This window comes from Brachypodium distachyon, chromosome 1 (genome assembly GCF_000005505.3).
Source record: "Brachypodium distachyon strain Bd21 chromosome 1, Brachypodium_distachyon_v3.0, whole genome shotgun sequence".
NCBI lineage: Eukaryota > Viridiplantae > Streptophyta > Magnoliopsida > Poales > Poaceae > Brachypodium > Brachypodium distachyon.
The window spans coordinates 22631359-22702287 of record NC_016131.3 but is presented as its reverse complement, the minus strand read 5'-3'; the positions used below and the strand labels follow the sequence as shown (position 1 = coordinate 22702287).

Genomic DNA, 70929 nt, shown 5'->3' with positions numbered 1-70929 from the left:
CCTCCAGTCGCTGGACGACGAGGCGGGCCAGGCGGCTGCGTCCCCGGAGGTTGTCTCCATGGACGACGACGACGAAAGCAGCGACAGCGCGCCCTGGTCGTGAGGAGATCGAGGGCGTTTGCAGCAGCCGCAGCTATCTCCTCGATGGCGATGTCCGCCCCGGCAGCGTCCCCCACCCTTGCGGCGGCGGCCGCTTCAGCGGCACCCGTCGGTACCTCAGCGGCATCCGCAGCCACAGGGGTCGCCCGTGCCTCAGCACCGTGGGGGCAGCCGCTCCCGGGGCGCCCGCCGGCACTCCGGTAGCGCCCGCGTCCGCAGGGGTCGCCGGAGTCTCGGCAACGGCCTTCGCCCCCGTAGCGGGGACCTCCCCAAGGTTGGCTCCCGGCACTGCGGCGGCAACAACGTCGACACCTGGGACACTCCGGGTCGCGACAACCCCGCGGGCGCCTACGGCGCCGCTTGCTCGGGGGGTCTTCCGGGGCTTCGCACTCCGGCGCAAACCCCCGAAGTCCAACTCGCCAGCGGGTGCCAGCAAGAGGGCGAGGAGCGATTCCCCACCCGACACGCCAAGCAAGAGGGCGCGCGCAGACGCCAGCGGCGCCGCCGACCCCCCCGCCGCAGGGGTCCGCCGCGACGCGATCGCGCCCTCTGACGGCCTAGCCCCCACGGAGGCGGGTCTGGCAACTGGTACGTCTTCTTCACTTCCCCGCAGCTGCATTTTTTCAACTGTTAGTTAATCTCATGAACGTACCTCTTTTGCAGTGAGTAGCAGCTCGCCCGCGGCAAGCCTCTCAGAGGCTCCCACCGGCGGAGGCGAGGCGGGAGAGACCCCCCCCCCCTGCAAGCCAGCCAGCCGCGCAAGGTAACCACCCTCGTCGCTCTTCTCTGTTTCCGGCAGCTCTATTACTCGCCGATCCTCATGTTTCTCATTGCTGCAGGAACGAGTGCGCCCACACCTGAAACAGGCGCGACCGGGGTTGATCTTGACCCGGTCGTCGAAACCGCGGGGGCGGAGGTGGAGCCGGAACCGGCTCCCACATCAAGCCCGGCGCGCCAGAGACAGTGGCAGCGATGGACACCGCCGCCACTGAGACGGTGCTTGGCGACGCGCCCGCAGCTGCAGACGCGACCGGCGCGGGCTCACCTGCCGCCCAGCAGGAGGCAGCCCCCGCCGGGGGCAGGGAGACCTCCCCAGCCCCAGGGTCCCCGGGCGCTGGCGCAGGGGAAGTTGCCGGGGAAGGGCAGCAAGACCCCCGGGAACAGGCGGGAGACCCCTGGCACAGCCCTACGTCGGCAGCGGGGGCCGCATCGTCCTAGGCTACTCTCCCCCGTACCGACCTTGGCAACCTCGCCGGGATCGCTTGGAACCCCATCACTTGGGATCCGAGCATCTTCGAGCGGGGGCACCGGTTCCTGGACGCCGTCAGGGACCAGCAACAAGCCTTCGTCACCTCTTTCAACGAGGTGAGGGAGCACCACGCCGCCGCCAAGAACCAACTTGGCGAGGTGCGGGAGGCCGTGGAGAGGGAGCGGCAAGAGCTCTTCCGGCTGCGCGAGGAGGCGCACCTCGCACGGCAAGCCTTGGAGGACGCCAGGGAGCCAGTGGTCCCAGAAGCCGAGCTCCACCGGCAGGTAGAGGCCCAGCGCACGGAGCTTCAGGGGAAGGTGGACTGGATGGCGGCAACCCTCGAGGCAACCCGGAAGGAGCATGCCGAGGTGCTCGCGACGGCCCAGACCCGGCTGGATGAGAAGAGCGACCTGATCGCCAACTACCGTAGAGATTCAGGGCCTTCGCGTCCTGCAAGAGGTGCAAGTCAAGGCCACCGAGGAAGCGATGGGAGCGGCGGCCTGGCACGAGCTCCAACTTGGCTCCGCCAAGGACAAAGCGGACAGGCTTGAGACCAAACTGGCGGCCGTCCGGGAGGAGCTCGCTAAGGCCGGCAACAAGATCGCGGTGAAGACCGCGGAGCTCACGACGATGGAAGACAACGTCTGCAAAGCCAAAAAGGCCGCGCACGACGCTGGACTCCATCATGGCACACTGATCGGGCAACGGCAGATTGAAATGGAGAAGCTGCTGAAGATCGCCCAAGTGCTACGCGATCTGCTGCCCAAGTTCGAGCGGCAGGCTGCGGCGGTGGACGGCACGGACGTCTCCACCTTGATCCCGTTCTTCTTCGACTTGGTGGGGAAGCTTGGGGCACTCGACGTCTGGATCGCCCAGTACGGCGCCAACGAAGTCGCCAACTGCGCTTGGTCCGACAGTGAGGACGATCCTCCCGCGGATTCATCTCTGGGACCCGGAATTCCCCTTCGAGTCCCTGGATGCTTGGTCCGACAGTGAGGACGAGCCCACGCACACCCAAGCAGTGCGCGCGTTCGTCGACGAGGTGGTCGAGCGGATGCAGATGAAACCGGAGCCCGATCTCCCCGCCGACCCCTCGGCCGAAGAAGGCGGCAACTAGTTGCCGCAGCCCCCAGCCGTGCTTGCTGCTTCCCGATGTATCTTCTTTTGTTTGCTTTCCCTGCAAGTGTGGCGCATAGCGCCGTTTGAACAAGTATACTTCGGATTAGCCCATGTAATCGTTCAACTCTTAGTCAATCAAGCTCTTTTAACTTGTTCATTTTCTAGTTCATTGTTCCCGGTGCTGTCCCGCGGGGCGGCCCTATTAGCCTTTGCGTTTTTTTGCCTTGTGTTGCAGGGGACTCGCGCGCCTCACCCTTGACCAGACCAGGGACCCGGGACGGACCCGCGATGCCAACCTGAGGCCAAGCAGTAGCGGGGAGCCACTCCACTTGCAGGGTAGCTACTCCAAGCCGTGCCCTTCCGGGACGGAACCGCAAAGCCACACGGGGAACGCACTCCCCCCGCAAGCGTCCTTCTAACACTTCGGCTACGCGCAGGACCTGGGGCCACACCCAGCGAGACAGTTCTTAGCGAATTCAACGTTCATGTTCAAGCACTTAGCTTTTTCGTTCAGTCCGATGCTTCGAGACGCTTGTCGGAAAAGTGCACCCGGAGCACTGCCTCGGCAGGGACTGTCGCACCAGTGGCACCCGCGGTACCACCGCTGCGCGACGCATGGGCCCCATTCTCGAGTTCCCGGGAAGGCTTCATCCTGGGCAGCGTCTATGAGCAGCCCGGCAAGCTACCAGCCCGGAAGGGGCTAGCAGGGCTTCGGGGAACATTCCCGCCTGGGCACCTCCCGGGAAGCCGCTTCTCGGGGGAGGTTCCCGGGTGCGTTGGGCCCGGGCGCTTCCCGGGGTCGACTTGCCGGGACGAGGGGTACCCGGGCGCATGCCCCCGCCTCAGGCGCGGGGCCCAGTGGCCAAATTTACAACGCCACGAGGACGCGTGGTCCCACCAGGGTAAGGAGTAAGGCGCACGGCTCAGTAAACGAGCCGACCGACGGGTTGTTACCCATCCGATCAAAGGAACGGTGGTTGTCCGATCCTACTCTAGTGTTCTAGACCCGTAGCAGCGGAGGTGGCGTCCATGCGCGCCACCAGCTCACCGAGGGAGAGCTGGATGCCTCTCCGCTCGACATTTGTAGCCCATGCACCACGGCACCTGTGGCATCCCCTTAAGCAAAAAAAGAGGACCCCCGCCAACGGTCAAGGGGTGGTTGGGTTCTCGCTAGGTTGGTTAGCTCGGTTCAGTTCGTTCGCATTCTTACTAGCATTAGCCGAGAATAGCAAGGAGCACTTAGCAAAATGGGGGTGAGACCATCCAGGGACCCCCTGAAAGAGGAATTGTAAACACTTGGTTTCGGTAAAAAATACAAGCTCAGACAAGCATGACGTAGGGTTTTACACCTCCGGGTGGCCCGAACCTGGATAAAAACTCTCGTGCATGAGTTCTTTGCTTGCGTGCACCTCGGGTGTACTTTTCTTCGGCCTACGTACGCCATCGGCCACGCCGGCGATCGCCGGAGTGATCCCCAACGCCCCTGCCGAACCTAAAAGGGGGTGTGCCAGCACGCCCCCGGTGTCGGAGCCCCGTGCGATGACATCTGGCGTGCCAAGTAGGGGGTGCGACAGGAGAGCTCGCCGGCGACCGCCGGCGGCAGTGTCTGCGTTGACGTCGGCTTCGTCTTCTTCGCCGACTGAGCTGCCACCATGCCCCCCAAGCGGGCTGGTGACCCACGGATAGAAGCGCGTGCGGCCCCAGCGGCGCACCCGCAGTCGCACGACGTGCGCCCCGAGTCGGGGGCTCAGCAGAATCCCGAGCCCTCTAGAGTGCAGCAGTCACAGCTGCCCCCCCCCCCCGGCCTCCTCGGCCGTCTGCAGACAATCGACCGAGAGGACCGGCTGCCCCCAGTGCCGGGGCCAGTCGCGCGAGCGGGCATGGGGCCGCTCGCACCGGCCAGCGAGTTGAGTCGCGGGTCGAGGATGCCCCTCGGCAGCGGCACTAGCAGCACACCGCCTCGCAGGTAACCCCGGGGGTTCGCACCCCGCGCACCCGGAGGCGTCCGGGGCCAGAGCGGGAAGCAGCCGTTCGGGAAACCGGCTGCCCCCCGTATGAACCCCGGCGGAAGCCATCATCGCCGCACGCGTCATGGTGCGGTACAAGCCGCAGCAGGGGCACGCCGGCGCATGAGACGTGGGGCGAGGAGTTGGAAGCACTTCTCGCCCTAGCCGCCCAACAACCGCAAGGCGAGGGCGTCCTGGTAGGCTCCCGCCACGGGCAGAACCCGGAGCGCGGAGACGCGCCACCCGCCTCACGACAGGGGAAGAACCCTCCCCCTCCGCAGGGAGGCCAAGGAGACGGGGGCCTGGAGGGGTCCTCAAACTCATCACCTACCATTCCGGGGGGCGATGCGCGTGGCATCTTGAATGCCCGCCAGCAGGAAGATGTGCGTCAGCGCTTGGAGCGCCGGCGCAGGCGCGAGGTAGAGCGCCCGTGCCCACACGAGCAGGAAGATGCTCCCATGGGCCCCGAGGACGGCTGCACCACGTTCACATGCGAGCTGCGGCGGGTGATGTGGCCCTGCAAGTTCCGAGCGCCCGCGCTCCATACGTATGACGGGACCACCAACCCCAAGGATTTCCTCCTGACCTACACGTTGGGCGTGCATGCCATTGGCGCCGACGACAAGGTCAGGGCAAACTGGTTCCTGATGGTCCTGAAAGGATCAGCGCGACCCTGGTTGCTCAACCTGCCCGCCGAGTCCATCGCCACTTGGGCGGACCTGCGCGAACAGTTTGTGAGCGCGTTCCAGGGCGGCTATAAGCGCCCGGGAACCATGGCGGAGCTCTACACTATCGTGCAGAACCGGGAGAGTCGTTGCGGGCCTTCGTCAACCGCTTCTCTAATATGTCCTATTCCATCCCAGAGGCGGAGGCGGCCGCCATCATCAACACCTTCGCCATCAACGTCCGCGACCGATGCGCGAGAAGCTGAGCACGCATCGGATCCGGACGACGCAGGACTTGTACGCCCTGGCGCACAAGTGCGCCATGGCCGAGGAAGGGCGCCTAGCGCCCGAGCTTGCAGCCAAGGCTGTCGCGACCCCTGGCGAGGGCTCGCCGAAGAAGGGCTCCCGCAAGCGCAATCGGAAGCAAGTCCTCGCTGCGGACTCAGGGGCTCCTGCCGCGAGGCCCACGAAGAAGGCCTCGCCGGGTGGCGGGTCTGGCGGGAAGCAGGGCGACGCGCCCCGCTGCCCCATCCACAGCAACTCCACCCACGACGCGCAGAACCGTCGTGTTCTGCAGGGGATCAAGTAGCGGCGGGAGCAACGCCATGAGGAGCGCCGCGCCGCCGGTGCCTGCTTCAACTGCGGCGACATCGAGCATCTCTCCCGAGACTGCCCGAACGATCCCAGGGTGGGGCCAAGGCCTGTCGTTGGCGGTGCCGGCAGGGATGAACCCCAAGGGGAGCGCGGTCAGCCCCGCGCTGGCCAGGAACGACCTCCCCGGGGACGCGACAGGGCACGCGCTGAGGAGCAGCGTGGGTCCGATTGTACTGGCGGCGACGAGCCGGGCTTCCAGGAGCCTCGCGGCATCGCCTGCATCCATGGGGGAGCTTACGCTCTCTCATCCCACGCCGCGGTGAAGCGCCTCACCCGCGACGTGTGCACGATGTTACCGGATGCGGAGCCGCAACAGCCGCTGAGGTGGTTGCACGTGCCGATCACCTTCAGCGCCGACGATCACCCAGCACGGCAGCTAGGTTCAGGGGTAATACTCTTCGTCGTCTCACCGATCATTAGCCATATGACGGTGACCAAGGTGCTGGTGGACAACGGAGCGGGGCTTAACCTCCTGTCCGCCAGGCTGGTGGAAAAGCTCCAGCTGCCGATGGAGCAGCTGAAGCCCACCGACCCGTTCCGGGGGGTGAACCCCGGGATCGTGCGTCCGCTGGGACATATCACACTGCCGGTCACCTTCGGGTCCCGGGAAGCGTTCCGGACCGAGCACATAGTGTTCGACGTAGCGCATACCCCGTTACGCTACAACGGGATTTTTGGTCGGCCAGCGCTGATCAAGTTCATGGCGGCCACGCGTTGCGCCTATGGCGTGATGAAGATGCCGTCCGTCTATGGAGTCCTTTCCATCAGGTGCGACCTCAAGGACGCGGCCTGGTGCGTTGGCGAAGTCGTTCGGGCCGCGGCCGCAGCTGACGCCGGCAACGAGGATGCTGCCGGGGATGACGGCTTGCCGGGAGATATCCCAGCAACGAAGAAGGCCCGTGCTGCCCCGCAGGAGCTTGCCAGAGGAGGCGCAGGCTCGAGCTCGTGCCCCGGCAAGGGGCAGGGGCTCTGGGAGGAGGCCGCCAAGGTGAAGAAGCTGCCCCTCCAAGCCGGCGACAAGGAGCGCACCGTTATTGTCGGTGCGAACCTTACCGCCGAATAGGAAAGCGCTCTCATCACCTTCCTCCGGGATAAAGCCGATGTGTTCGCTTGGGAACCGTCGGACCTTCCCGGAGTCCCCAGGGAGGTGATTGAGCATCGGCTCGCGGTGCGCCCACAGGCACGCCCCGTCAAGCAGAAGATCCGGCGGCAAGCAGAAGAGCGTAAAGATTTCATCAAGCAAGAGGTAGACAAGCTCAAGGCTGCCGGGGCAATTAGGGAAGTTCTGTACCCTGCTTGGCTGGCTAACCCTGTAGTAGTGCCTAAAGCAGGGAATAAGCTTCGCATGTGTGTAGATTTCACTGATCTTAATCGTGCATGCCCCAAGGATCCCTTCCCTGTACCCCGTATCGACAAATAGTTGATTCTACCGTAGTTGTGATTTGCTCAGTTTTCTGGATGCTTTTTCCGGCTACCATCAAATCAAGATGGCGGTCGAAGATGAGGAAAAGACAGCGTTCATCACCCCGGTTGGCTGTTATTGTTATACATGCATGCCTTTCGGGTTGAAGAACGCGGGCTCCACATTTCAGCGTGCCTTGCGCGAACGTCTGGGACCCCAGCTAGGCCGCAACGGGGAGGCCTACATGGACGACATGGTCATCAAATCAAAGCGAGGGGACTCGCTGATTGATGACCTGCGGGAGACATTCGATAACCTCCACAGGATCAAGCTCAAGCTGAACCCTGGCAAGTGCACCTTCGGTGTTAGCTCTGGGTAGCTCCTGGGCTTCTTGGTTTCGCACAGGGGTATACAGGCCAACCCGACCAAGATAGAGGCCATCGAGAGGATGGCGGCCCCCCGCAAGGTGAAGGACGTCCAACGCCTCAACGGCTGTGTTGCCGCGCTGGGACGTTTCATCTCCAGGCTAGGCGAGCGTGCCTTGCCTTTCTTCAAGGTGATGAAGAAGAAGGGTCCGGTCGACTGGACTCCCGAGGCCGAGGCCGCGTTCCAGGGACTCAAGCAGTACTTGAGATCGCCGCCCGTCCTCGTCGCCCCCAAGCCGGGCTAGCCGCTGCTACTTTACCTAGCAGCGACTGACCAAGTGGTCAGCTCGGTGCTAGTCGCTGAAAGGGAGGAGGACGTCCCGGGGTCTGGGGCTGCGGGGCAGTTGGCGGTGCGGCCCCCGGCAACCTCCTCACACCCGGGAGCCGCCCCCAAGCCGGCGACTTTGGCGCCGCGGAAGCGGTTGGCGCAGCACCTGGTGTACTTCGTTAGTACGGTGCTGCGCAACGCGCGGACAAGGTACCCGCAAGTGCAGAAGCTCCTTCTGAGGATTCTCCTTGCGTCCCACAAGCTGCGCCACTACTTTCAGGCGCACCGCGTCACGGTGGTGTCAGGGTTTTTCCTTGAGCGAGCCCTCACCAACCGTGAAGCCATCGGGAGAGTGGCCGAATGGAGGATGGAGTTGTCGGAGTTCAACCTCCATTTCACCAACTCCAAGAGCATTAAGAGCACGGCCTTGGCGGACTTCGTTGCGGAATGGACGTCCACGGGCGTAGAAGAAAGTGAACCGGAGACCAGCCTGCCCGGCAAGCTGGACAAGGACCACTGGGTCCTCTAATTCGACGGTGCGTTCAGTCTTCAAGGAGCGGGCGCTGGGGTCGTCACCGAGTCACCGATAGGGGACCAGTTGAGGTTTGTTGTCCAACTCGACTTCGCTAACTCCACCAACAACACGGCGGAGTATGAGGGCTTGCTCGCCGGGTTTCGGGCGGCGGTTGCCCTCGACATTAAGCGCCTAGTTGTTCGCGGCGATTCCCAGCTCGTGATCAACCAAGTCAACAAAGACTACGACTGCCCTCAAATGGCGCCGTACGTGGAGGAGGTTCGCAAGCCAGAACGAAGTTCAGAGGCTTGCGCTTCGAGCACGTCAAGCAGAAGGATAACTTCGCTGCTGACGAGTTCGCCAAGATGGCGGCAGAGCGCCGGAAGCCTCCAGCGGGGGTATTCTGTCAGAGGCAAGCGGCGCCTTCCGTTGCCCCCCAGCCGGCTGCCGGGACGCCCCTCCGGCAACCGAGAGAACCCTTGCGGTGGCAGGGGTCCATGCCGCTGACGTAGCGGCATGCCTTGGCAGGGAGATTCCCCCTTGGGCGGGAGAGATCGCCCGCTACATGAAAGAGGGAGCTCTCCCGGAAGATGACATCGCCGCGGAGCGGGTAGCGTGGCAAGCCAAGATGTACACTGTGGTAGATGGTAACCTCTACCGCAGGCGCGCGAACGGCGTCAAGCTGATCTGCGTGCCACAAGATGAAGGGCGCGCACTGTTGGAGGAGATACACCGAGGCACATGTCATACCATCTGGCCTCCCGGGCTTTAGCCCGCAAGGCGTTTCGGCACGGCTTCTACTGGCCCACGGCCCTGGCCGATGCAGAACGGCTGGTGAAGACGTGCGAGGCAGCCCCCGTGTGTAAACCGCTAGTTATTGTGAATAAAGATAAGTGTTTCGCCCCTGAGCTTTGAATTTGCCTTGTTTATTTGCGTGCTTCTCCCTCTTCTGTCTCCTGCTTTAAGTGCACAAAGGTGTCTTTCCATGCTTGGTTGTGAGCAGGGGGCTGTTGGAGCCTCGAAAACGTAAACCCGTTGCCGGACCGTTCCGGCACGGGACTTGCAGTTGCCGGGTTTCCCGCAACGTGCATCACTGGACATGCGGTTGCCGGGCTTCCCGCAACGCGCATCACTGGACGTGCAGCTGCCGGGCACCCCGCCACGTGCGCCGCGCAGTCGCTGCGCCTGGGAATTGACATGCTCACATCCAAGTCTGACATCCGCCCCTTTGTGCTAGGACGCATGGACGCCACCTCCGCCGCTAGGGATCTAAAACCCTAGAGTAGGATTGGACAGCCACTGTTCGCTTGATTTGGACGGGTAACGCCCCTCCTGTCAGCTCATTTAATGAGCCGTGCGCCTTACTCCTTGCCCCGGTGGGGCCGCGCACCCCACGCCCGCCTCGCACCCGCGCGGCGCTGTTGATCTGCTCACTTGGCCCCACCCTTGAGGCAGGGGCCTGCACCCGGGAACCCCCTGTCCCGGCAAGTCGCTCCCTGGGAAGCGCCCGGGCCCAACGCACCCAGGAACCTCTCCCGGGAAGCGGCTTCCCGGGAGGTGCCCAGGCGGGAATATCCACGAAGCCCCGCTAGCCCTTCCGGGCTGGTAGCTTGCCGGGCTACTCGCAGCCGCTGCCCAGGATGGAGCCTTCCCGGGAACTCGTGGACGCGGCCCACGTGTCGCGCGGCGGTGGTACCCCGGGTGCCACTGGTGCGACATTCGTCGTCGTCGCCAGCCACCTTCGACACCGACCTCGGCACCCTTGCCGGGGTGGCTTGGAATCCCATCATTTGGGATCCGAGCGTCTTCGACCGGGGGCACCGGTTCCTTGACGCTGTCAAGGACCAGCAGCTGGCCTTTGTCACCTCGTTCAACGAGGTGAGGGAGCACCACGCGATCGCCAAGAGCCAGCTGGGCGAGCTGCGGCTGGCCATGGAGAAGGGGCGGCAGGAGCTCTCCCGGCTGCGGGAGACGCGCGTCGCCAGGGAGGAGGCGCGCCTTGCCGAGGAAGCCTTGGAGGATGTTGCCACACCGGTCGTCCCAGAAGAGGAGCTCTACCGGCGACTGGAGGCTCAGCGCGCCGAGCTCCAGGGAGCTCTGGATTCGCTGGTGGCGGCTCAGGCGGAAACCAAGAAGGAACACGCTGAGGTGCTCGCTATGGCCTAGGCTCTGATCGACGAGAAGAGCGATCTGATCGCCAGCTATCTCGGCGAGATCCAAGGACTGCGCGTCAAGCTGGAGGTGCAGATCAGGACCACCGAAAGTGCGGTGGACGCGTCAGCCCGGCACGAGATCCAGCTCAACGCCGCCAAGGACAAAATGGCCCGGCTCGAGACCTAGCTGGTCACTGTCCGGGAGGAGCTCACCAAGGCCAGCGAGGACAACGCGACCCAGGCCGCGGAGCTCGCGTCGCTAGCGAGCAGCCTCCGGAAGGCCAAGAAGGCCACGCTCGACGCCCGGCTCCACCACGGCACGTTGATCGGGCAATGGCAGCTGGAGACCGAGAAGCTGCTCAAGATCGCCCAAGCACTGCGTGACCTGCTGCCTCGGTTCGAGCTGCAGGCCACGGAGGTGGATGGCACAGACGTCTCCACGCTGATTCTGTTCTTCTCCGACTTGGTGGGGAAGTTCACGGCGCTCGACGTCTGGATCGCCAAGTTTGTCGCTGACGAGGTTGCCAACTGCGCCCACAAGGTTGCCGGGACGATCCTTCCGAGGGTACACCTTCGGGACCCGGAGTTCCCCTTCGAGACGTTGCTGTACCTGGTCGGACAGCGAGGACGAACCCACCCACACTCAGGCGGTGAGTGGGTTTGTCGACGAGGTGGTTGAGCGGATGCAGTGGAAGCCGGATCCCGAGCCGTCCCCAAAACCCCCGGCGGAGGACGCCGACAACTAGCTGCCGCATCCCCCTGCCGACCCTCGCCGTTTCCTTGTTTACCTTCTTTTATTTTCGTTCCTGCAATCATGGCGCTTGGTGCCATTTGAACAATTACCGTTTCATTAGTTCATGTAATCATTTGCTACTTTGTTAATCCAGCTCTTTAGTTCTGTTTAATCCTTGTTCTTTGTTCCCGGGGCTGCCTCGCGGGGTGGATCCCTTCGCCCTTGTATGTTGTGCTTTGTGTTGCCAGGGACTCGCACGCCTCACCTTTGACCGGACCAGGGACCCGGGACGGACCCGCAGTGCCGACCTAGGGTCAAGCAGCAGCGACGAGCCACTCCGCTTGCGGGGTAATTACTCCAAGCCATGCCCTCCCGGGACGAACCCGGAACCTGCACGGGGAGCGCACTTCCCCCGCAAGCGTCCTTCTAACACCCCAGCCACACGCAGGTTTGGGAACCACACTTAGCGAGGCAGCGTTCAGGTACGTTTAGTTCTCAGAGAGTCTATCGTTCAGGTTCAAGCACTAAGCTTTTCGTTCGGTCTCGTGCTCAGTACGCTCACGGGAGGTGTGCGCCTGGTACGTCGCCCCTGAGAGAGCCTGTTTGAAGGATGCGGCAGGCACGCCGCGGCAGGATCGCCGCCGGCGACACGCGCCGATGACGATGCTACCGCCGCGTCTCCGTAGCAACCCTCGCCTTTGGAAGAGCCCTTGCTTTCGGAGGAACCTGTTCCGAGGGGTGCAATAGGGACGCCGTGACATCCTCACCACCACCGACAGACGCGAGTGGCGACGACATCACGGTGTCCCCGCAGCAGCCGTCGTTGCTTGGGGAAAGTCTTCCTGAGGGACGCAGCAGGGACGCTGTGGCGGGCCGGAGCGAACGGCGAACGCCGGCACCGGCGCCCTCACAGCGTCCTCGCGACGACCCTCGCCTCTGGAGGGGTGCGGCAGGGATACTACGGCAGTGCACCCGTCGGCGCTGAGCGCGGATGGCATGCACTACCATAGTGTCTCCGCGGCAACCCTCGCTCCTTGCGGAGATACCCTCTGGAGGGATGTGGCAAGGGCACTACGGTAGTGCACCTGTCAGCGCTGAGCGCTGATGGAATGCACCACCACAGTGTCTCTGCGGCAACCCTCGCCCCGGAGCCGCTCACTAGAGGAGGTGGGGCAAGGACACGGTGGCCGTGCACCCGGCGGCGCCGAGCGCTGGTGGGACGCCCCCCCACCGTGTCTCTGCGGCACCCCTCGGAGTGGGCTTGGTGGAGGGATGCGGCAAGGGCGCGACGGCAGTGCACCCGCCGGCCCTGGGCACTGCTGGCATGTACCACCATCGCGCCTCTGCGGCACCGCCCGCCTTCGCAGCCTCTCCCTTGGCTTCGCTCTGAGTCGTTCACTGGTCGGGACGCCCCTTTTATAGGCGCGCAAGGGGGGGGGCTTGCCACCACGCGCGCCGGGTCAACACAACATACGTGGCGCCCCGCCTCTTGGAGTGCGGTACGGCCTTCGCCACTCCGCACGCCAAGTTGTTGTGGCACACGTGGCGGCTTCCTCCTAAATCAGGGGCCTCGAAGTGCGGCGAGTCCCTCGGGATGCGGTCACTCCCAACCACAAGGCGCCGCTACACGCCCCGGCCCGTGGGCAGTCCACTAGCATTATAGTGCGCAAGATTCCACCTTTACCCTGCACATTAGATTCTTACCAAGCCCGAGATGCTGCAAAAAAAATTCAAAATTCACAAAAACACAGTGCAGTATGGATAACTCTCCTGCCTCCCAGCCCCCGGGCACAGAAGGGTCGATGCCAAACTTGGATGTGAGCACTTTCATTTCCCAGACGCAGCGACTGCGTGATGCACGTTGCAGGAAGCCCGGCAACTGCATGTCCCGTGATGCACGTTGCGGAGAGCCCGGCAACTGCATGCCCCGTGCCGGAGTGATCCGGCAACGGGTTAACGTTTTCGAGGCTCCAGCAGCCCCCTGCTCACAACCAAGTATGGAAAGAAACTTCTGTGCACCTAGAGCAGGAGACAGAAGGAGGAGGGATATGCAAATAAATGAGGCAATCTTAAAATTCAGGAAACAACACTTATCTTTATTCACATTAACTAGTGGTTTACACACGGCGGTTGCCCAGCTACACTAGTTCGAGAGGTATGCATCGGCGGGATCACCTGAGGGTCTGGCTCCGCCGCTTCAGGGGTAGAACTCGCGCAAGTGCTCAATATTCCAGTTATTTTGCACCGGCAAGCCTTCTTCGGTTTCCAGCCGGATAGCCCCCGGCCTGGTCACCTGCACTACCCGGAAGGGGCCCTCCCATTTCGGAGCCAACTTGTTCCCGGCTTTCGTTCCTTGTATCCGGCGCGGGACAAGGTCTCCGTTCTCGAGCCCCCAGAGACGGACTCGCCTGTCATGATAACGACGGAGTCCCTGCTAATAGCGCGTGGCTCGCACAGCAGCCCAGCATCGAAGCTCTTTGATGAAGTTCAGATCGTCAACCCTTTGCTCATGTTGGTTGGAGTTGCCGTACGCGCGTACTCGGGGAGATCCGTGCTTGAGCTCGAGGGGCAACACCGCTTCTGCCCCGTAGACAAGGGCGAAAGGAGTTTCACCCGTTGCCCGACGAGGTGTGGTCCTGATTGACCACAGCACGGGCTGGAGTTCTTCGACCCAGTGCTTCCGGTGGCCTTTGAGCTTGTCAAAGGTTCTCGTCTTGAGCCCCCGCAGCACTTCCGCGTTGGCTCGCTCCGCCTGCCCGTTACTTCTTGTGTGAGCAACAGACGCGAAGTGTATTTTCGTGCCCATGCCCTCGCAGTAGGCCTGCAACACCGTGCTCGTGAATTGCATGCCGTTGTCGGTTATGATGCGGTTAGGCACACCAAACCGGCACACAATGCCCTTGAAAAACTTGATGGCCGCCTCGGCGGTCACCTTCCGCACTGGTTCCACTTCCACCCACTTGGACAACTTGTCGATGGTCACGAGCAAGTACTTGTAGCCGCCAACTGCTCTCGGTAGCTTGCCGATGATGTTAAGCCCCCAGACCGCGAATGGCCACGAGGACGGGATGGCCTGCAGGGCCTGCGCCGGTTGGTTGCTCTTCTTCGCGTGGAACTGGCACGCCTCACACGTCTTCACCAGCTGCTCCGTGTCGGCCAGGGCTGTGGGCCAAATCATGTTTTATCATGATTCAAATTTTGGGTGTAATTTCCCCTCAAAATAAAATATATAAAAATACATTTGCCCTATAAATGTCTTTAGGCTACATAACTATTTAAATAAAATACCTTTTCAACTCCAAATAATTATCCAAAAATTATGGGATAGCTTATTTATGCAATAAACCCCCTTTTATAAATAACCCTATTGGTTTGAAGATCCAAAGCTCAAATGGGTGAAAACCCTAGGGTTTAAATCGAAATAAAATCTTTTCAAAGCCTTTTGAGATTCAAATTTGAATTCAAATGTGCAATTGTGGCATGATGCTCATGGATGCAATGCATATGAAAGGATTTGAAATTTTGGGATGTTACACCTGTGGTATCCCCTTGGCTATAAAAGGAGGACCTCCGCCAACGGTCAGAGGGCTGGTTCGGTTGTTTTCGGTCAAACAACTCATGGTTCTACACTAGCCTTAGCCAAAAGTAGTAAGGAGCACTTAGCCAAAAAGAGAGCACCCGAGGACCCACCCCCGGGAACTTGTAAACCCTCTTTTACAATAATACAAGCTCAGACAAGCATGACGTAGGGTTTTACACCTCCAGGTGGCCCGAACCTGGGTAAAAAGAGTGTGCATGCGTTCTTAGTGTCTTCGCAGGCTCTGCATTGGCCCCGCCGGCGATCGCCGGAGCGATCCCCACAGCCCACCGCCAAACCTAAAAGGGGGTGCCCGCGCATCCCCGGTGTCGGAGCCCCGCGCGATGACACAGTAGTTTGAGTTACACTCTTCACAACACACACGTTGCTCTCCAGATAATCTAAACGAAGCAAACATACACACATATAAACACACAATCCAATACAAGGTAAATATGCCATGATGCGATGCAAGCATGTGATATGGTTGGGTTTTTTTTATTTATCAAGAGAAGGTTTCAGTTTCATGAGCACCCAAATAATTCTCAGGTCGAAAAGGATTAAGCCAACTAATTTAAAACCAAAAGTGTTATAAGTACTATTTATCGGTAATGGTTTTGAAAGCATAAAGCAAGGTTTTAAAAGAATAGGCCAATTAAATAAATCAAAATTTTATTCTTCTGGTCCTAATGGACACAGGACACAAGAATATAATTTTGAGTGTTGGTTTCATGTAAAAAAAATCTATAAAACTTTTATTACGATTTAAATGGCACTTAAAGCCTTTCTGTAAATTGAATGTGGTTAAGTTATTCAAATTTAAATTTAAACTATGCTAAAATAATCTACAGGTCAAGAGCTTTGCAGAAAGGTAAAATTCATCAAATTTGGCCCAGTGGTTCAAAAGATATGAACGTTTGAAGTTTCGGGGGCTTTTCTGCAAAACTTCCTTTTAATTCGGCCGGGGAAAAGTTTTTATTTAAATGATGTGACACGTGGCGGCTCCCTATTGGACGATACCGGTTTGGGTATAGAATAAAAGAGGGCCGTCGGATTTAAAGATAGATGGATGGCCGAGATGAGCCCGTACCCCTTCACTTAAGTGATTTAGTCTGGGCCCTAGGATGAAGATCGGACGGTCGGGACTCACCTTCTTCAATTCCGGCCGGTTAGGGTTCTGGCGAGTCGGGGAGGCTCGGCGGCGGCGTCCAGACGAAGTGGGGGGGGGGGGGGGGGCTCGGGGAATGGCGTGGTCGGAGCGGCTTCGCGGAGCGGTCACCATGGCGTCGTCGGTTTCCTCCAGGGACGTCCAAGGCGGCGCCTAGGACGAGGAAACGCGGCCGGCGGCGGCGTGGGCTTTGGGCGGAGGTCTTCCGGCGCCTGTAGTGCGAGAGAAGGAGAACCATGCGTGTCACGGTGTGCGCGAGGGAGCAAGGAAGAAAAGACAAGGGTCAATTTTGGGCTAGGGTTCACGGCTAACCGGCGGTGACGAAAAGCGGCGGCTGAGTCTGTGGAATTCCCGCGAGCAATTTGGGCGGCCTGGTGGCGTGTTGTCGAGCGGGCGAGAGGGGGAAACGACTGCAGGTTCACTCGCTTTATAGTGATGCGGGCGGCAAGTCGCGGGGAGCTCGGAGGAGGTTGCGCGCGGTGATGGCGACGGCGACGGTGTGCGGCTGGGATTCCCGGTGCTTGCCCGATTGGAGAAGATGCTCCTGATAGGCGGGTCCCGCCTGTCAGCGGCTTGGGCAGGCGGCCGGGCTGTTGGGCTGCGGCGCGCGCGCGAGGGATGGGCCGGTTCGGCCCAAAACAGCCGGGCCAATCCGTTTACCCCTTTTTTTTCTTTTTCCTTTTCCCTTTTTCTTTTTCTGTTTTTCCTTTATAACTTTTGATTTTGAACCCCAAATCCATCCAAATAAAATTCATAAAATTTGTAAAATCATGTTATAACATGATTCAACTTTTTGGACAAAATTCCCTTCAAAATAAAATAGTTAAAATTAATTTTGCCCTATAAATGCCTTTAGGGCTTTATAACTATTTGGAATAAATAGTTTTTCAACTCCAAATTAAGTCTTAAAAATTATGGGATAGCTCATTTATGCAATAAACCCCATTTCAAATAAACCCTATTGGTTTAAAGATTCAAAGCTCAAATGGGTGAAATCCTGAGATTTAAAATGAAATAAAACCTTTTCAAAAGTCTTTTGGGATTCAAATCTTGATTCAAAAATGCAAATGTGGCATGATGCTCATGAATGCAATGCATATGAAAGGGTTTGAAATTTTGGGGATGTTACACATCATCACAACTATTGGATTTCTCTCAACATGCAAGCATGCCACATTACCAAACGAGCAAAGTTGATTCTTGGAGCATGCGACGACTATTTGATTCATAAGATTTTGTTTGCACCAAAGTTTGTTTGATTGGACCAAATAGGATTTTTCCAAGAGATTGGAGTGGATGTAAATATTCCCCTATAGAATATTGTACAAATGAATCCTTTGTAAAATTTCCGATATGATTTAATCTTACGAATCAAACGAGCAACATAGGAAAAATTTCTAAGGCTTTCGAGCCTCCCAAATTCCTAAGAAAATCATTTGAAGCTAAGGAAGCCTCAACATGCATGCAAGCATGCCACATCATCACAACTATATATATTGGATTTCTCTCAACATCCAAGCATGTCATCATCACAACTATTGGATTTCTCTCAACATGCAAGCATGGCACATTATCAAACGAGCAAAGTTGATTCTTGGAGCATGCGACAACTATTTGATTCATAGGATTTTGTTTGCACCAAAGTTTGTCTGATTAATTGGACCAAATATGATTTATTCCAAGAGGTTGGAGTGGATGTAAATTTTCCTATAGAATATTGTACAAATGAATCCTTTGTAAATTTTCCGATATGATTTAATCTTTCGAATCAAACGAGCAACATAGGAAAAAATTCTAAGGATTTAAAGCCTCCAAAATTACTATGATTATCTCGAAACTGCATAATCACCTTGCAACATCGTCAACATTCAAATTTCTCACAATTTGAGACATGGACGTGGCTGAGTATATTTAATCGAGAGAGCTGGTAAAATATGAAGCAATAAACACAAAATAACAGCTCCATACATCCGTCGATCGGATCTCGATCTAACAAGATGAGATCAGATCTAGGTCGATCATGATGAGACCAGATCAGATCGAACACGACGCGATCAGATCAGATCGAACACGAACAGACGTGTCCATATTTTTTTTAATAACGCGCGTGCTTATGGACCGGCCGTGCCATTGCCCATCGTCGCGGCCCAACAAGACCGGATACCACAAGAACCGACCAGAGGTGGGATGTTTAGTCCCACCTCGGCAGTTTACAAACTGCCTGACCTGTTTAAATACTTTCCTCCGCAGCACATATCGATATCTTCTAAATGCACAAGCAACTGACTCCTCTCTTCGCCCTCTGTGGGCCCGTTCAACATGGGCCGACTTGGTAGTTGGCGGTGATGAAGCCTAGTCGCCCGTTTCGATATAGATCTGTGGCTTGACTCGGTGTAAAACCGTTGACCCCAACTTGGTCCCCGTTGATTGAAATCTAGGTGGGCAACTTTTATTTTTAATGGAAATAAATAATCACCGTAAATTGAGTTAAAGTCAGTAATTTTTTAGCATATTGTTATTATTGATTCATGAAATTGTATCTGGCACCCTTGGACCTACTTGTCGAACACATTAATTGTACCGATCGATCGTACATATATGGCCGGTGACCCTAGCTACCCGACACAGAACTCGATCTCCGACATTATCGACCCACATCTCTACCACTTCTCTCACTTAACCAACTGCGACCAATATGAAGCACCCATTGTCACCAAGGCCCCACATGTAGCGCGCATTGTCACGTTTCACCAACATGTAGCACCCATGGACAAATGTCGTGTGGCCCCATGGACCCACATCTCCTCGTCATACCTAGGCCCCACATGTAGAATGCATTGTCACGTTTCACCCACATGTAGCATCCATGGACAAATGTCATGTGACCCCATGGACCCACATCTCCTCGTCATAGGATTTTGTTTGCACCAAAGTTTGTTTGATTGGACCAAATAGGATTTCTTTCAAGAGGTTGGAGTGGATGTAAATTTTCCCCTATAGAATATTGTACAAATGAATCCTTTGTAAAATTTCCGATATGATTTAATCTTACGAATCAAACGAGCAACATAGGAGAAATTTCTAAGGCTTTCAAGCCTCCCAAATTCCTAAGAAAATCATTTGAATCAAAGGAAGCCTCAACATGCATGCAAGCATGCCACATCATCACAACTATATATATTGGATTTCTCTCAACATCCAAGCATGCCACATCATCATCACAACTATTGGATTTCTCTCAACATGCAACTGTAATGATTTGGGTCTCCTCAATATATTGGATTTCACCTTGTACACACACATGTTGCATCTACGGTCTCTGTGGCTGCATGTACATGGTGCTGTAGCATGCATGCATGATCACCTCTTACACCATCAACTGACCATTATAAACACCTTCAACCCAAATGTAGCACACGGTCGCCTACTCGTCTTGGACCCAAATGTAGCACCTAGCTAGCTAGCCTTGAAACATATGTCACGAGCATTTAGCTTTTGCATTTGTGTTGTCCCCAAAGGTACGTGTATGTTTATTCCATTCAAAGCGAGTCACATAAATCAATTTCATCTTCACCAAGTTGTGAAAAAATGCACTACTACTTACTTAGAATGCATATTTCAAATTTCTTGCCCCAAAAATTCAAATTTCTCTCTCAAATTTCTGCACACCCGCTTTGCCTGGCGGTTTGCTACATTTAAATGTAAATTTTTGAGCACCAGTTTTTGCCACCACGTACGTTTTACCATGTAAATTTTTGCCCACAAGATTTTGCCGCCACATAGGTTTTCCCATGTTAAATTTCGCCCACCAGGTTTTGCCACCAGGTTGTTTCCATTTAAATGACACATAACCACCCTCAATCAACTCGTCTGGCCCAACACCTTCCCCGAATAACATGCGCCGAAGGAGAAGAGATAATCACGAGAGAGGGCGAGGCCTCGATCAGTTCTTGTCCTCTCTCCCCTGGTTGCTTCGTCCGGTGCCAAGGATTCTATCCATGACGACTTCCTCCGATAGCAGACACGCCGATGGCGGCTCCGGACGGCGTTCATATCGTATTGCCTCGATCGAGGAGGACTACGACCCGACGGATCCAAGATGCATCAGGTGTTCATCCCCCGCTTCGACTGTTTTCCATATATATTGGATTTATTCGTCGGAACTGGTTAATTATCTTTTCGATTTTCCCATCCATGCATGACATAAATCACGTAGATCGTCCATGCCAGATTCATGTTCACCACCATCTCCTGTTTCAATAGATCGAATATTTAGGAGACCCAAATAGTTACGGTGAAGAACATGCGGCATTGTGTCTGTTTCATGAGGCATCAATCATATTTTATTTTTTATGAGGTATCCTGAATCTTGATAATGAAAGAATAAACTACTAGTGTAGTACAATTATATACGAATATATGGCTCTATTCATACCTGTTTTTATGATAATATCTGTGCACATGTGTACAGACCCCAAAGGACAGGTGAGATGTGGACTCTAATCTTCCAGTGCAAGATACCAGGAAGAACTGAAGATGACTTCAACACAGCCAGAGTTGACAAGGCTGACGTAACATTGTCAACAATAATAAGTTTTAAAGAGCAGCTTGGTTTTACTGGGCGGGATTACGTGTATTACAAGAAGAGATCAGGTCTGGATGTAGCAAGTCTTCAAGTGATTGATCTTTGCAAACATGCACTACAAATGGTTGAGGACCTGGCTGCAGAGAAGGAAGTCAGGCTCGTCCTGTCAAAAGAAGAACAACAGCAGAAGAATGTCAATATTACATCTGTCAAGCGACCGTTGGAGAAGGAGCCCGAAGAGGACGACGATGATGATGTTGGATCATATGATGCACTTGATGCCTACAAAGATTGGCTAAAAGAGAATATGGAAGAGTCACTATCACGTAATAATTAATGAGATCAGAACTTGGATCATATATGTTACTTGTATTACACTAACGGCCTGAACCCATGACTGTATCTATCTTTACTGACATTTTCATGTACTTCACAGATCTACGTGATATCTACAGGGAAGAAACAATCGCAGCATACACTGAATGGTTAAAGAAACAAGGAGAACTGGATGCAATTAGTAATTATTTTCCCTCTGAACTTCTTATTTCTGATTAAATTTTTGAATGTATTAAATGCAAGACATTTTTACTTTTTGCAGCGGCTTATGAGAATTCTATTAGTAAATATAACGATATACAAGCAGAGGGCGACAGCCAAGAGACCATTGAGAGCAGAGGTAGCAGCACAAGGCCACCGAACCAATGGCCAAGCCATGCTAGATACAACAAGGACAAAAAAGGTTTTAAAAGTTTCCTCATGCATTCTATACTACTTTAAATTATATAGTGCTATTGTTATTGTTCAACAAAATAGTCTGTAATGCAATGTATCATTCTTTGATTCGATGAAGCGTTCAAGAAGCGTGGTCGTGGTACTTTGAAAGGCCTCATTGCAACACGCAAGAGATTGATGCAGTGCACTCACAAGCTTAAGGTTGAATTCTCGAAAAACCTGGGTGGTCCATGTGGAGAAAACGCACGCACATTTGTGGATGAAGTGGTTACCTTTACCAGGTTACACACCCCACTAATTGGAATTCAACGACTGGAAGGATGTGCTAGATTGGTGAGGCTAACAATCGTCAGAGCTATACTGGTATGTTTTTCCATTCAAGTTGCCCAATCTCTGCACACTCTTAATATGTGTTTCTTTCAACAGGATGGATGGGATATTGCCAAGAATAATGAAACAAAGGACATGATATTGAAGATTGCAAAAGAGCGATATAAAGGATGGCGGTCTTCTTTGAGTGCCACGTACAGCGCGTACGAAGACTACGATGCCAGAATGAGACATAAGCCAGGAGATTTGGACATTGTGGAGTGGCACTATTTGATCAAGTACTTTGGATCTAAAAAATTCAAGGTCATGAACTACTTCGTTAATTTAACAACAGAAACATTGTACAATTTCTCATTGCTTGTTCACTTGTTGCAGAAGGTTAGCAGCCAGAACTCCTCTAATCGAAAACAAAGGAAGTGCAAACATGTGTCGGGTTCAAAACCTTTCTCTCAATGCAGCTGGGAACAAGTAAACATCCGTTCCAATTGTCTCAACTTCTAATATATTCCACTCCACAATGATATATTAGTGACATTTAATATTGCCATGTTAGAGAGATGAAAATGGTGTTGAGCCAGGTCCTTTGGAACTTTGGAAGGCTACTCACTACAAGCACGAAAAATGGTCAGATGAAGTGGCTGAAGCAATCTACGTGAGTACTAATTTGATCATGTTATTTCTTTCACAAGTTTTGTCTCCTGTCTCAACATGACCTGCATGATCTCACACACTCTTCTTTCCCCAAGATTGATGCATTGAAGAGGTTGGGAAGGGAAGAATCGCCGGAACTGTTGGAGGGACAAACAGAATTTTCCAAAGTTACAGTTGCTGAGGAAGAACTTGCTTTGCAGGCTGCATACAGGGAAACAACAGGGCTCAAACAAAACAAGTTAGTTGGAGGTGGATACCTATCGAAGAATCCAACGGAAAGCCAACAGCTTCAAGAAAAACTGGAACGACAAGCACGCGAGGTTGATAGATTAAAAGAACAGCTTGCAAAGCAGGCTGCTGATAGGGAAGCAGTGAAGGAAGAACTAAAAAAATCCCTTAGAGAAGAACTGATGAAAGAGTTTCATGATATGTTCAAAGAAGACAGAGTATTGTCATTTCTTCAGAAGGTAATCAACTTTGAATAATTTCTCATCCTTCATGTCATTTGAACAGAAGATAATTTGTGCAAGGCGCGCTATTTCTGTTATGTTCATAAGAAAAAACTAATTGGGAGATTAGGATAGTGAGCATGTACAGTTCGTTCTGATTACATGACTTTTGGTCACTTACCTGCCCTTTTACAAACATGCATGTAGACTCCCCTTACAACCAACAATGAAACAGAATGTGCACCTACGGCCAATGAGGATACACATGATGCCACAGCAGCTGCAGCTAGGGCCACTGAGGATGTGAATAATGAAACAGTACCGTAGCGCCACACAGAAGAAACATTGGGACAGGTAATGAAATTGAACAATGTTTGCAATCATCTTGGATTTAATCATTTAAATATAGCTAACATCGTTCCAACTACTTTAGAATGCCATATCAGCCAAGAAGCAGTAATACCTGCCCCCCCCCCCCTTTTTTTTTAATGCATAGACTGCCATGGCAATCAACATTGCAGCAGCTGCAGCAGAACTTCTAGTAGATCCTGAAGCAAAACTTCCAGAAGAACCTGTAGCAAAACTTCCAGAAGAACCTGTAGCAAAACCTGCAGCAGAACCCGAAGCCCAACCAGCAGCAAAACCTGCAAGCAATGTTGCACCAACAACGCAGATTAAAGATACATTGCCACAGGTACTGAAGTTGATGAATGCTTTGAAGCATCGTTGATTTATGCATTTCAGTATAGCTAACACTGCTGCAAAAACTTTATAATGCCAGGTGCAGAAAACAAGTACTCCCAAGCTACAAAAAGAAAATAGGCCACCATTGCGCAATGGTAAAGTTCCCAAAGGTAAAAAACGTCAGCAGCCCAATAATGATGGTGGTAATGTGCCGCTGTCATACATTACTTCCCATGAGCTGGTAAATGGTGCTAAAACATGAGCAGCAAGCAAGGTGAAAGATCAGGTAAGAAGTGGAACAGTGCTTTCATAATGCCAATCGAACTTTGCATTGCCATTCTAATTTTATTTTGTAGTTGATTAATGGCAAGACAAATTATATCTCGAAAATTTCTCTCTTCGGCAGGACAACCAAGCTGGACTGGGGCTATAAGACTGAAGATTGCTCAAGCCCCTGAAGGATGCCATGTTTTTTTTTCTTGAGGAGCTGCCACATAATTCTTAGTTTCATAGTTTCTGTTAGGTTATCTGAAGTAGAATCGAGGATATATACAATGTTTTTTTAGTATATGACTGTGATCATTATTTGAATGGGAATGTGTAATAGTGAACGAATGATTTATTTGATTAATAATATATATGTTTTTGCATCATTTTCTGATGATCTATAAATCTGCCGCATTAACCAATACAAATACTATACAATCAACCACACGATGAAATATATCTGGTTGGGATAACCCCTACCATTTACCTACGTCTCCGAACTTTGGTTGCGATAACAAGTTGCGATGAAATATATTGGGTTGCGATAACCTCTACCCTTTAGCTACCTCTCAAATGTTTGGTTGCCATATCCTCTCGCGATGAAATATATTGGGTTGCTAAACCCCTCACCTATAGCTACGTCTCCACATTTGGTTGCCATAGCCTCTCGCGATGAAATATATTGGGTTGCTAAACACAATACCTATAGCTACGTCTCCAAACTTTGGTTGCGATAACAAGTCGCGATGAAATATTTTGGGTTGCGATAACCCCTACATTTTAGCTACATCTGAAATGTTTGGTTGCCATATCCTCTCGCGATGAAATATATTGGGTTGCTAAACCCCTCGCCTATAGCTACGTCTCCAACTTTGGTTGCCATATCCTCTCGTGATGAAATATATTGGGTTGCTAAACACCTCGCCTATACCTACGTCTCCAACTTTGGTTGCCATATCCTCTCGCGATGAAGTACATTTGGTTGCGAGATCCCCTCGCTATAGCAACGTCTCCTCGCTAGTTGCCTTATCCTCTCGCGATGAAACATATTTGGTTGCAAGATCACCTTGCTATAGCTATGTCTCCACATTGGTTGCCATATCCTCTCGCGACGAAATACATTTGTTGCGAGCTCCCTTCGCTGTAGCTACGCCTCCAAACTGGTTGCCTTATCCTATCACGAGGACATTTAATTGGTTGCTAAAATCTTACCCTTTTGCAACACCATCGTTATTTTGGCCACCAAGATATATTGAAGCGATATAACACACTTGCTACAATACTTTGAGTTGAAAGAATGTATTCTCCCAACTAGCTGCATGCAATAATGACTATAGCCACGCCAAATACTCATATGCAACGCCCATAATAGTTGCTTGTACGCCCTATTGCCTCGTCACATTGATTGCAAAAGCTTAAGGTTGTGGCAACCTTTAAAACAAATTGTATCTAAAATCTCTAGATACGGCACCTTTACCATCGCCTGCCAACACTTGCGTTTTGCTGCAATATCTAAATATTGCAATGAAAAGTGACATTTTGCAACTAATTTGCCCCGTGGCCTCAGATGGATTCGTTAGTAGTGATGGGTTTGCTGAGACTGTGGTTAATGCTTGGACCAAGCGGCTAAGGGAAACAAATGCAATAAGAGCTCTCCATATCAAGATCTCCAGAGTTACCAAGGCATTGAAGAAATGGAACAGGGAAATTGTGGCTAGAAGAAGATTTCGGACGGTATTGGCAAATGAGGTGATTTTTCAGCTCGATACCGCTCAGGAAAACAGAGTTTTAACTGAGCAGGAAAAATGGCTACGGGGGTAACCAAATCTCTCTCATTACACACAATATTGAGCACATGAACCCAATAAAAGATTGCACATAACTGCTCTTGTATCTACATAACATGCGAAAATGTGTAGGACGTTGGAACTGCTGTTGGAAAAACAAGTTCACCTGCTGGAACTGATGTTGGATCCAGAGAGGGAGGTGGGAATTACTGGAGGTGACCCGAGGAGGAGTTGACCGAGGATAGCAGCACGACGCCGGAGGAGGGCGTAGTCGAGTATAATGGCGTCGGCTTGAGGTCAAGGACGGCGGTGGCTCTTGGATCCCGGAGACGGCGGCGGCTCTTGGATCCTGGAGACGGTCGCGTCTTGGATCCGGGGGAAGCGGCGGAGGCTACGATGGCTTGGATCCGGGGGAAGCGGCTGCCGCTGAGGCCTAGATCACGGGGACGGCGGCGGCCTGGATCCTGGGGACGCGGCGGCGGGGATTCGACGACGGACCCACTAGGGCTCGGGGATAGAGGTCAGCCGTCTATGGCGGCACGGTCGGATTTCGCCCTCTCGCGTCTCCCTCCCCGAAATTTTTTCCGGACCTGCGAGCCTCCGTATAATTTCTCGGGTGTTTTGGGCCGAAGCCGACCGGAAAAGAAAACGAAAACGCCGAACCAAGTGCGCTTTTAGACCCAGGTCGGATTTTTTTTTGGGGCCCGACTAATACCCCGGTTTCGGGCCGCAAAACGGCCATCCAAGCAGGCCCTACATATTTTTTAGATAGATTACATAGTTGTGCTAAACATGTATTTGATGCAGATACAAACTGGCTATCACGTCAGTTGATGAGGATTCAGCTGTGGAGATGGAATAATCTACTGCGGTTTGATATAGGAACTCAATTTCTTACATCGCTGACTCCAATTGTTCTGTTGCAGGCATATGTTTTTCTACGGTGAACACGACGTACTTCTTCCATATAGTCTAATGATGAATCTCCTGAATCCGTTCTCGTTGCACCACAAACTCGATCTGCTGCTTCTAACCATTGCGCCTCAGTGGCAAATTTGATGAGTGCTTGCCGAACTTCATCAAATCCTAATGGCCGAAAATGAAGTAGCATAGTCCAACGTATAAAGTAGAGCACACGGCGACACCTATGCTCATACCCTATTCGCCTTCCTCGTGGAAAAGACGTAGGCCAAGAAAATGATGCCGGCGGTGGCCAGCAAGGCTATGCTGCCCGGCATGAGATCTTGTCGCTTGGGAATGAGGTCAGGATCGTTGAGCGAGACACATGGTGTGGCCGGGATCACCGATGAGGACTGGGCATATCTAGTGAGTGGCAACGCGCTCTGGATGTCGTACCCTGGGGGTTCTGTGTCGTGCGCACTGAGAGAGACATGGAACGGGGGATACGTGAGAGGTTTTCTTCTTGAGTAGAGTGATATGAGAGTTGTGTGGTGGGTTGAGTAATTGGGTTAGGTCTATTTGTGAAGTTGGGTTTGAGCCAAAATTCTTTACCGAGGAGCTCTGTCTTTAATGCACGTCTAAATTCGGGTTTTTAAGACTTGACAACCCAAAAGTCTGTTCAGTTTTCGGGCTTTGGGTTTTTCGAGTTCGGTATCGCGTTTTATGCCCAGTCCGATTCCCTACAGCGCACGCGGCGGCCGCTCAGCGTGCGATTACAGGCCGAGGCCGTGGGCTAAAGATAAATACACGCCCACCCACGGCGCCGAGGCAGCGTTCCCCAATTTCGGGCCCCCCACAATTTAGCCCTAGGTTCACACACCCATCTCTCTTGCGCGATAGAAGAATCTCTCCATGGCGATGGCGGCTCTTCGACACGCGGCTAGGAGGATTGTTCGCCCGCCACCGCCGGCGATACATAGGGCGGCCGTCGCGGAGGAGCGACGGCGGCTGTTGCCGAGGCACATCCACGGCGGTTCGTCTCCAGACGTCCGTATCTTTTCTCTTGCGGAGGAGCAACGGCGCCTGTTGCCGAGGCTCTTCCAAGGTGGTTCGACTGCGGTAGGGCGAATCTATTCTCGCCAATTTTGCTCCTTCCAAGTAAGTGACGCTCCAAAGAAATATCACATCTTTTACTCGTTTTCGCCGACAAAGAAAAATCACATCTTTTGCTCGTTTTCGCCGACTAACCAGATGTAGGATCTGTCCAGTATACATAATCCGCCCGATGTTACCTATATTGAAGAAATCAATTTCCAACATGCTGTGTTGTCTCCATGAATCTGAACCAAGACCGTGGCGGATCTAGGTTTTTGTTCAACCAGTGAAGTTTATCTTTTTCTTGTATGAGAACCAACGAATCTATGAATTTGGGTTTCATCTCGCATCAACCAAACGCATGAAATATATTCCAGACTACAAATTCAGTTTACCAACCAAATAGTCAATAACAACTCTTACAAATAAAGCTCAATTAGTCTACCCTGTGACTGTTAGGATGCACAGATGTGTAACAATTTTCCTGCGCTTTATTTTCATGGAACCGGGGGAAATTTCTGTGTATATTGTCGGGCAGAGACGACGCCATTGCTTCAATAATATTTCCAAGTCGTCCATAGCATAGCAGTAGACATCATGTTGCAGGCTGCATTCTTATTATTACTGATCCAAAGTCGCTATAGATTCATAATTTGGCTGAAGCTGTTTCCAAACTGCTGTACTTATTAGACAATCAAAAAAGAAATGAGCTATGGACTCCTCATTTGAACAATTGACTCCTCGTTTGAACAAAATAAGCAATTCTTGTCAGGAACATTTTGTTGGATGGATAGATTATCTCTGGTGAGCAATTTGTTGTGTGACAGAAGCCACAGAAAAACTTGGACCCTAAGGGGTATACTAAGTTGCCACATAGAAGGAATATATACAACCTCTAGAGTTAACTATTGCGTAAAGAGATTGAACATCATACACCCCAGAGCTATGCAGTTTCCAAACCAGACTGTTGTCTTCATCATTTAAGACTAAAGTGAATGCACTATGTTTAATTTTGTCCCACTCTTGCATTAGTTTGCCATCAATCATTCGTCTGAAGGTAAACTTCAGGGTTTGAGAGTCTGCACCCCAAGCACACTAATGTTTATTTTTTTTTTTCACTAAAAATAATAGTTGTACTCCCAATTTGGATGGCTAGGCTAGTGCCCCCAAACCAATTATCTTAAACCGATCTACCTTTAAATAACCCATTGGTAGCTGTAAACTGTGTCATTCTTAGTTTTTGGCTGCAAATGGAGTACATGTTTTATGAAAATGGGATACAATCATTTATTGTCTCGGATCAGGTAATCCACATGAGTTCCAATGTCAATGGTGTGTGCAAATCAAGGTGACGGAGCACTGCCACTAGTTGAGATCTTTATAATACTAAACTAATGCACACACCATTGACATCTTTATAGTAGTAAACCAATAAATGATTTGTTCATATGCTGCTGTGGAATCAAGTTTGTCCAAAACATGTATGGAGTATATTCCACTAACCAACACCTAAAAGCAGAAAACCGACTGCCTTTCAAAAGCGACCATGGTGCCAAATTGATCCCAAATTGTTCTAGTATGTATTTTTCTCTATACTACCAAAAAAATGTAAGTACATATCACTCCGATCCATATTAATTGTCTCAAATTTGCCCGAATATGGATGTATCTATGCCTAAAAAGCGTCTATATGCATGTAATATTTCGACAATTAATATGATCGGAGGGAGTATATCTTTGCCGAAGGAAATAATATTAGAAAGGCTACAAGTCTAGTTGAGCAGGAAAAAAACATGTTTGCTGCTTCTTTTGTTGTCATTAATAATATCAAATTTGTACCTGTTGCAGCTTGACAAGCGTACTGAAGAAACCAAAGAAGCTCTGTACCCAAGGAAGATGCACTCCAACGACTCGGCTGCCAAGATACGCGTAGTGATGAAATCTTTCAATAACCAAAAGAACAATCTGGTGGGGCTTGCACCTTACACACAGAAGATTGGATTGCCTGAATCCCAATCCTTGTACACCGTGTTACGATCACCTCATATTGACAAGAAGTCCAGGGAGCAATTTTCAATGCATGTGAAGAAAGTATTTGTGGTAAAGAAGGCAGAGACACACGAATTGGCCAAGAAGTTTTTCTGGTTAAAACGGATGCGTATAATGGGGGCTCAGTATGAAATCCATATTAGTTTCAAGACCCGTTTGGATAAAAAGATTGGCTGCAGCAAAGGTGTTGGCCTGCTTTGACAGTAGATCCAAGATAAAACGGGAGGCCGGCACAGAAAAAGATGAGGTAATAACAATATAACCAAATGTTCTTCTTTGGCAATTGAATTATCCCCTGATTGAAAATTAAGCAGTTGGTCGGCAGCTAATGGATTAATTGATTTCTGGTTTCTGGCTGCTTGTGTTGTAGGTACTTTTTTTTGTAGGGAGTGTTGTAGGTACTAGAGCAGCTTCAGGTGGTCTGACCTGAGTTTAAGCCATACACAAGCTATCCAAGCTAACAGTATGTCGATGTGGATCTTAATTTCTGGACCCAATTCGATATTTGTGTGTAATGTCATCTGGATGCATGTGCCCCATCATTATCATAGTCATGTCTATTGAGGATGTAGCAGTATCAATTTGTAGTTCTGTACTAGCCATCTATCTGTTTTGAAGATGATGATAATAATATGTGTGGAACAGGATGGAGCATGTCCAGTTACATTCTACTATAATCTGAATCTGCCTTGACCTGAAAATATGAGTTGGTGTGAATATTTCCTGATATATCGACAACTGCGGGCATACAATTTGATGGAAATTTTAGTACTGTAATTGAAATTGCTTATCTATCTGTGATTTGCTTCCTGTTTGGTTCAAGGGCTGAGCAGTAGATGCACATTGCATAGGCTATCCTAGGCAGATAGATCGATCTGAGGCTCTGAGCAGCTAGCTTGCCTGTATTAGCCGCGCGTCAGCTAGTGAGAAAAAGAAGGTTCTCGCAAAAAAAAAAGCTAGTGAAAAAAGGTGATTATAATTATCTTATGCCTGCCAATCGAGCCAGTCATTGCATATCGACCTCGTTTAGTGAAATTATATCTGACGAGTACTGGAGATGCGATGAGATGTATACTACGGAATAAGCTGGCAAAGAGAAACAAACCAAGTCCTAGATTCAATTTCTTTCTTGATCAGCAAGCATGGTAAAACTACCGGATGGGATTTTGCAAATATTTGCGCCTAACAGACATCCTGTGAAAGACTAAAAAAAAAAGCCTACATATAAAATGGAGGGGCCGGGAGGAGGCGATCGAACGGCTGCTATTTGCTGGAGAAAATTAAGTGCGGGAGAGGTCAGATCGGCGACGGCGGCGATGCTCCGATCTGGCCTGGCGCTGCGGCGATCATCGACAAGCCTGAGGCTTCCAGCTGCTCGCTTCCTCTGGAGCCCTGCATCCGTATCCTGCAGCGGCAACACCGCCGCCGGGGTACGCATACTAAACCTATATGATTAGATCTCGCCCACCACAAGTTCACAACTGATATATTGGAGGTCATCGATAATACTTTAACTTGTTAAATCTCACAGAAGCTCCAGTCGACGAAACACTCTTGTATATATCGAAATCTTCAATCTTGTACGCATTAGTTTCTGTGTTAATGGTTACATACATGCATATAACGTGGATCAAGAAGAAGCGTGGTAACGAGGAGAAGAAGGGACATGAGTCACCACCTGGAGGAGCCAAGGACGGCGTCGAGGCCAAAACGGCACGGCGGCGAAGACCTGCACAAGAAAGGTAAAGGTTTTTCTTGCTTAATTATGCAAACCTCGCACCTAGTTAGGTACGGTAATCAAGTACAGTAAATCCGTTCGCTTTTCTGCTAGACACTTGACTAATCATGCATATGGTTTGACCGACGACAGGTCGAGCTCGTATCACGCATTTGATGAGGATTATGCTCTATACGCGGCGGCAGACTTGGTTTGTCCAAAGATCAATCACATGAAGATGCACACACACACGACGATCACAAGATTATTTGGTCAAGGACACGTATTGTGCCTTTTTTTTATATTCTTTGAACTTAAAACTCACATTACAAACTTGATCTCAACTTAGGCTGACTACCTGCATATTTATACGCACACAGGTACTAATCGGCCTAGTCGGAGACCATGACCAAACCTACACGGACTAGTGTCCAATTCAAACTCACCTAAACTCACACATGGCAGCACTCGCCAAAACCCAAACCTACTACTATTCGGAATTGGACAAGATTAATTCCTAAGAATCTCTCCTTAATCTTGACATCGTCTTTCGTGCTCCCCCTGATCTTTACTCACCGCAATTTCACGACTTGTCGACTACACTCAACGTATGATCCAGATTTCCAGCCACGCTTGCTCCCGCATGGACTACAACCCCGACACCTAGCGCAATACGTGCTAGCTAAACCCATAACTCCACGTGGAGACATGTCCTCACTGAAGAGACTCACCTTCATTGGTTGCCGCCCCACTATATGCTTGAGCTACCGTCTTCTCGCCGAGACACACATATGACACCTGCCACCTTGTCTGCACGCACGTCTTCGCCCTTAGTGATACACCTCATCGGACAGCCCTTCGACCGTGACGCACTTCCGCTGCAACAGAGTCCCACACAGACGAGCACTTGGACAAAATCACAACTCACAAACGCTGACCTGGACGTACATACGCAGCTTGACCCGATGTCGTCGAGTACTTTCCGACGATCAGGATGATCTCCCGTTTAGAGGTGCAACTTGGTGACCCTCAGAGTACCCTTTGACCCTCCTTAGTTCAAACAAATAAACTAGTTTTTCAAAAAGTTGTGTTATTTTAAAACTTTAGTTCATTTGGTTGAACTAAGGAGGGTCAATGGGTACCCTAAGGGTCACAAACTTGCAGCTACTCCCCTTACTAGGAGATTGGTCCACTACGACGATAGTCCTATCTGATTTGCTGAACGTCGCTCCACTGCACAGCAACGATTGTCCGATCCAATCCGCTGAACACCTCTTCGCGCACTGCCACCGTTTACCCGCTCTTATCCACGGACACCGCTCCGCCGCTGATTGCCCGCCCCGAGGTGCTAGCACATCGCCTCACCAGGGCAAGCGCGTCTTCAAATCTTTAACCTGGCTCTGATACCAAAGATTGGGTTTTGTCCAAAGATCAATCACATGAAGACGCACACGCACACGGCGATCACAAGATTATTTGGCCAAGGGCACGTATCGTGCCCTCTTTTTTTTTCTTTATTCGTTGAACTTAGAACTCACGTTACAAACTTGATCTCAACCTAGGCTACTACCAGCATATTTATACGCACACAAGTACCAATCCTAGTCGCAGACCATGACCAAACCTACACGGACTAGTGTCCAATTCAAACTCACCTAAACTCACACATGGCAGCACTGCCAAAACCCAAACCTACTACTATTCGGACTTGGACAAGATTAATTCCTAACATCCATGATGCCGTCTCCTCACGCCACAAGGCTGCTGCATCCGTGTCTCCCAGTACGGCGCCCAAGGGCCCTGCCGGTGCCGGACGACGCGGCATCCCGGCACTCGTGGCTGTCGTTGTGGTTCTCGGGAGATTCGTTGTCGTCCACTGGTGGCGGCGGCTCGTCGGGCTCGCGAGGAGATTATTCCGACTGCTTGGATTCGGGGGAATAGATGAACAAATGATATATACTCCATTCGTCTCATATTAAGTGACTTTCTATTACATGTATGCAAATATTTTTAAGGCATAGATACATCCATATTGGGCAAATTTAATTTACTTAATATGCGACGGAGGGAGTATATGCTGTCGGGATCTGATTCTCTCCCACGTTCAAATCTGTTCCAAATGATGTCAAATTAACAAAAAAAAACAAAACAAAATGGCTAATAATTAAACGGAGTAGCATGCCACGATATGCGGAAAACTGAGTATTACACTACCGGCTACTGCTGCTTTCTAAGGATTAGGGGGGAGAACAAAATGTGTGCTGATGAAGTGTTGTATTTTTTTTGTCTCACAACAATAATAACAATGCACAAAGGTGCATGCTCAACTTGAAAAGAAGAAGAAGTGCATGCTCATTATTTATTTTCGGACGGTCAACTAACGGGCAGCTCACTATAGTCGTTAACTTGTTCCGCATGAAAAATTTGAGTGTTATATTTAGAACCGAAAAATTCTGAGTGGCATTTGAACATGTGAGCAAATATTTGGATGTTAAGTTTGAAATTATCTCTTTGTTTTTCATGTGAAATTGGTTAAACTCCCTGTCATGACAAAAAAATAGCAAACCATCCTATTGTATTTTATGAGTTACATCAAGCAGCCATATCAATCTTCTCAGAAAAATATACATTGCGACCGCTTTTACGCCATCGGTAACAAAGCACGATACAATTGGATTAGGATGGCAACGGGGCAGGTCTGGACGCGTCGACCAAATCCATATCTCAGGGTGGGCATTTGGTCAGACCGAACCAATCGGTTCGGTAACTCGGGTTTTCGAGGAATTCGGTTCCTGCAGAAACAAGAACCGATGAGTTCCTCCTAAAACTGCTAACCGAAGTTTCGGTTCCTCAGAAATTCGGTTCGTTTTCGGTTTTGACCGAACAAAACCGAAAGGTAATGGCTGCCGTTCTTTTCTACAGAGGTCGCGGCGGCCACGCCGTCCCATCTGCCTCAGATCGTTTGCTCTCAGCCCGCCATGGATCCAGATCGGCTGCTGCAAAGAGATGGAGGCCAGGGAGGAGAGGAGCCCGATCGACTAACAGGCGTCCGATGAGGGCTGCTGGAACCGGCATGGCGCCACGCCGAGCGCCGCGCGATTGGAAGACACGAGAGGTCTGGTGATTGGAGATTGGGAGAGGAGAGGAATCTTGAGTCATCGGGGGAGAAAGTAACGGGTCAGGCAGATCGGGAGGGGAGGACGGTTCGTTGAGATCGATCGTGGGGGAATGGGACAGACGTGGTCGTGGAGTTGGCTGGGCCGGCTGGATGAGGGGTTTTTACTTCGGCTTGATGGGCTGGGACAGAAGGCGTGGCTAGATGGGCTGGGCTGGATTTTGCTGGGTTATCAATATTATTCGGTTAGTTCGGATATTTCGGTTAACCGGGCCCAATCCAGAACCGAGTTTTTGATTTGTTTTCGGTTTCGGCTCCTTCGGTTTCGGTTCTCGGTTTTTCGAGAATCGATTTCGGTTTTCCGGTTTTTATGTCCACCCCTGTCGATATCCATAGTCAGACCAACTATCCATCCACGAAAATATCCGTGGATGCAAAACAATATCCACATCCATATCCACCGGGTATCCGAGTATCCATGGATTATCCATATTCATGCATGATACTCCCTCCGTCCAATATTAAGTGACTCAAATTTGTGACGGATCCATGATAAATTTTAAGGTGGGGCGGAGTTTACACGGCAAAAAAACATGTGCATAACTATGCGAACGCTCATTGGATTACTAAATATATATATATATATATATATATTTTTGTTCAACAATAATAATAATAATTAAAAAAATAAGATATTGCTGGTCAAAATACCTCAATAGATGACATTTACGTGGATGACCGATCACCGATTTATAATCTATATTAACCGAAAGACCATATAAACTTACGAAGTACTCCCTCCGTCCCGAAATAAGTAACGTGGTTTTGTATAAGTTGTACTTTATTGCAGTAATGAAGATACATCTATCGAGTAGTGGATACACATATCAGTAATTTATTTATTTTAATAAATACCGGGTATCATGAATATCCATGAATCAAATATGATATCCATGCCCGCTCCACGAGTTATCTGTGATCCATGGGCTGGATATTCATGTAGATCCACATTTTTACTATTCATTGCCATCTTGACAATTGGAACGTGCGGTGGATTTATCGTCACGTTAATATCACCGGCGCAGCGAAGCAAGCTACTCCCTGTCTCCCTCTGTCCCTCAGTCGCCGTCTTCTCCAGTCGTGGACGGTGGACTCCCGTGACCTCCCTCGCCTCGCCTCTAAAGAAAAGAAAAGAAAAACTGAAACCGCACCCTCCCGTGAGTGTTCCATGGCGGCGGCCTGAAGACCGCCGTCGCCTCCACTGTTCCCCTACATTTCTCTGGGCACCGCTGCCAGCCGTCGCTTCATGATCTCCACCCGTTCTCTCAATTCTCCCATGTTCCTCTCTTCTCTCCTCCATTTCTCTATACTGCGATCCTGTGGAAACCAATTTTTGAGCATCGCGAACTTGTTCTAGTCCAGCGAGCATGCTCGTGAACCAATATATGAATGCATACTGAAGAAAAATCTGGCAATGCTGTGAACTTTTTCAGAATCAGTTACATGAATTTTGTATAACATTGAAGTGAGGCTCGCATGTGTAATCTTTGCCTCCGTCTATGCTTAGGGGTGCAACTGGGACGGGCTCATCCCGCCCGCGACGCGCCGGATGGATTAGACGGGACGATCGCAATCACCCGCGTCCCGCGAAACGTCATCCCGCTGGAATAAGTGGGTTTGTTAGCTTTGGCCCGTTTATCCCGTGAGATCCCGCGACGAAGGCAATACGGAGTAGGTATTCGATTCACTTTTGAGTTCAAAGTATTACTACGTACGTAGTAACGTCCATGGAACGCACGTAGTACAAGTGAGTCCGTTGTGATTTGGTAAAAAAAAAGTGAGTCCGTTGTGACAACTAATTGATCGTGATATTTATTTTTGCGGGCAACTCATTGATACTATTAAATTAATAGTTGCATGTTAATTTTCTTGATGATTAAAATACACCACAAGTCCATGAACTCGGCAAAAATTATCACTTCAGTGCATGAACTAGGATAGCATGCTTAAAGCCCTAAACTGGAATTAACGCGTCAGTTTAGTTCAAAAACGATTCGGCGTGGCTTAAAAACACCACGACCGCCACGTCGGCTTCGGCCAGGACCGCGGCTTCTAATCCCTCTTTCGCAGGGTGTTTTCATGTTTGCCGAGTTCATGAGCTAATGGTGTATTTTACTCTTTCTCAATTATAATAAATTCAGTACTCCCTCCCTTCCTAAATACTTGTCGTGGTTTTAGTCCAAATTTGCACTAAAACCACGACAAATATTTAGAGACGGAGGGAGTAGTTACTATCTCGTTGCAAAAAAAAAAAACTGCTCTCGGGGCGGACGGAGCCAGCACCACATTTTAATACTCCCTCCGGCCGGAAATTGCGCTCCGGGGGTACCAGATTTGAGTTTTCACAGTTGTCCTTACGAAATGGGTACAAAAAACTCTAAGAGGTAAAATTGCAAAAGTGTATTTATTTATGTACTTCGTTGATGTAGCTTGACACTTGCCTCTGTCCAGAAATAATTAGGAATGAGTCGATAATTGAGTATTCTGGATTACCTCCCAGTCCAGTATTACCTCCTGAGGGAGAAGAGCGGGGCAGGAGCAGGGGCCGGCCGGCATTTCTCTCCAGGCCTCTCGGAGTTGACGGTGTTGCGCTGCCGCCCGCTGGGACATGTGGGATCCCGTGGGATTAAACGGGCTGTCCCAGTTAGTGTGTGCGGGATATACGGACAGCCCACTTACCAACTAAATGGGTTTTGTTCACGGGACGGGACACGGGATGCACGGGCAGGCCCGTCCCACTTACTGTATGTGTAGCATAAGAATATTCATGATTACTAAAAGAAAAGAATATTCATGAATGCTTTTTTTCTAGTGTCCAGTTTATGAATAGCTACTGTGTGAATTATTTTAGGTTAAACATGGCACCATCTTTTCTATCTACTTACAAGTTAGTATTTTTTTTTCAATGTTGCATTGTATATGGACAGCAATACAAAGATGTTAATTTATGCACTCGTGGCATATATGCTGGTCTGCATGATGACCTTCATTGCTGAGTCTAGAACTAGAAAAGGGAGAAAAGAGAGAAACCATCAAGTATGTGCCGAATTGAGTATCTAGATAATAAAATATACAACTTGTGTGGCACCTTTCTTCCGATTTTTTAAACTTTTGAGGGACTGTCAATCGCTTGACGACACGATACATATGCATGTTGACCAGCAAGTAGCTTTGTTAACACCATAGTCCACAACCTTACAAATAGGTTAATTGGCACTAATTTTGATTTTGAAAAGGCATATGATCAAGTGAAATGGTCCTACTTGCAACAAGCTTTGCGCATGAAAGGTTTCGCTCCAAAATGGTGTGAGTGGATTGCTCAATGTGTGCAAGGAGGAAGTGTTGGGATTAAGGTTAATGACGACATCGGTCATTATTTCCAGACCAGGAAATGATTGAGACAGGGTGATCCTTTGTCCCCTATTCTTTTCAATATCATTACTAACATGCTTGCAATCCTCGTAGTGAGGGCCAAAGAGGATGGGCAAGTTGGGGGACTCATTCCTCATTTGGTAGAAGGAGGAGTGTCCATCCTCCAATATGCCGATGATACAATTATTTTCATGGAGCACGACTTAGAGAAAGCCGTTAATATAAAACTAATTCTTTGTATCTTTGAACAATTATCGGGACTCAAAATTAATTTCCATAAGAGTGTGATTTTTTGTTTTGGAAAAGCTAAAGACGAGGAACTTCAGTATAAGCGTCTTTTTGGTTGTGAGTCTGGATCCCTGCCTTTTAAATACTTGGGTATTCCGATTCATCATAGAAAACTTCTTAACAAATAATGGAAGGCTGTTGAGGATCGCTTTGAAAAAAAATTGGGATGTTGACAAGGCAAGTTACTCTCTCATGGAGACCGCCTTGTGCTTATTAACTCTGTTCTAACAAGTATGCCAATGTTTATGCTGTCCTTCCTTGAAATACCTAAAGGGGTACGGCAGCGGCTTGATTTTTATAGATCACGTTTTTTCTGGCAAAGCGACGAGCATAAGCGTAAATATCGTCTAACAAAGTGGAATATTATTTCTCGTCCTAAAGAACAATGAGGTTTGGGCATTGAGCTTTTAGATATTAAGAATGTTTGTTTACTCAGCAAATGGTTGTTTAAACTTCTTAACGAGGAGGGTATGTGGCATGAGTTGTTACATAATAAATACCTCCATTCTAAAACTCTTTCTCAAGTTCAGGCTAGGGCCGCCGATTCCCCGTTCTGGAATGGACTTATGCGAGTTAAGGCTTCTTTTTTTAGTCAAGGTTCCTTTGTAGTAGGAGATGGATTAAGCACTCGGTTTTGGGAAGATACTTGTCTTGGTGGCAGGCCTCTTGCCCAACAATATCCATCATTATTTAATATTGTACAACGAAAAACTGTTTTGGATAAATGGATGTCGTGGTTACATTTAGTCCACCGTTTAATGATGGTTCGCCTATCTGCTGATCCAGATTTTTTTACCTGGAAACTAATTAATACAGGAGTTTTCTCGGTTAAATCCATGAATAGAGATTTAATGGATGGTCACATTGTGTTTCCTCGCAAATATTTGTGAAAGATTAAAATTTCTCTGAAAATAAATATATTTATGTGGTTTCTTAATAGGAAACTGCTGCTACAACCTAGCTAAGCGTAATTGGTTTGGGTGTAAACAATGCTACTTTTGTGGATTAGAAGAGACTATCCAACACTTGTTTATATCATGTCCATATGCTCGTCTTGTATGGCGTATTGTCCATGTATCTTTTAATTTAATTTGCCGCCTCCAACCAATGTCACAAATATGTTTGGGAATTGGTTGAACAGGGTTGATAAAAAACTAAAAGCTCAAATTCGGGTGGGAGTTTCTGCTTTTTGTTGGGCTATTTGGAATTGCCAACATGATATTGTTTTAACAAGACTAGAGCTGCTAATATTTTGCAGGTTATCTTTAGGGCCACTCACTGGATCCGTTTGTGGTCTTGTCTTCTCCCTGTGGACCAATGGGAGCCTTTGGATATTGGGTGCAACCGTCTGGAGACGGTTACTCGGGATATTTTTAGCCGGGGTGAATGGTGGTCCACTAGTAGAATTCTTGCTATATGATGCATAGGCATTTTTTGTATCAACTTTTCCGTTGGCTGATTTTTACTTCCACTTTGTGTGATGCTTGAACTGTACTGTGACTGTAAACTTTGTAATAAATTTGGCTGTGTGCATCAATTGATGCAGAGACCGGGGCATTCCCCTTTTCGAAAAAGAAAATTAGAAGTTCTACATGTTGTCGGTGATCTACAAGATGAACTTGTTGGATTTAATAGTTTGATATGCATTGCCTCACTGAATGATATATATCATGAGCTCATTTGATATTTTTCTTATTGGATATGTATTGACTTGTCAGTGATGTTTCACATAACGCAGAAGTTATTATGTGATGTTTGTTGTGGATCATGGTTATTCTTTCGTAGGTAGATGCAATTTATAGCTCCCAGATCATATGAATAGAATAGGATCATTGCAGTCCTATGTACGACAGGTGCTGCTCGTCGTCCTCCAACCCCGATATGTACATCAGCAGCCCATCTTGTACAATAGCTACTGCTCCTCCAATTCCCTCTGTACAGCAGCATCCCTCCCCCTCCTCCTGTCCCCTACCGTTTTTTTTTATGAAAGATTGTAGGGTAAACCTCTAAAGTGTATTGTGAGCATCAGGATTTGAACCCTGATGTGAAGTCATGCATCCACAACTCAACCACCGCACCAAGAGGTGTTTCTCTCTTTCCCCTACCTTTATTTTGAGCATAAATTAACCGGGCTGCTGATTTGGCGGAAATCCAAGCCAGGGATTGAGATTTGTTGGTTTTGTGAGTAATTTCTGAACAATTTATTTGGTGTGAGCATCCCTGAGTTTTGTTGATTTTGTGGGTAATTTTTGAACAATGCTTTTGGTGTAAGCATCATTTGCTTATATTTCATATTTCTGAATATTTACAGTTATAGATGGATGGCAATAACAAGACCCAATAATTGCTAATAGTTCGAGCTGCAGGGGTGACCCAACAAATGCTAACCTTGTGAACCAAATACACCCTATGCCACTGCAGGTTAATAGTAGGGTTCCGCGTCCGAGGAGAAGAGCAGCTCTTTCGGCTCGGATCTGTGGTGGCGATGCTTCGATATGTTGCCGGCCTGGCGCTCCGCTGGGCGGCAACTTCACCTGCTGCCTCGGTCACGCGATCCTTCAGAAGCCCTGGGTGCAGCAACCCCGCCGGCGGCCTCACGCTCCTCAGGCGGCCAGCACCTCAACCTGCTGGTCTGTCTGCGCGGCAACAGCAACATCTCGCTTCTTCAGCGACGGCACATCCAGCAACATGACACGCATGGTACTAAATATTACCGGATTAGTCAGCTCGAATCAAATGCTGGACCGAGACCGGCATTGTTATTTGCGGAGAGCAATATCAAATACCCATCTAAAACAAAATCGTTCATCCATGTCAAATTTTGGACTGAAAGAAAATAATTCTGCTCTGCTCTGTTTAAAACTGCTTTAGCTGTTGGAGTTTCCTCGCCTATATATGTAATTAAGCATATGTTATTTGTCTCCGTATCATTAGTTAATTGTGTCCAGTCTCCTCAAGAGTTAAGGAGTCTTATTTGATTAAGGGTAGTAACCTGTATATCAATATACACATACCCGTTGCCTCATTCACGCTTTAGCACGTGGCTACATTTTAATGTCTGCATACAACTGAAACAACACAGTTCCTGCTAATACATTTACAGTGATTATAACATAATGAAGGTCACTGAAAGCAAGCAAGTGTCTGATACAATTTTAATGTCTGTGAAAGTGCCTGTGCACTTACAATTTTAATTTCTGAAGAAGCGTGGTAACGAGGATAGGAAGAAAAAGGGAGAGTCACCTGGCGCCAAGGACGCCGTGGAGGCCAAAATGGCACGGAGGAAGAAGGGGGCCAAAATGGCACGAAGGAAGAAGGGAGATCAGTCACCTAGAGCCAATGACACCATGGAGGCCAAAATGGCACGAAAAAAGAAGGGAGAGTCACCTGGAGCCAAGGACGCGGTGGAGGCCAAAATGGCATGGAGGAAGAAGGGAGAGATCAGTCACCTTGAGCCAAGGACGGAATGGTGGCCAAAACGGCCCGGCGGCGGAGACCTACAGAAGAAAGGTAAGGTTTTTCTGGCTTAACTTGGCAAACCTCGCTCCTAGTTAATTAATCAGCTAAATCCATTTGTTCTTCTGCAAGCCACTTAATTAATGATGCATGTTGCGTATATATATTCATGCATTCATGACAGGTCGAGCTATACAGGACGGCAGACCTCCACTGCCACAAGCCTGCAGATCAGGGATATTCCTGTCTGTGGTAGTGAATGTGTCCTCCATGGCGCCTCAGTGCGCGGACGACGTCCCCTCACAACCAACAGGGAACTCGTGGCTCTCATGGGGCTCCAGAAGCTTGTGGTTCTCGGGTGGCAGCTGGTGGGACTCAGGAAAGTTGTTTGTTCTGCGGGTACCGGGTAATTTCTGAACAATTTATTTGTCTTAAATACTTTTGAGTTTCTCCATATACTTAGTTAATTGTTTCCAGTCTCCTCAAAGGAGTCTTATTTGATTAAGGGCAGTAACCTGTATATTAGTATATGCATACCAGTTGCCTCATTCACAGTTTAGCATGTGGCTACAATTTTAATGTCTGCATACAATTTAAACTATACAGTTCCTGCCAATACACTTACAGTGAGCGGCTGCCAAACCTCCCGGTGCACATAGTGGCATCTGCACCCACGGTGTTGGCCACACATCTGTCCATCTACTTTTTCCTAATCTCTGTACCCCTCTGTTAATTACGTTTGCCCATTTAGATCCAATCCCCACGCTGCCTCTCTCTCTCTCTCTCTCCATTTGTATCATTCCCTTCTCCCGTCGCCGGCGACATCTCCGTCTCCGGTGAACAACCCGCTGCCGCATCCACCTTCCCACCTGCCCTCCCTCTTCGCTCTGCCCACACCCTAGGCGCTAGTGTTTTCCCCTTGGCGAACAACCAGCGGGCAACAGAAGCGCCGCGCCTGGGTGCTCGCGCCCCAGAACCAGCGATCCGCCTGCCGTCACGGCGGCCATGGATGACTTCCAGGGCCTCCTGGCCCGCGACTTCGGCCTCCGCCCTCAGGGGAAGGCCACGCCCATGTCGGGCGCTCGCTCAACTGCGCCCATGTCGTCCCAGGCTCCTCCGCCCCCTCCCTCGCCGCCATGGAGAGCTCTGTCCTGGGCTTCTCCGCGGAGAGCTCCCGTCCAGTGATTTTGTGCTGTGAGTTTTGGTGTACCATGTGATTTTTTATTTTGGATCCATCGTGTACCATGATTTTGTGTTGTGATTTTGGAGTACCATCATGTATCATGTGATTTTGGAGTACCATCATGTACCGTGTGATTTTTGAATCTTTGTGATTTCCTATTTAAATGTTCGTGATCTGATATTTGAGTACCATGATGTACCCATGGTACATCACGAGGTACTAGTTATTTATGAATGTTTGTGTTCTAATTTTGTCCCGGTACATGATGTAATTTATCGTTGATGAGGTACCTTCACGTACTCATCATATACCTTCATGTACTCGTCATGTGCACGAGGTACTCACAAATTGTTAAGGTAAATGTGATGTACCATACGATGTACCCGTATCATAAATTCATGTACATGAGATATTTAAAAACTGTTAAGGTACAATACATATATCATAATGTACTAATTAAATATATACTTCAAAAATATGTCATGTACCATAATATACTTAAAAGTGGGAGAGAGAAAGAAAAAGAGAAGAGCAAAGGTTGTCAGTGGTCAGACTGTTGAACCCCTCTAATTTAAAGTGAGAGAGAGAGAAAGAATGGGAGAAAAAGACAAACTTGTGGCTAGCACCGTGGGTGCAAATGCGACAGAGGGCACCGCCTCCGCGTTAGTGAGCGGCCTGCTTGGCCTTTCGGCACTCGGCAACGCGTGTCCCCTGTGCTCTCCCAAGCGCTGGCTGGGACCTGCTGTTAGTGGCCCCTGAGGTGGCTGGGTCGGCAACCCGGTCTCTCTCCTTTTCGTTGGCCTTGGGGTTACGCGCTCTGCCCTCTGCAACGTCCCGTCTCCCTCGACCCCCACGACCATCCACAAGACTCTCCGTCTCCCTTCGTCAAGCCAGCCAGTTATACTACTTCCCCTCTGCTCAGGGCGCCCCCTCCCAACTTCCCCAAAACCACCAAAACCCTCGTCGCCTCCTCGCCGTCGCCCTGCCTCTCCATGGCAAACTTTGAGTTCAACCCGGGCGCCTGGGTGCCGGAGGGGCTGCATTGGCTGGATGGTGGGGAAGACCAGAACCCGGAGGAGTCCCTCTATGTCGGCGAGCCGCCGCACCGTCACAACGACGAGTATGCGATTGCCGTCGTCGACCCGCCAGACCCCGACCTCGCCCCGCTCGTCACCCGCCAGAACACGCTCAATGAGGTACTCAATGTTGTCTCCAACCCTCTGCACAACCTCGTCGTCGAGTGGTCTATCATTCATCCTTTCTGTGCGGGAGTGGTTCGCTTCGCGGATGTTCTTGTTCGGGATCAGGTGGTTTCTAGGTCAGGCTTTTTTCATCTTGCTGGAGATCGTGTTCTGTACTTCACTCGTCAGTCTGAAGGTCGTAATGCTAGACGTACTGAAGGTCTAAGGGTTTTCTATGTCATGTTCTTGGGATGGCCGATTGATTACTGTAATGAGCGTCTCTTCCGTCAGGCTATGCTTCGTTTTGGTTTTCCCCTCAATTGGGTTAATCCCCACATGAAGGAGGCTTATATCCTGATTAGGTGTTTGGTTAAGGAGCATTTGAAAGTCCGGGCAGCACCATTCTTGAGCACATCTGCCACTATGGTGGAGTGGGGCATTCCTGGACTAAGCTCACTATGCTGTTGGATAGAGACCTGGATGGAGTTCTGCCATTGGAAGAGGATTTCCCGGAGGCCACCAGAAACCGCCATGCTCTGTTGCCGCCACCTGAACCTGAAGATGGCTGGGAACTTTGGGGGCACAATGAGGATGCTGCGGATGCCAAGCCGGCGGCCAATGGTTTGCCACAGGATGAGCAGGATGTGCCGATGCCTAACTTCCCGGCTGAACCCAGAGACCATCGTGCTCCCCAGCGTCCTCTTGGTCTGCTGCTTGATCATGCTCCGATTGCTTCTGACAGCCTGAATTCCAGCAGTGATGAGGCTATTGTGCTGCGTTTGGGTCCTGATCACTCTGCCCCTGGTCGTCGTGCTCTCCCTGGCCTCACCATCAGAAGCCCGCTGCGGGATCCTTCGACAGTTCTTGTTCAGAGTCATGCTGTGGATCCCGAGCTTCAGCTATTTGCGCAAGATTTGGGGATTGCTTCTGCTTTTGATCGTGACCTTCAGATTGTTCTCCTGGACCAACACGAGCATGCTCTTGATCTGAAGGCAGAGGGTTTTGATCCATCTGATCCCAAAGGAAAGAAGGCTGCGGATGGTCCTTGTCGTTCTGTTATTCTTCCTGGCACCAGCAAGTGTTCTGCGCCTGCTCCTGTGATTGACTTGGGCGGCCGACATGCGCCTGCAATTTCTACCTTGCCCAACAGCCCTGTCAAGGATCCTTTCACAGTGCCTGCTAGCTCTTCAGCGATTTGGCCATCTCCCATGTTCCACATCCCCGGGCTGACACCTCAGACTTCTGCCCCTGTGGTTCCCCTGCCTGAATCTGGTTTGCCGGTGATGATCAATTCTGCTGAGCCTGTTGCTGACCTTTCTTCCCAACTACTTAGTCAGAATCAGTTGAATGCGCTTCAGGATATTGCTCCCACCTCTGCTAAGAAGAAATGGCTTATTCAGTACCTGGCTGATCTGGTTAACAAGGAGGCCTCTGAATCCGGCGCCAAAGAGGACTCTCATTCTGCTTTCTCCCCCATTCGCAAGCTGGATACTCTTCTGATTAGTGATCTGGCTCCGGCCTCGTCCCATACCAGCTCTGCCCTCAGACCAAGAAGTGCGAGAAGCTTTGGGAAGGTTTACAAGAGAAGAAACAAAGGGCGTTGCTCTTCTGCCACTAGTGGTGTTGTTCATTCCCGCCACTTGGTTTTTCAAGCTTTGGGCCTCAATTCGCCAGTGTCCTCTGGGCCGGCCCATTTTGGCCCTGCTCGCCTGCGCCATGGGCCGGTTTTTGAAAGGGACTCAGTGCTCTTCACCAAGGCTTCAAGAAGGACTTTGCTGCCATGCATTGTGGCTCCACTAGTCAGCAGCCTCGAGGCTCCAAATCCAGCTCTCGTTCAGCGTCTAGCAGTGCTTCTCGTTGCTCCATCAACCAAGCCCTTCCGGCTGATCTGCAGCAGCATCTTCAGCCTACTGATGAGGTCCCGGTGCCGGGGCCTATTCCCATGCAGGTTCTGCAGTCAACTGGGATGTCCTATGGTTTCGCCCCTTCAGAGCTGGAGGCCGACAAGCTGAACAACCTTGACGTGCCCGATGTTATCACACCTGATGCTTAGAGGGAGCTGGGGACCCTTAACCACTTGGAGGAGGCTTTTGGCGCGCTTTATTTGTCTGATCGCTTGCTCTTGCTGCGCTGTTTTTGTGTTGAAACTACTGTTTATTCCGATCAAGGTTGTGCATTGGTCGTGGCTGCTTCGTTGTTCTTTTCGTTGTAATGAATAGTACAACCTCTTCTTCTAGGTCGTGGAATGTCCTGTGTTGGAACGCTCGTGGCATTAACGCGTCTGGTAAACATGATGCGATTTGTGCTCGTATTTTGGAAGGAGACTGCTCTATTGTCTGCCTTCGGGAAACCAAAAGGGTTGACTTTGATTTAGCTTTTGTTAAGAAGTTCGCCCCTCGCAGGCTTGATCACTTTGCTTTTGTGCCAGCTTCCGAGACTGTGGGCAACTCTGGGCGCTTGATCACTGTCTAGGATGGCGCTCTTTTTAGTGGAACTGTCACTGATTCGCTCCCCTTTGCCCTCCATGTGATGCTCAAGTCTCACCTGTCGGCCGACTGCTTTCATATCGTCAATGTTTATGGTCCTTGCTCGGTTGAAGCTAGATCGGATTTCTTGGACTGGCTGTGCTCTCTAGATATTGGTGACGAGGAGGATTGGCTCTTCCTTGGTGACTTCAAGCTGTATCATTCGCTGGAGAACCGCAACCGTCCGGATGGTAACATTTCTTTCTGGAAGCTGATATAAAGGGGCCTGGGCTAAAACTTCATCACACAGGCAAAGCTATCCTTACCGTGAGTATTTGCAGCTTTATTAACCGCTTGGCCTGCAATGCTATAGTTTATTCTATTCTTTATAATCACAGAAGGTGACAAAAACAATAGATTGTCTTGATACTGCACTTTCCTTCTAATTATTTGTGTCCATAAACAAATAATTGAAAAATAACCAGCAGGATCGATGAGTTGAGTAGTGTTGACTGTGTGGCTAGCTAGGGGGAGACTCAGCTTCTTCTAAAAGATGAGCTTCACACTCACCTTCCTCTCTCTTTCTCTTTGGTATGTTAATGTCTCACACACAAACACACAATATATGAAGCTACATATATTCTTCTCAATGCACCACAAGCTTCGCTTTCTTAAAGGGGGATACATCCTTATATAGGCTTTCTAGGTCGGTTACTGTTCACAGAACAGTAACTTGTAGAAACTACTACAACCTGCTCCTTGACCTATTCAAAACTGACTTGAACACTACTACTCTTATTTCTAGTAAGGCTCCTACATACCCTGGATACTTCTAGACTAAGCTAGCTCCATCTACTAACAGCCAACTAGATTCTTCTAGATACCACAACTTAATTATGACAAGATTAGTACTAGCAGACTGTTGAACAAGATAAAGAAAGAAAATGAAACATGTCATTCATATACTTTCCTAGTGGCTTCAAACAAAATTCACTGCACTTTCCATGGATATGTTACAACTGCAAAAGTATCTGTTGGAAACAAAACCAATTAGTTGTTATATGTTTGTTTCTATTTGTAACTGAAGGCAGTTTCTTTCTGTTTATTCATCTTATACTGTTTTCCAGGTCCTTCGCCATCTTGGTCGCATCCATGAGACTCGTATTGGGCATCACCGGGTCTTCATACTGTCAAAACAATGCTGAATCAAGCGGGGTGCTATGATCATGAAGAGTATGTCGCCAGAGCCACACATTCCTGCAGCCTGTTTGCTACGATGTAGTTTGCAATCATAGTAGATGAATGTAACTTCCAATGCATAGTCTTGTGTTGGTCATTGCATGTCTCCACTACCCAGTAAGACTTGTGCAGTTCGTTTTTTCTCCGTAGTGCAAAACGAGCTTTGCATGTTTCGCTGATGATGTCACCGAGTCTCCCTGCTTACTAGTGATAATTATTGAAAAGTCAGAATTTCCATGCTATATGCATCATTAGTTTGTTACCTTGTGTGTTGTAGTTTCACCTCACTCTCAGGTCTATTCACCTCTAAGTAGCTGAATCTGAAACCCTGATGTATTCCATTTCCGGCGCTGCTGGTAATTCACACACTGGATGGTAGGTACAAGGGCAAGTGTGTAGTTGAGAGAAGGGGACGCGGCATGTTGGATCACTTGGATGTGCTGCTGCCTAGTTTTGTGCAGTGTTCAAGATGGCATTGGCACTTGGCAGCATAGTAGGTGTTCCAGTCGCCTGTCCTGAATTTTTTGCAGCAGTGACCCCCTGGCCAATGCTTTTGACAAAACTGACTCCCTCTAAAAACTATTAATGCCAAAACTAGCCGGACGGAAGGCCCAAAAGGTGACACGTCACACCTTTCGCCATCTCAGATGAACAGCACAACTTTCCTTCAATGCCATTGGCGGAATGTTCTTAAATCCAATGGTATTTCAGAAAAGCCTATGAATGGGCACTTCCACCTGTCGTAGCTCCCAAAGATGGAATAAAAATTCACATGTCGTAGCATAGCCAAAAGTGCCCATTCATAAGATTTCCTCCAATGCCATTGGATTTAAGGGCATTCCGCCCATGGCATTGTAGGAAAGTTGGATTTTCAACTGAGATGGCAGAAGGTGTCATGTGGCACTTTTTGTGCCTTCCGTCTGGCTAGTTTTGTCAATTCGTTCCGGAGAGAGCCAATTTTGTCAAAAACGTTGGCAAGGGGCCATTGGCGCAAGAAATTCGCCTATCCTTTGCCTTAGATGATCATTGCATGCAAATGCAAATTGAATAAGTATGACAACCGCAAGATGACCAAAGTTATTAAATATCGCCCAAGCTAGTCAACGGCAAGATTTTGAGCCACACAGCTACAAAATCATAGAAGTGGCACATTATATGCTACCATGCTAAGTCAATTCAAGAAAGAATAATCAGGCAGGATACATAAAGAAGAAAGTATTTTCTTACAGAAACAACACCTAGCTGATCTGCTTCCAATTCATGTTCCTGCAACAAGTAATAGCATACTTGAGATAAGCACATACTACAAAGGCGAAGCACATATCTTTGACATAAACAAAAATAATTTCCCTAAAGATAAATCAAGTGAATTAATTGACGGTAAGAGCACACAAACCCGTATATATATGGAGATAGGATGTATCTGTCAGCAGCTCCTTCTCATACAACTGTAAACAATTACTGCGATTTTGAACATGCAGTAACCAAAAGCTAAAGTCAAAATGCCCGTTTTGATTGGCCAAAATGACAAAACTGACCTTTTTATGAAAGTTGAGCCCGAAATAATCTCTCCGAAACTAATTCCAAATCTGACCTTTTTCGGAAACGACACTCACGCTGGCGTTTCCAATGCGAAATAAACGCCAGAATCAATGGCGTTTGGGATGTCATCGGCGGGGCCAAAGGGCATAACGCCACACTCCATGGCGTTTCACACCACGAGCAAACGCCAACCCCAGTGGCGTTTTCTTCATGATGTGCTGAGAATCATGTGCTGGCCGGGCAAGTGCTTTGCATTGGAGAAAGAGTTTGTCACTAATTTTTTTTCCAATAAACCACAGTACCACTAGTACTACTAGTTCACAGCACACTGGGATTTTTCTTACTTCCTTTTCGGGAACTAGCACGGTGTTGATTGCGCGGAAAATATTTTTAAAAATCTTTAATATTTTGACTCACAGAAATACATGTACTGTTGCTCAAAAGCACCGAACGTCTGTGTGTTTCATTTGTATGTGCTATTAGACCAGCATGAAAAAAAATTTCATGCCCTAGATCACATGATTGGTTGTTAGACCGGTACAAACCGCACTGCATTGTGGCTGTCAAGGTCAATGACGTCACTGGTGATTTTTTCCAAACTCGAAAAGGTCTGCGGCAAGGGGATCCTCTATCCCCTATTTTATTTAACATTGTGGCAGATATGCTTGCTACATTTATTGAGAGAGCGCGCAATGAAGGCTTAATCTGTGGAGTGATCCCTCATCTTGTTGACGGTGGTTTGTTTATTTTGCAATATTGTCGTCGCACGGGGCTCCGACACCGGGGGCGTGCGGTCACGCCCCCTTTTTAGGTTCGGCAGGGGAGTCGGGGATCGCTCCGGCGATCGCCGGCGTGGCCGATGGTCCTACATAATCTGCGAAGTGATATACCCAAGGTACACGCAAGCCAAGAACGCATGCACGCACGTTTTTACCCAGGTTCGGACCACCCGGAGGTGTAAAACCCTACGTCCTGCCTGTCTGAACTATTATTGATAATGGATCAAGTGTTTACACGTTGCCGGGGGAGGGTCCCCGGGCGCTCTCTCCTTTCTTGCTAAGTGCTACCTGCTATCCTTTGGCTAGGACTAGTAGGAAAACTAGAACCCAACTAAATCCACCAGAACCGAACAGAAAACGAACCCTTTGACCGTTGGAGCTGGTTCTCCTTTTATACTCAAGGGGATACCACAGGTGCCGCGGCGCATGCATTACAAGTGTCGAGCAGGGAGGCATACAACTCCCCCTCAGTGAGCTGGTAGCACGCATGGACACCACCTCCGCTGCTAGGGGTATAAAACCCTAAAGGTAGGATTGGACAGCCACTGTTCGCTTGATTTGGACGGGTAACGCCCCTCCTGTCGGCTCATTTAATGAGCCGTGCGCCTTACTCCTTGCCCCGGTGGGGCCGCACACCCCACGCCCGCCACGCGCCCGCGCGGCGCTGTTGATCTGCTCACTAGGCCCCACCCTTGAGGCAGGGGCCTGCGCCCGGGAACCCCCTGTCCCGGCAAGTCGCTCCCCGGGAGGCGCCCAGGCCCGACACCCGGGAACCCCCCTCCCGGGAAGTGGCTTCTCGGGATGTGTCCAGGCGGGAATGTTCCCCGAAGCCCCGCTAGCCCTTTCGGGCTGGTAGCTTGCCGGGCTGCTCGTAGCTGATGCCCGGGACGGAATCCTTCCGGGAACTCGGAGACGGGGCCCATGTGTCGCGGAGCGGTGGTACCCCGAGTGCCACTGGTGCGACAGTAGCCCCCGGGCGTGGGCCGGCATCACCTGTTCCCGGACGAGTCTTCCCAGGGTCGGTTGCCGGGCTACGCCCACAATCGACGCGTGGGCCCCGATTCGCCTCGGGCTCGCTTCCCTTCGTTGCCCCTAGTACCACGCCGTTACAGACGGAGTAGTGGGTGCGTGATTTCCGCCCTTACTCCCCCCTTAAACAAGGAAGTTAAGGCCACTCCGCGCATTACTCCTCATGATTAGGAGTTATCCCCGCGCACCCGTAGGGTACGGAACCAGCCGTTACCAAACGGCCGGGTGCTATAAAGATTTTACCGCTGCGCAAAAGGGGAAAGACACTCCGCCCCTCATAGCCTTCGTCTTCATCCTCTTTCGCATCTCGCACCCAAGCGTTCCTGCTAGCTTCCGCCTTCGTCCCCCATGGCGCCCCCCACCACCAGAAAGGGGAAGGAGGTGCAGGTCTCGAAAAAAGCGGCGGCCAGCAAGAGCGAGGCGGCAACCAAGGCAGCCGCCGCCAAGGACCAGAAGAAGCGGGAGATGCGGGCCACGCTCGCCTTCTACCGCCCTGGTTACAACGGCGAGGCGCTGGACAAGGTCCGGCATGCCGTCGCCTCCAATTTCAATGAGCACGGGGAGACGCTGATCTTCCCGGCGGGCGCCGAGCACCAGGACAATGACTTCCGGGTGTTCGCGTGCTTCCTCCTCACCGGTCTGGTGCCGCCATTCTCGCTGTTCCTCCACGCACTGATGGAGTCGTACCAGCTGCGGGTGGCGCAGCTCCACCCCACCTCGCTGTTTCTCCTTGCCACCTTCCAATTCCTCTGCGAAGGGTTCGTGGGGGTGATGCCGTCGGTGGGGCTCTTCCGCCACTACTTCTACCCCCATATTGACAACGCGAAGGCGATGTCGTCGGAGGTGGTGTTCCGCGCCCGCGACCAGATGAAGTCAGAGTTCATCGTCCGGTTGGGGAAGAAGATTGAAAAGGAGTGGCGGGGCGATTGGTGCTGGGTCCAAGTGGAGGACCCTCAGGAGTTCATCTTCTCGTCGACGGAGCTGCCGCAACCCCGAAATGGCTAGCAAGACAGGTACCACCACGACGCCGATCTCCTCCCCATCGTGAAGAAGATCAAGGCGCTGCGGCTAGCGGGGCTCACCGACGTGGACGTGGCGCGCACCTTCATCCATCGGTGTATAGCGCCGCTTCAACTACACTCCCGGCCCGCGTGGATGTACACGGACCCGGGGACAGGACACGCCTCCAGCAGGATGGCGTGGATTTGGAAACCCTCAGGATGTGGGTGAGGGGAATATCCGGCGAGACCTTCCAATCAACAAGGCTCCCGCCAGGGGTCTTTTCCCTCCATGCTGGCGTTGCGGCGCTCAATGACATCGTCGGCGCCTTCCCACCCTGCAACGAGTGGGGGTTGATGGACGACACCCCCACTCGGGCCCCGCGCGCTCCCCTGCCAGCAACCCGCGAGAAACAGGTGCACGAGGAGAGCGGGGGCGAGTCCGAGACCAGCTGGCCCTCCCTCCAGTCGTTGGATGACGAGGCAGGCCAGGCTGCAGCGTCCCTGGAAGTCGTTCCCATGGACGACGACGACGAAGACAGCGACAACACGCCCCTGATCGTGCGGAGATCAAGGGCGTTCGCAGCGGCCGTAGCCGCCTCCTCGGTGGCGCCTTCCGCCCAGGCAACGGCCGCCAAGCCCGCAGCGGCCGCCGCTCCAGGGGTGCCCGTCGGTACTTTGGCAGCGGCCGCGTCCGTGGGGGTCGCCGGAGCCGCAATGACGACATCCGCCCTAGCAGCGACCGCCGGCACCGCGTCGGCAGCTGCTCCGGGAGCACTCGTCGACTCCTTGGCGGGGGCCCTGAGCGACCCGGCGACGGCCTCAGCAGCAACGGCCGCCGGGGGTGTGCCGGGAGCCTCCTCGGGGTCGGCCCTTGATCCCGCGGTGGCCTCGCCACCGTCTCCCACGACGCCCTGGGACACAGTGACCCAGCGGGCGCCTACGGTGCCGCCCGCTCGGGGGGTCTTCCGGGGCTTCGCGCTCCGGCGCAACCCCCCGAAGTCCAATTCGCCGGCAGGTGCCAGCAAAAGGGGGAGAAGCGACTCCCCGCCCGCCACGCTGAGCAAGAGGGCGCGCGCGGACGCCGGCAGTGTCGCTGACCTGACCGGCGCAGGGGTCAGCGGCGCCGTCATCGCGCCCGCCGACAACCCAGCCCCTACGGGGGCGGGGCCGGCGACTGGTACGGCTCCTTTGCTTCTTCTTTGCTGCATTTTTTCAGTTGATAGTTAATCACATAAATGTACCTTCTTTTTCAATAAGTGGCAGCTCGCCCGCGGCAAGCCCTTCAGAGGTTCCTGCCGACGCAGGCGAGGTGGGGAGGCCCCCCTCGCAAGTCCATCTGTCGTGCAAGGTAACCACTCCGGCCACCCTTGTTCGCTTCTGATAGCTCTCTTACTCATCAATCCTCACACTACTTATTGCTGTAGGCATGAGCGCGCCCGCACCGGGGGCGAGTGCTACCGTAATCAATCTCGACTCTGTCGTCGAGGTCACGGGGGCGGCGGAAGAGTCAGAACCGGCTCTTGCACCAAGCCCTGCCGCGCCGGCAACAGCGACAGTGGTGGCCACCACCACTACCGGTACGGCGCTTGGCGACGCGCCTGCAGCCGCGGACGCGACTGGCACGAACTTGCCTGCCGCCCAGCAGGGAACGTCTCCTACCGGGGGCAGGGAGGCTTCTCCAGCCCCGGGGTCCCCGGGCGCAGGTGAGGGGGAAGCTGCCGGGGAGGGACGGCAGGACCCCCCGGAGCAAATGGGCGACCCTCCGCACAGCCAGAATTGCAAGAGCTCTCCGGGCTGCGCGAGGAGACGCGCCTCGCCAGGGAGGAGGCGCGCCTCGCTCGGCAAGCCTTGGAGGACACCGAGGAGCCGGTGGTCCCGAAGGCCGAACTCCACCGGCAGCTGGAGGCCCAGCGCACGAAGCTTCAGGGGGAGCTAGACTCGCTGGCGGCAACCCTTGAGGCGGCCAGGAAGGAACATGCCGAGGTGCTTGCGGCGGCCCAGGCCCGGTTGGACGAGAAGAGCGACCTGATCGCCAATTACCGCAGCGAGATCCATGGCCTCCGCGTCAAGCTGGAGGTACAAGTCAAGGCCACCGAGGACGCGGTGGGAGCAGCGGCTTGGCACGAGATCCAGCTTGGCTCTGCCAAGGATAGAGCGGCCAAGCTTGAGACCGAACTGACCGCCGTCCGGGAGGAGCTTGCCAAGGCCGGCAACGCGATCGCGGTGAAGACCGTGGAGCTTGCGGCGCTGGAAGACAACGTCCGCAAAGCCAAAAAGGCTGCGCATGACGCTTGGCTCCATCACAGCACGCTGATCGGGCAGCGGCAAATAGAAACCTAGAAGCTGCTGAAGATCGCCCAGGCGCTGCGCGATCTGCTGCCCAAGTTCGAGCTGCAGGCCGCGGCGGTGGACGGCACAGACGTCTCCACTTTGATCCCCTTCTTCTCCGACTTGGTGGGGAAACTTGGGGCGCTCGACGTCTGGATCGCCCAGTACGGCGCCAACGAAGTCACCAACTGCGCCCGGGAGGTTGCCGGGACAATCCTCCCGAGGATACATCTTCGGGACCCGGAGTTTCCCTGCGAGTCCCTGTTGGACGCTTGGTCAGACAGCAAGGACGAGCCCACGCACACCCAAGTAGTGCGCGGGTTCGTCGACGAGGTGTTCGAGCGGATGCAGATGAAGCCGGAGCCCGAGCCGTCCGCCGAGCCCCCGGCCGAAAACGCTGGCAACTAGTTGCCGCAGCCCCCAGCCGTTCTTGCTGCTTTACGATGTATCTTGTTTTGTTTGTTCTTTCCTGCAAGTGTGGTGCTTGGCACCGTTTGAACAATTATTTTCCCATTAGCTTATGTAATCGTTCAACACTTAGACAATCAATCTCTTTAACTCGTTTAAATTCTTGTTCTCTGTTCTCGGTGCTGTCTCGCGGGGCGACCCCCCTAGCCTTTTCGTGTTTCACCTCGTGTTACCGGGGACTCGCACGCCTCACCCTTGACCAGACCAGGGACCCGGGACAGACCCGCAGTGCTGACCTGGGGTCAAGCAGTAGCGAGGAGCCACTCCACTTGCGGGGTAACTACTCCAAGCTGTGCCCTTCCGGGACGGACCCGGGAAGCCACACGGGGAGCGCACTCCCCCCGCAAGCGCCCTTCTAACACTCCAGCTACGTGCAGAGTCCGAGGCCACACCCGGTGAGGTGGCGCTTAGTTACATTCAGTTCTTAGTAGGTTCACCATTTTAGGTGTCAGTACTTAGCTTTTCGTTCAGTCTTGCGCCTGAAGCGTTCACCGGTGAAGCACTCCTGGCTCGTTATCCCTGCAAAGTGCCTGAGAAAGGGAAGCAGCGGGGACGCCGCGGCAACCCTCGTCCTTGGAAGAGCCCTTTCCGGGGGGTGCGGCAGGGACGCCGTGACTTCCTCGGCACCACCGCTGACCGCGGGCGACGAGGACGTCACGGCGTCCCCACAGCAGCCCTCGCTGCTTGGGGAAAACCCGCCGGAGGACCGCGGCGGGAACACCGTTGCTTCCTCGCCACCCCCGCCGAAAGCGGGCGGCAAGGATGCCACGATGTTCCCGCAGCAGCCCTCGCTACCTGGGAGCAAAGCTGCTCGGGGGCCGTGGCAGGGACGCGGTGATGGGCCGGAACGGGCGGCGAACGCCGGCACCGGCGCCATCACAGCGTCCTCGCAACGCCCCGTGTCTAAAGTGAGGCTCTCTTAGGGGAATGCGGCAGGGACACTATGATGGTGCACCCGTCGGCGCGAGGCGCGGATGGCATGCACCACCATAGTGTCTCCGCGGCAGCCCCTGCTCCTTGCGGAGGTGTCCTCTGGAGGGATGCGGCAGGGGCACTGCGGTAGTGCACCCGTCGGCGCCGGGCGCGGATGGAATGCACCACCACAGTGCCTCTGCGACAGCCCTCACCCAGGAGCCACTCGCCTGAGGAGGCGCGGCAAGGGCACGGCGGCAGTGCACCCGTCGGCGCGGAGCACCGATGGCATGCACGACCATCGTGTCTCTGCGGCGCCCCTGGGAGCGGGTTCGATGGGGCGATGCGGCAAGGGCGCGATTGCAGTGCACCCGTCGGCGCTAGGCGTTGATGGCATGCACCACCATCGCGCCTCCACGGCACCGCCCGCCTTAAGGGCCCCTTTCCCGGCTTCGCTCTCAGCCGTTCCATGGCCGGGACACGCCTTTTATAGGTGCGGGGGAGGGGCTTGCCACCGCGCGCGAGGGATCAGCGCAGCACCCATGGCATCGCCCCCTTGAAATGTGGTACAGTCTTTGCCACCCTGCCTGCCAAGTTGCTGTGGCACACGTGGCGTCGCCCTCTCGAGCCAGGGGCCTCGGAGTGCGGTGAGTCCCTTGTGTTGCGGTCGTCCCGCACCACAAGGCACTGCTACATGCCGTGACCCGTGGGCAGCCCACGGGTACTGCCGCGCATAAAATTCCACCTTTTCCTGCAGGTTAGATTCTTACCAGGCCCGAGGTGCTGCAAGTTTTTTTCAAAATTCACGAAAGTACATAAAGCAACACGAGTAATCTCATCTCTCCTACCTCCCAGCCCCCGGACACGGAAGGGTCGATGACAACTTGGATGTGAGAACTCCATTCCCCAGCTGAGGCGCATGTTGCGGGGAGCCCAGCAACCACACGCCTTGTGATGCACGTTGCGGGAGACCCGGCAACTGCATGCCCCTTGATGCACGTCCCGGTTAACCCGGCGACTGCATGCCCCGTGGCGGAGTAATCCGTTAACGGGGTTTTTGCTTTCAAGGCTCCAGCAGCCCCCTGCTCACAACCAAGTTTGGAAAGACGCTTCCGTGCACCACAAGCAGGAGACAAAAGTAGAAGGGAACACACAAATGAGCAAGGCAACTTTAAAGCTCAGGAACGAAACACTTATCTTTATTCACAATAACTAGTGGTTTACACGCGGGGGTTGCCCGGCTACACTAGTTCGAGAGGTATGCATCGTCGGCATCACCTGGGGGTCGGGCTCCGCCGCTTCACGGGTAGAACTTGCGCAAGTGCTCAATATTCCAACTATTTGGCACCGGCAAGGCTTCTTCGGTTTCCAGCCGGACAGCCCCCGGCCTGGTCACCTGCACTACCCGGAACGGGCCCTCCCATTTCGGAGTCAACTTGTTCCCGGCCTTCATTCCTTGTATCCGGCGCAGGACAAGGTGTCCGTTCTCGAGACTCCGGGGACGGACTCGCCTGTCGTGGTAACGACGGAGTACCTGCTGGTAGCGCGCGGGTCGCACAGCAGCCCGGCATCGAAGCTCTTCGATGAAATTTAGATCATCCACCTGTTGCTCGTGTTGGCTGGTGTTGCCGTACGCGCGTACCCGGGGAGATCCGTGCTTGAGCTGGAGGGGCAGCACCGCTTCTGCCCCGTAGACAAGGGCGAAAGGAGTTTCGCCCGTTGCCCGACTAGGTGTGGTCCTGATCGACCACATCACGGGCTGGAGTTCTTCAACCCAGTGTTTTCCGTGGCCCTTGAGCTTGTCAAAGGTTCTCGTCTTGAGCCCCCGCTGCACTTCTGCGTTGGCTCGCTCCGCCTGCCCGTTACTCCTCGGATGAGCGACGGACGCGAAGTGCAACTTAGTGCCCATGCCCTCACAATTGGCCTGGAACACTGCGCTTGTGAACTGTGTGCCGTTGTCGGTGTTGATGCTGTTTGGAACACCGAACTGGCACACAATGCTTTTGAGAACTTGATGGCCGCCTGGTTCCACTTCTACCCACTTGGAGAACTTGTTGATGGCCACGAACAGATATTCGTAACCGCCAACCGCTCTCGGTAGCTTGCCGACGATGTCGAGCCCCCAGACCGCGAACGGCCACGGGGAAGGGATGATATGTAGGGCCTGCGCCGGCTGGTTGCTCTTCTTCGAGTGGAACTGGCACGCTTCGCACGTCTTCACCAGCCGCTCCGCGTCGGCCAGGGCCGTGGGCCAGTAGAAACCGTGCCGAAACGCCTTGCCGGCTAAAGCCCGAGAGGCCACATGGTGTGAACATGTGCCCCGGTGTATTTCCTGCAATAGCGCGCGCCTTTCGTCTTGTGGCACGCAGATGAGCTTGACCCCGTTTGCACGCCTGAGGTAGAGGTTTCCATCCACCACAGTGTACATTTTGGCTTGCCGGGCTACTCGTTCCGCAGCAACGTCATCTTTCGGGAGAGCCTCCCCTTTCAAGTAGCAAGCGATCTCCACCGCCCAGGGAGGGGTCTCCCTGCCCACGCATGCCGCTATATCAGTGGCATGGACCCCTTCTATCGCGGGGGTTCCTTCGGTTGCCGGAGGGGCATCCCCGGCAGCTGACTCGGGGGCGACTGAAGGAGCCGCTTGCTTCTAGCAGAACATCCCCGCCGGAGGCCTCCGGCGCTCTGCTTCCATCTTAGCCAACTCATCAGCAGCGAAGTTATCCTTCCGCTTGACATGCTCGAAACGCAAACCTTTGAACTTATGTTCTAGCCTGTGGACTTCCTCCATGTACGCTGCCATTTGCGGGCAATCGTAGTCCTTGTTCACTTGGTTGATCATGAGCTAGGAATCCCCACGAACAACTAGGCGCTTGATGTCGAGGGCGATCGCCGCCCGCAACCCGGCGATCAAGCCCTCATACTCTGCCGTGTTATTGGTGGAGTTCGGGAAATCAAGCTGGACAGCGAACCTCAGCTGGTCCCCTGTCGGTGACTCGATGACGACCCCGACGCCAGCTCCTTGGAGACTGAACGCGCCGTCGAAGTAGAGGACCCAGTGGTCCTCGTCCAACTTGCCGGGCTAGCTGGTCTCCGGCTCATTCTCTTCCACGCTTGTAGACGTCCATTCCACGACGAAGTCCGCCAAGGCCGTACTCTTGATGCTCTTGGAGTTGGTGAAGTGGAGGTCGAACTCCGACAGCTCCATCCTCCATTCTGCCACCCTCCCGATGGCTTCGCGGTTGGTGAGGGCTCGCTCAAGGCAGAATCCTGACACCACCGTGACGCAGTGCGCCTGAAAGTAGTGGCGCAGCTTGCGGGACGCAAGGAGAACCCCCAAGAGGAGCTTCTGTACTTGTGGGTAACTTGTTCGCGTCGCGCAGCACTGTGCTGATGAAGTACACCGGGTGCTGCACCAATTGCTTCCGCGGAGCGGAAGTTGCCGGCTCGGGGGTGGTCCCTGGGTCCGAGGCGGTTGTTGGGGGCCGCTCAGGCCCCTGCCCCGCAGCCTCAGTCCCCTTAACATCTTCCTCCCTCTCAGCGACCAGCACCGAGCTGACCACCTGGTCCGTCGCTGCTAGGTAGAGGAGCAGCAGCTCGCCCGGCTTGGGGGTGACGAGGACGGGCGGCAACCTCAGGTACTGTTTGAGTTCCCGGAACGCTGCCTCAGCCTCGGGAGTCCAGTCAACCGGACCCTTCTTCTTCATCACCTTGAAGAAAGGCAGGGCGCGTTCGCCCAGCCTTGAGATGAAGCGGCCCAACGCGGCAACGCAACTGTTGAGGCGCTAGACGTCTTTCACCTTGCGGGGAGCCTCCATCTTCTCGATGGCCTCTATCTTGCTCCGGTTGGCTTGTATCCTCCTGTGTGAAACCAAGAAACCCAATAGCTGCCCGGAGTTGACACCGAAGCTGCACTTCTCGGGGTTCATCTTGAGCTTGATCCTGCGGAGATTATCAAACGTCTCCCGCAGGTCATCAATCAGCGAGTCCCCGCGCTTTGATTTGATGACGATGTCGTCCATGTAGGCCTCCACATTGCGGCCTAGCTAGGGCTCCAAACATTCGCGCAGCGCGCGCTGAAATATGGAGCCCGCGTTCTTCAACCCGAAAGGCATGCATGTATAACAATAGCAGCAACCGGGGTGATGAACGTTGTTTTTTCCTCATCTTCGACCGCCATCTTAATTTTGTGGTAGCCGGAAAAAGCATCGAGAAAACTCAACAAGTCACAACCAGCGGTAAAATCAACTATTTGATCGATACAGGGTACAGGGAAGGGATCCTTGGGGCATGCGCGGTTAAGATCAGTAAAATCTACACACATGTGAAGTTTATTCCCTGCTTTAGGTACTACTATAGGGTTAGCCAGCCAAGTGGGGTACAGAACTTCCCTGATAGCCCCAGCAGCCTTGTAACATCCCAAAAATTTCAAACTTTGACATGTGCATTGCATCCATAAGCATCATGCCACAATTGCATGTTTGAATTCAAATTTGAATCTCAAAAGGCTTTAAAAGACTTTGTTTACACCCATTTGGGCTTTGGAATTTTCAAACCAATAGGGTTTATGCATGAAAGGGGTTTAATGCATATATAAGCTATCCCATAATTATTGTATAATTATTTGGAGTTGAAAAAGTATTTTATTTGAATAGATACATAGCCTTAAAGGCATTTATAGGGCAAATGTATTTTTATGCATTTTATTTTGGGGGGAAACTACTCCCAAAAGTTGTATCATGGTAGAACATGATTACAAATTTTCTGAAACTTATTTGGACCAATTTGGAGTTCAAAATCAAAAGTTATCAAAGAAATGAGAAAAATAGAAAAAGAAAAGGCTATAAGGAAAAAACAAAGGGGAAACCGGACCGGCTCGACCATTTTGGGCCGAACTGGACTAGTCCCGCTCGAGCCGCCCGAACCGAGCCGGCCCAAGCTGCGCGCGCGCCGCCTGGATCACCGACAGGTGGGCCCCACCTGTCGGGGTCGTCTTCCCCGCGGGGGAAACCCCCGCCGGTCACGCGCGTGATCCGCGCCGCCGCCATCACCGGGATCCGCCGTCCCCGTGCTCCCCGCGACAGCCCGAGCGCGTCACCATAAAAGGCGAGCTCCCCTCTCCTTTTCCCCCCTACTCCCCCGCTTGATTTCGCGACCACGCTGCCGGATTTTGCCCCGAAACCCTAGCTCGCGCCGTCGCCGTTCCGAGGTCACCGCCAGCAAACCACGAGGTATGAGGCGACCCCGCGCACTTCCTCCTTCTCCCCTCCCTTTGCGCTTCCTTTTGACGTGGCTGGTCCTTCGCCTTGTGCACTGTAGCCTCCGGACGCCGCCCGCTCGTCCTCGCCGGAGTCCGGTGACCGCGCCGCCGTCTTCGCGCGTCCCAGGCAAGCCCTCCGACCTCCCGAAGCCGCGCCGACCCCGTCACCGAGCGCGCCACGCCGCACCGCGTCGCCCCAGCCTGTCCCCGAGCCGCCCGCGTCGCCAGAGACCCCGCGCCGCCGCCCCGCGCCGTCCTCGCCTCCTTCGTCTCCGACCCCGGCCGAAACCCTAGCGCCGGTGAGCTCCTTGATCAATCCCGTCCGTCCATCCATCTCCAACGGTGTAGATTAGATCGGATTAATCCACTTAAACCGAATCGGTACGCACCAATGAGAACGCGCCACGTGGTACCTAGTTTATAAAATGGTTTTTTTTGCAGAAAAGCCCCTGTCTTTTCAAATGATCATAACTTTAAATCTGTTTGGCCAAATTTAGTGATCCACACCTTTTTGGAATCCTTAGGAAGTGTAGAATCTTTTGGCACTGTCCAAATTCAAATTTGAATATTTGAATCACATTCAAATTACAGATTAGGGTTTTATGCCTTTTAAATCATAACTAATTATCTAGAAGTCCTTTTTGAATGTCTATTTCTGGGTGGGATGCTTTGAGTTTCTATGGGGCCCGCTGAGTCGTTAGGTCCATTTCTATGGGGCCCGCGGAGTCGTCTCTCCGTGTGATTCGGGAGTGTCCATGGTCGTCTCCCCGTGCGATTCGAGGAGCGCCTGCGTCACAATGTGGGATGCCACCCGGGATAACCAGAGACTGGACTAGTTTCCTGTTTAGTAGCTTCCAGTACAACCACATAGTATTATGGGCTCTGCCAGGATGGATGTAAGAAATACGAACCCGGATCCGAGGTGACATCGGTATGTAGCAGTGTACGTGGGGGCGCGTCCCTCAGGTGGTCTGGGGGATTATGTTCTAAAAATTCCTGTAGTCGATGCCGTTACTACTCTACCCTGAGGACAGCAAGGGATTAACACGTCGATTTCTTGTGGGTAAAGTGTACCACCTCTCGAGAGTTTCAAACTAAGTAGTTAGCCGTGTCTCCGGTTACGGACAATTATGAGCAACTGGATATTGGAGCTGTAAGGAAGGTCTCACTCATTCGAATTTCCTAATAAAATGAATGGTTTGAACTGGGTAGGAGCATTGATGTTTCTACTCAATGTGCCTAGGTTAATAGGAGCATGGGTGTTTCTACCCCGTGTCCAATAAAATTCAAAACTATTTGTTTAAAAATGATAGGATTGAACAATGATGCTTTTATGCAAATAGTCAAACCCCACCTAGCCAAATTATGCATGTACTTGGTAGGTCCTTTATAACTCTGGTGAGCTTGCCAATACATTCAAATGTATTGACCACGTAGTGGCTGCAATTAACAATGCAGGTGGATCCGACGATGAGTGAGGTTCGTCGTTATGTTGTGGGTCATGTGCTTACATTCCAACATGCTCTCACCTTGGAGTAGTGTGGCCCTTATGTTCTACCCTTCTCCGCTGCAGTAGTTTTGAAACATTGTTTTATGATGTTGAAACAGTTTTTGTTTTATGCTGGTCCAAGAGGACATGCGAGGTTGTAAATACTATTTAAATTCTGGATGATGCGATGTAATAAAGTACTTTTGACCTTTGTTTATGTATATTTCATCATGGAACTGTGTGTGCTAGTGAGTCGATCCAGGGACTAGCACAGTAAGCACAAAGATCGAACCCTAGTAACGGGGAGGATCGCTTCAGATGGTATCAGAGCAATGTGTTGCCTGTAGGAACGTGACCCTAGTTTGGATTAGGATAAGACAGACCAAAGACCAAACCTTAGGATTATTTCTCATCCCTATCTGATCTATATATATACATACATTTTACTCCTTATCCCTATTCATCTGAATCTTTGCATTTATATCTTGCATATGCATGACATGTTGGCTTATTATACCTTATTAGGCCACATAAGCATTTTTACTTCATTTATACCACATACGCATATTTATTTTATTATACCATACACCACTATAATCATGTTGCCATGTTATTCACATATTATTATGCATCCAATCTTATATTTACATTTCCACCCTTGATATTAATGATTATCACTTGATTCCCACTCAACCACTTTTATTTTTTTTTACTTACATTTGACCATTTGATCATGTCACTGATACTCCCTTATCTACCTTCTTTATTTTTTCCATAGATGGGAAGTCCAACACCTTTTGGAAACGTCCCGCCATTCACCAGAGTCTGCTACCCCTCCACGGACGACGACCAGTTGTTCAGTGCCCCTTTGGCGGGACTGTGTGCGTTCCTCGACCTGCCACCACCCAGGTTCAGAGGCCGAGTCGAGACCGCCGCACCCGAGGGATGGCAGCCACGGTGGGAGATCGAGGCGAAGATCCGCGGGCGTGAGATCGCGCCCGCTACGCCGGATATCACCTTCATCAGCCGCTACCCCACTTTCGAGCAGGGCCTTCAGTTCGCCATGAAGTGCGCCTTCGCACAGGTGTGCCGGGACTATCGGCACGAGTTTCCCGAGGACTCCCCCTTCCTCCTCTTTGGAAGGTGGAACCATGCATGCTCGGCAGTGGCTACGACCAACGACAAGGATGCGACCCCAGTGACGACCCACTTCGAGAACATGGAGATAAACACTGTGGACATGGAGTCTTGCCTCGAGCACGAGATGACCAGGGCCGGCCTAGCCGAGGAGCAGGTTGGTAATCTACTGGGAGAGAAGACCCAGTGGCTGGAGGACAAGGCCGTGTTGGAAAACACTGTCCTCAACATGGGAGATGCCATCGAGCAGCTGCAGTATGAGAGGGACCAGGCTAGCTACTACTGCGAGCAGTTCCAGGCGTTCATCGCAGCCACAGCCGTAGCAGCACCAGTTGCCGCACCGGCGCCTGTCCAGTTCCCACCTCCGCCACAGGATCAGGAGATAGAGCCTCAGGAGGAGGAACCGACTGAGGAGGAGCCCCAGGAGGTCCACGAGATGGACACCCCTGCTACAAACACCCGCTCCAAGATGAAGGCGAACGGGACCACACCGACAGCCACACTCCCTTAGATCTGTTGATGCCTACCAGACTTATTTTTTTTCTTTTCATTATCAGTATTGCGAGTTAGTCATTGACCATACAACTTATGGGTATGGCAATATAGGTCGATTGCTTTTTCCTCGTACTCTTTTCTTTATGGGCAATGTCCCACCATAAACAAGTGTGTTTTGCTATGATTTTTCAAAACCTTTTATGATTGATGAGTGTATGATTGATATATGCTTGAGTGTTATATCTTGTTTGGGGCTTTAGTTATCCTTAGCTCTATTCTATCTGTTTCCTCATCTATGCTACCCTAAACAGATGCCTCCGAGACGCCGGAACCCCGCCAACAATGCTGAGGCTAACCATGCCGACGCAGAAGGGAATGCTGCCACCATGCAACAGCTATTGGCCGCCCAGACCCAATTCTTCCAGATGATCACCCAACAGTTGGCCAACAACAACAACAACCAGCAGAACCACAACAACCAGCAGCACCACCCACCCCAAGTGGATATGCTGACCAGATTTCTACGTTTGCGCCCGCCCACTTTTTCCAGCTCCCCTGAGCCTATTATGGCTGACGATTGGCTTCGTTTAGTCAATAAGAATTTGGTCACCATCAACTGCACCGAAGAAGAGAAAGTGCGGTTTGCAGCTCATTTGCTAGAAGGACCCGCAGCATCTTGGTGGGAGAATTTTCAGATTACCACCCCCATCGAGGATGTCACCTGGGACATGTTCCAGGAAGCTTTACGCACCGCCCACATCTCTACGGGAGTGCTCAGCCTGAAGAAGAAAGAATTCCACAGGCTGCGACAGGGAAGCCGCTCTGTGTCAGAATATATAGAGGTTTTCAACCAACTGTCCTGCTATGCACCGGATGATGTGAACACCGATGCCAAGCGCAGGGAGAAGATTTTGGACGGTCTGGACGACGAGTTGTCAGTTCAACTTACTATTGCTTACACCCCCACCTAGCAGTCTTTGATTGACAAGGCCATCATTCTGGAGAGTAAGCTCACTCAGTTGGAAAACCGCAAGAAGAGACTTCACCAAGGAGGCTCTCACACTGGCCCGCACCAGAAGCAGCGCACCTCCTATGATGGAAGTGGCAGTTCCTCCTTGAGCAGGAACGGGAACCAGAACAGCCACCGCAGTGGAGGAAATAGTCACCACCACTGCCAGGGAAACCAAGGACACCACCATCAGGGTGGCAATGTGAACCGGCACCATCAGCAGCACCAGCATCAGCAACAGCATCAGTTCGCTCGCCCAAGGCCCATCAATGGCAACGGGAATGCCAGGAACAACAGCAATGGCCAGAACAACAATGGTCAGAACCACAATGCCAATAAGGACATGAGCAAGGTGGGGTGCTACAAGTGTCATGAAGCGACCGCCCCCTTACAAGGGTTCGATCTCTGTGCTTTAGTGCTAGTCCCTGGATCGACTCACTAGCACACACAGTTTCAAGATGTAATATCCTAGAACAAAGGTCTCATTATTACAACGAATCATCCAGAAATTAAAAGGTACTTACAACTCGCATAACCTCACAGGTTAGCTGGAAATAAAACAACTGTTTAACAGCGGAAAACGGAAGATACAAGGGCACATCAACACCACGGTGAGAGCGTGTTGGAATGTAGGCCCGTAACCCAAACAAGTAGAACGTACATCTTACTCGTCGTCGGAGCTTCCTGCATCATTAAACGATGCAGCCACTAGGGTCAATACATTGAATGTATTGGCAAGATTCACTAGGAGTTATATCAAAACCTACCAAGTATATGCAGTATTTGGCAAGGTGGAGTTCAGGCTGTTTGCGTGGAAGCAGAACATAAATTACTCTACTACAAAGGAATGTTATAATAATGTTAACTAATGGACACGGGGTAGACACACCCATGCTCCTATTAACCTAGAGTACATTGAAGTGGATTCTTCAAGTGCTCCTACCCTGTTCAAACCATTCATTTTATTTAAGAAATTGGAATGAGTGAGACTTTCCTTACAGCTCCACATCTAGTTGCTCAAATTGTCCGTTGCCGGGGACACGGCTAAGTACTTAGTTTTGACGCTCTCGAGAGTTTGTACACATTCCCCACAAGAAACCGACGTGTTAATCCCTTGCTGTCCTCAGGATAGAGTAGCAACGACATCGATTACGAGATTTTCAGAGGTAATTCCCTAAACCACGAGAGAATCACGCTCCCCCTACACGGCTACCTCAGTACAATTCCTCGGGTCTAGGTTCATACAACTTACTCTTGTCTCGCCAGAGCCCATATAGCATTGTGGTTGTACTAGAAGCTTCTAAATAGGAAACTAGTCCAGTCTCAGTTACCCCAGGTGGCATTCCACATTTGCAACGTAGGCGCTCCCCGAATCCACGGGAGAGACGTCCATGGACGATCCATTCCTGAATCCACAAGAACTCGACTCAGAGGGACCCATAGAAATGGACCTGACGCCGCTAATCCTCAAAATCCTCAAACCAGCCCACCCAGGATGGTTCATTGAATTAGTTGTTTTGCCTTACATCTAACAAAACATTTCATATAGCCAAAGGCATAACAATATCATAATGTAGTTATTTCCCCCACGATAATACCATAGCTTAGCATTCAACTACAATCGATGGCAATTTGGTAGCAAGGTAATGGCGAGGGTAAACTATACTACCTGGGATTTATAGCTAGCATAGAGGTACGAGTAATAGTCCTATCAATGCATCTCTACCAACAACACTAATGCATAATTATTTTAAAACAACAATAATAATGGGATATGATCAAAGTGAACTTGCCTTGTCCAAGGTTGTGATAGTTCTCGCACTCTTCGCAACAACAAGAAATACACTCCACACAATCTAAAATAAAAGAAACACACACAATAAACACAACATTCAACAAAAACCATGCCATGATGCATATGCCAAGATGATGCACACAAAGGTTACTTCTAACGTACAAGGTTTCGTTTCTGTTTTGAAAAGGCTCTCAAAAGATTTGGACAGATTATACAACATCAAAGTGGTAATTAATATGCATAATACATGAATAGGGTTTAAAACAAAAGATTGTGCGGCTTTTGCAACATAGAGCAATATTTAACTTGTATGCCATGATTATACACAAGATAATTTCTTTTCTGGTCCTAATGGACAGAGAACAAGTTTAAATAATTTTACAGCAAGATAACATGCCCAAAACTATTTTGAAACAATTCATTTGAAATTTGAACCATAAACCACCATTCTGTAAATAGCTACTGTCTAAGTTATTCAAAACTGAAAATAAACAGTGCTAAAATATTCTATACGTTGAGATGATTCCAGAAAGGTGTGGATCGTAAATTTTGAACAAACGGTTTAAAAGATATGGGGTTTTGAAATTGTAGGGGCTTTTCTGCAAAATTGCATTATCCAATTCGGCCGAAATAAAATAAAACAAAAGCCTTGCCACGTGGCAGCGCGGGATTGGCCCGAGGCTAGGGTTTCGGCCGGCGGCTAGCTCGCCGGCGGCGGCGCGGGCAGAGGCGGTGCAGGCGGGGGCGGCGCGCGCACGGCGGCGGCGGGCGGCGCGGGGCAGCGGGTCGCGCGGGCAGCGCGGGCTGCGCGGAGGCGGCGTGGGGCGCAGGACGCGAGGGGCGGCGCGCGGGCGGAGCGGGGGGGCACAGGCGGCGGCGCGGCGCACGGGCGCGGCACGCGGGGCGGCGCGGGGGTGCGGCCAGGCGGAGCGGGAGGCGGAGGCGGCGCGCGGACGGCGGAGCACGGGCGGCGGGCGGCGACCGGCGCCGAGAAAGACGGCGGACGGAGGCGCAGAGCTCCAAATCGCGGCCGGCTCGCGTCACAGCGTGCGCAAGGAAGAGAGGAGGAAGACTAGGGGGTCGGCGAGGCAGAGACTCACCGGAATGGCGACGAAAACGCGAAGAATGGCGGTGGCAGCAACGAACTCCGGCGAGCAATTACTTTCTAACCGGTGCGAAATTGGACGCGGGGTTTGGGGGAAGTGGAGGAGATAAGCGAGGGCTTCGGGATGACGCGCAAGGATTTGGAGAAAACGGCTCGAGCGCGAAGAAATCGGAGGTGGAGTCGTGGGCAGTTCGCGGGCGTGCGTGGCCGGATTTTTCGGACGGAGGTTGAAGATGACGCGTGGGTCCCACCGGTCAGTGAGGGTGGGCGGCTCGGGCTGGGCCGGTCCGGTTCGGTTTGACCGGTTCGGTCCGGTTTGACCGGTTCGGTTCGGTTTTTCCTTTTTTTTTTATCTATTTTCTGATTTTGAACCTCAAAATTGATTCGGAGCTCCAAATCACTCCAAATAAAATGCAAAAAAATTTGTATAATCATATTTTCGTATGATCTAACTTTTGGAACAAGATTTTCCTCAAAATAAAATATTTAAAAATACATTTGCCTATAAAATGGCTTTTGGGCCCTAGGCTATCGAAACAAATTATTTTTCAAAATACTTTCAAAAGCCAATTATGGGATAGCTCTATATATGCCTTAAATCCCTTTTTACTACGATACCCTATTGGGTTAAAATGCAAATACTCAAGAGCAAGATCAACGACCAAAATCAAATAAAGGCGTTTGAGCAAAAGGGTTTTCTGAGCAAATTTTAGGGTTTTGAAAGTGATCAAATGCAACGGTGACATGATGCTCATGATATGCAATGCATATGAAGGGTTTTGAAAATTGGGATGTTACATGTCACAAGATGGGACACTATGCCACCAACTGCCCGGACAACCAGGATGGCACTGGGAACAAGCCCAATCCATTCCAGAAGGGCCACGTGAATCACGTGGACGTGGAAGAGATCACCGAGGAACCAGGTATCATACTCGGCACCTTCCACATTAATGACTTTGAAGTGCTAGTTCTATTTGACACTGGAGCATCGCATTCATTCATTTCAAGAGTATTAGTAGAAAGAGGCAAATTACCCTCTAAGACCATGGCTAGACCCATGAAAGTGAACTCACCGGGTGGAACAATACTAGCAACCCGACACTGCTACCAGCTACACCTAAGTATTGGGAGACACACTTTTCTAGTAGACTGTGTCCAGAGGACTGTCACACTCACAACCCTAGACAAGAGACGCATCCGGTACAAGTCCACCCATGAGCTTAAGAAACCCAAGATTAATGCTCTTAAGGGGGTTAGCATGGACGAAGTACCAATAGTGAAGGAATACCCAGACGTATTTCCAGAGGAATTACCAAGCATGCCACCGAACCGCGATGTGGAGTTTCTTTTTGAGTTAATGCCAGGAAGTGGACCCATAGCCAAGAGACCGTATAAGATGGTTGTGGATGAATTAAAGGAATTGAAGAAGCAGCTAGCTGAACAGTTAGCGAAAGGTTTCATCCGCCCCAGTTCATCTCCATGGGGAGCACCTGTCCTGTTTGTAAAAAAGAAGGACAAGAGCCAACGGATGTGCATTGACTATCATTCACTAAATGAGGTGACGATAAAGAATAAGTATCCCTTGCCCATAATCAATGATCTATTCGACCAATTGAAGGGAGTTGAAGTGTTCTCAAAGATCGATCTGTGATCAGGGTATTTTCAGTTGAAAATCCGAGAGATGGATATACCCAAGACGGCATTCACCACTAGGTATGGACTGTATGAGTACACCGTGATGCCTTTTGGATTGACCAATGCACCTGCATACTTCATGAACATGATGAACAAGGTGTTCATGGAATTCTTGGACAAGTTTGTAGTAGTATTCATCGATGACATACTGATCTATTCCAAGAGCAAGGAAGAGCATGAGCAGCATCTGCGCATGATTTTGGAGAAGTTGAGAGCACACCAGCTGTACGCCAAATTCAGCAAGTGTGAATTTTGGTTATCAGAAGTCAGTTTCCTTGGACACATAGTGTCAGGAGCCGAAGTAGCCGTTGACCCAGCTAAGGTTGCAGCAGTTATAGAATGGGAGGCACCGAAGAACGTCCGAGAAGTCCGCAGTTTCCTTGGACTTGCTGGTTACTACCGGAGGTTCATTGAGAATTTCTCTAAAATAGCGAAACCCATGACTGAGCTCTTGAAGAAGGAAAAGAAGTTTACCTGGAACGAGTTATGTGAAGAGAGCTTCCAGGAATTGAAGAAAAGACTAGTGTCTGCACCCATCCTTGTTTTACCTGACCTGCAGGAGGATTTTCAAGTTTACTGTGACGCCTCACGTCAAGGATTGGGAGGAGTGTTGATGCAACGAGGAAGAGTTGTAGCGTACGCTTCGTGACAACTAAAGAGCCACGAAGGCAACTATCCCACTCATGACTTGGAGTTAGCATCGGTAGTGCACGCCCTGAAGACTTGGAGACACTATCTGATGGGAAAGCATTGTGAGCTGTTTACCGATCACAAGAGTCTGAAGTACATATTCACTCAGAAGGAGCTGAATCTGAGGCAGAGAAGATGGTTAGAACTGATAAAAGATTATGACCTAAATTTACAATACCATCTAGGCAAGGCTAATGTCGTAGCCGATGCATTGAGCCGCAAGGGCTATTTGAATGGACTAACAGCTGCAGAATTACCACCAAAGCTATGCGAATAGTTCAAGGACCTCAGACTGGAAATGGTGCCGGAAGGTTATTTAGCCACTTTGAAAGTACAACCCACGTTGTTGGATAAGATTAGAGAAGCACAGAAGGATGACTCAGAAATAAAGAAAATAAAAGAGAATATGCTTATCGGAAAGGCCAAAGATTTTTGTGAGGACGACCAGGGAACTATATGGTTCGGAAAACGCATATGTATACCGCAGGATCCGAAAATCAGAAAGCTGATTTTACAAGAGGCTCACGACTCACCGTACTCAATCCACCCTGGAAACAC

At 51.2% G+C, this 70929-nt stretch overlaps 2 protein-coding genes and 3 long non-coding RNA genes across 9 annotated transcripts; 3 read left to right on the top strand and 2 right to left on the bottom strand.

Annotated features, from left to right (window-relative positions):
- Nucleotides 1-22911: 22911 nt before the first annotated feature.
- Nucleotides 22912-26143, bottom strand: LOC112270980. The gene is made up of 2 exons (XR_002963717.1): nucleotides 25684-26143; nucleotides 22912-23423 (listed from the first exon to the last, which is right to left on the bottom strand). It is a non-coding gene; the product is annotated as an uncharacterized LOC112270980 (long non-coding RNA).
- Nucleotides 26144-27232: 1089 nt separating this feature from the next.
- Nucleotides 27233-30262, top strand: LOC100823237. Its single transcript, XR_732635.3, has 3 exons — nucleotides 27233-27575; nucleotides 29361-29808; nucleotides 29932-30262. It is a non-coding gene; the product is annotated as an uncharacterized LOC100823237 (long non-coding RNA).
- A 10111-nt stretch (nucleotides 30263-40373) lies between these two features.
- LOC112270141 lies at nucleotides 40374-40966 on the bottom strand. Its single transcript, XR_002962514.1, has 2 exons — nucleotides 40828-40966; nucleotides 40374-40749 (listed from the first exon to the last, which is right to left on the bottom strand). It is a non-coding gene; the product is annotated as an uncharacterized LOC112270141 (long non-coding RNA).
- Nucleotides 40683-47879, top strand: LOC104584701. 5 transcript variants are annotated; one of them, XR_002962512.1, is made up of 5 exons: nucleotides 40683-40813; nucleotides 41317-41623; nucleotides 41754-41975; nucleotides 46362-46725; nucleotides 47526-47879. XR_002962512.1 is itself a non-coding variant. In XM_024457903.1 (4 exons), exons 1-4 carry the CDS (start codon nucleotides 40802-40804, stop codon nucleotides 47552-47554), a joined length of 570 nt encoding a protein of 189 aa, XP_024313671.1. In that variant the 5' UTR covers nucleotides 40683-40801; the 3' UTR covers nucleotides 47555-47879. The 5 variants fall into 5 exon arrangements, 1 of the variants encoding a protein (XP_024313671.1); XR_002962511.1 differs by lacking the exon at nucleotides 46362-46725 and adding an exon at nucleotides 42176-43948; XR_002962513.1 differs by lacking the exon at nucleotides 40683-40813 and adding an exon at nucleotides 42176-43948 and having other exon boundaries at nucleotides 41481-41623.
- Nucleotides 47880-52504: 4625 nt separating this feature from the next.
- Nucleotides 52505-54328, top strand: LOC104582071 (ice-structuring glycoprotein-like). Its single transcript, XM_010231369.1, has 3 exons — nucleotides 52505-52829; nucleotides 53413-53494; nucleotides 54034-54328. Exons 1-3 carry the CDS (start codon nucleotides 52505-52507, stop codon nucleotides 54326-54328), a joined length of 702 nt encoding a protein of 233 aa, XP_010229671.1.
- The last annotated feature ends 16601 nt before the right edge of the window (nucleotides 54329-70929 follow it).

Bases quoted from the DNA above. Each gene is read 5' to 3' on its own strand.
- LOC104584701 (XM_024457903.1), top strand. The intron at 41,624-41,753 runs GTAAGGTTTTTC...CATTCATGACAG, and splicing joins CGGAGACCTACAGAAGAAAG to GTCGAGCTATACAGGACGGC. The intron at 41,976-47,525 runs GTAATTTCTGAA...ACTGTTTTCCAG, and splicing joins GTTTGTTCTGCGGGTACCGG to GTCCTTCGCCATCTTGGTCG.
- LOC104582071 (XM_010231369.1), top strand. From the start codon at position 52,505: ATGGACGACGACGACGAAGACAGCGACAACACGCCCCTGATCGTGCGG. The intron at 52,830-53,412 runs GTGTGCCGGGAG...TTATTGCTGTAG, and splicing joins AGCAGCAACGGCCGCCGGGG to GCATGAGCGCGCCCGCACCG. The intron at 53,495-54,033 runs GTCAGAACCGGC...CAATTACCGCAG, and splicing joins GTCACGGGGGCGGCGGAAGA to CGAGATCCATGGCCTCCGCG.